This window comes from Mirounga leonina, unplaced genomic scaffold, assembly GCF_011800145.1.
Source record: "Mirounga leonina isolate KUSES-001 unplaced genomic scaffold, KU_Mleo_1.0 Mir_101595, whole genome shotgun sequence".
NCBI classification, from domain to species: Eukaryota; Metazoa; Chordata; class Mammalia; order Carnivora; family Phocidae; genus Mirounga; species Mirounga leonina.
The window spans coordinates 12,606,577-12,678,665 of record NW_023270158.1 but is presented as its reverse complement, the minus strand read 5'-3'; positions in this window follow the sequence as shown (position 1 = coordinate 12,678,665).

The following is a 72,089-nucleotide window of genomic DNA, read 5'->3' as shown; positions in this document are numbered from 1 at the left end:
TCCTTTTGTTTCAAATGTGAATTCCCCCCTCTAATTATAAGCTGCTACTTTATATAACAAAAGAATTGATTTCTGAAAGCACTATTCAGACATTAGCAAAACCAACAATTGGAATTATCATTCAAATCAATGTCCCTTGTGAACGTTAGCAGGCAATGCTAAGATATAGCCTTATTTTTAGACTCTTCTCCCCATTCGTCTACTTTATGCTTTTTAATCAATCTTATATGATAGCAGGCATCTTTCTTTGCTTGTTATATCTCAGCTTGCTTTATCATCCTTTTTGTGCAGCACTATTCATTTAGATTTCTTGCTAACTGAAACAGCAAGTATGGATTTATTCAAGTAACAAGATGATTTATTTTCTTGGGAAACAGAATAAATATTACATATTAAATTAATTATTCTAACATAAGCCTGCTTGGTTACTTTAGGTAATTTCTGTTCTCCATCTCTGCTTGGGGCTGGGTTAATTTGAGGTAGGCTAGAAAGCTAGCCTTGTGATTTGACAGTTTTCCTCTTCATTCAGGTCCACCCCCTCTCCCATTTTGCTATGCTCTCCTCTATATCACAGACCACAGACAGAAGACTTCTACAAACTACATTTCCCAGATCCTTGCCAAATTGGCTCCTTTGGGGCTCCACCAATGGGAGGCAATGGCTGGAGACTGGAGGTGAGAAGCCAAAGTTTGTCTTCCTCGCTTTGGTTCTGTAGGTAGCTTTGTTAGTGTTGACTGCAACTCTGTGGTTGCAGCTCCTACAAGCCACGCTTTCCTCTGCAGTCCCAACTCCCAACTCGCAGCTCATTCTATGACTTCAGCTCCTGCCAGATGAGCACTCCTCCATGTTGCCAGATTTCCCTTGGTAGCCAGCCGTGCTGCCGCGCGAACAGCCCCTCTTCCAAGTTGCCAGCTCCTGTCAAAGGAACTCAGAGCCTGAGCTCTGGTAATATCAGCTCCTTCTGTTGTTCCTGCAGCCCCAGTAATGGTAGCAGCTTCTTGTATTTGATAACCTCTGGGCTGTCTCCCCTTTTCCTGTTGTTTCATCAGTTCTTCTAACAGCTTGAGACTAGCTTCCCATATAAAACTACCTTTACTGCACTACAGGACAGGACTTCTGTTGCCCTAATTGTACTGTGACTAATAAACCCTGACAGCATGGTATCTGAAAGTAGCAGGGAGGCACAAAAACGAATGATCTTAGGGTCAAAAGAACTGTTTAAAATCTGAACATTCCAATTCCTTAGTGTATGACGACAGAAGATACTTACACTTTGAGTTTCAATATCCTCAACTGTAAAGTTTAGAAAATAATTCTCATTCCATTGGTCGATCATAAATATTGAATGAACTAACTTAAGTGAATACAAACAGAAAATATATAGCAGGAAATACTCAATGAATATTCAAATTATTGTAAAAGCATTTTCTTCATTTTAGGAAGCAACTTCTCTGTTGTAACTTTAGCTCTTGATCTTTATCTAATTGGCAGACTTCCAACAAGATTGGTCTGAAGGAAATCTAATCCTCTCAGGTTCATATGTGTTTAAATCTGCATTGCTATTTTCTCAGAGGTTGTGTGAGGGATATATTCTAACTATTAAAAAAAAGACTGTGACTAATTCATCATAAAAGAAATCATACTTAGGCTGCTGAGCAATCTTTTACGCTGCGATATATATTCTAGTGTTCTTGAGTTTTTCTCTCCCTGAAGGTCAATGGGAGAAATCTATTCACAGTTTTATTAAACCCTGCCTTCCTATTGTCACCAAGACATCCATTTCTGGTAACCAAAAACAAAACTAAGTGGTATGAAATGTAGACCATAATATAAGCAAAAATCTTCCAGCAGTGATCACAATTTTCAGCCACCAGTCACTGAGGCCTATCTCTTGTCATTGGCAAGTACATTTATAACTTCCTTGTTCTAGGCAAAAGTGTTTCTCTATAATTAGAGCAACTCCAAACATTAGAGGATTACGTTTTAACCAACTATTTTGCATTTTAGTCATTTTATTGTTAACTATAATATACATTGAGGAAAATGTGTAAAGCAGGAATTTACAGCTCAATTTTTTCTTATGTAGTGAACTTCTGTTCAATGACCTCCAAGATCAAGGAATAAAATAAAGTCATCAACCTAAAAACTTCATTCAGACCTTGTCATAATCACTACTTCTATCCTCCAAAGATAATATCAATTTTACAGTAGCTATTTCCTTCTTTTCTTTATAGTTTTACTTCCCAAGAACGTATCCTTAAACAGTATGATTTATGTGTACCTGATGTTTTTATGTTGTTTGAATGGAATAATCTAGAAGTCTAGCATTGTATTTATGGGAAACATGCATATGGTTCTAATTCATTCATATTTATGTTTCATAGTATTTCATTGTTTGACTTGCCACAATTTATTTATCCATTTTACTTTTCAGTGAGTTTGGGATTTTTTCCAGTTTAAGATACAACAAATAATGACGCCAAGCATATTGTTGTATATGTCCCTTGCTATATACTTGCCTACACTTTTTTTGGGTAGAGATATAAAAGTAGAATTGCTTGAGTCATAGAGCAAGAATATCTTCAATTTTGGTAGATAATATCAAACTGTATTTCAAAGTATTTTAAATAATTTATATTCTTACCAATACCTCAATAGAATTCCCACTGCATATATCCTTGACAATACCTGGTAGTGTGTGTGTGTGTGTGTGTGCACACACGTTTCTTAAATGTTAGTGGTATCTAATTATAACTTTAATTTGCATTTAGTTAATTACTAGTTAATTGAGCTCATTTAATATGTTTACAGACCACTTGGACATCCCTTTTGGAGGGAGGGGAGATTTAAAGTGCTGATTCGGGGCACCTGGGTGGCTCAGTTGGTTAGGCATCTGCCTTTGGCTCAGGTCATGATCCCAGGGTCCTGGGATTGAGTCCTGCATCGGGCTCCTTGCTCAGCAGGGAGTCTACTTCTCCTTCTCCCTCTCCCTCTGCCCCACCCCCACTCATGCTCTCTCTCTCTCTCTCTCTCAATTTTACCCCTTTTTTTCTATTTGGTTGTCAGGATTTTTGCTGTTGATTTTTAGAAGTTCTTTATTTATTCAGTAAGCTAGTCTTCTATCAGCTCTATGTATTATAAATGTCTTATACAACTCTAGCTTTTGTGCCACTCTCATAATGGCATCTTTTGATAACAAGTAAGTTAAGAAGTAACCCAGTTAAAAACCAGGCAAAGGACTTGAATAGACCTTTCTCCAAAGAAGATATACAAATGACCATTAAGCACAAGAAAAGATGCTCAACTTCTCTAGTCATTAGGGAAATGCAAATCAAAACCACAATGAGAGACCATGTCATACCTACCAGGATGACTATAATTTTTTACGAAAGTTAAAAAACATGTGTTTGTGAGGCTGTGAAGATATTAGAACCCTAGTGCATCATTGGTGGGAAAGTAAAAATGGCATAGCCAGTGTGGAAAATAGTTTGCCATTTCTTCAAAAAGTTAATAATGGAACTACCATAGGACCCAGCAATTGCACTCCTTGGTATATATCCAAAGAATTCAAAGCAGGGACACAAACAGATATTTGTACACCAATGTTCAGAGCAGCATTATTCATAATAGCCAAAAGGAGCAAACAACCCAAATATCCATCAACAGATGAGCATGTAAACAAAAGTTTTATATATATTGGAATATTATTCAGCCCTAAAAAAAGGAATGAAATTTTGATATATGCCACAACATGGATGTACCTTAAAAACATTTTGGTGGGGGCGCCTGGGTGGCTCAGTCATTGGGTGTCTGCCTTTGGCTCAAGTCATGGTCCCAGGGTCCTGGGATCAAGCCCCGCATCGGGCTCCCTGCTCAGTGAGAAGCCTGCTCCTCCCTCTCCCGCTCCCCCTGCTTGTGTTCCCTCTCTCGCTGTGTCTCTCTCCGTCAAATAAATAAAAATTTTAAAACCAAAAAAAAAAAAAAAAACATTTTGGTAAATGAAAGAATATTTACTTACACCTACATGCAGACTCCTCCCTGGCACTATGGTTATTCTGAATATGGCCCCATTGGGCAAACACTGAGATGGCTTAGGGCAAAGACTGGCTGAACTCCACTGAATGGGTGAAGTTAACCACTTGGTTTTTCAGTGTCTCTCTAGTGTTGCATGTTTTCTTGTGGGCATGAACATGAGAAAAAGATTGGCCTACTTTGTGACCACCCCAGTATGTCCATTTACATGCTTTACTTCTTATTACTCATGGACATGATCTTTTATTTATGCTCCTTCTAGATACCCTTTCTAACCAGCTAACATATTTGTCACTGCACAGAATTCTATGCATATCCTAATCTCAGGCTGCTTATTCCCTCACATCAAGTTGATGACCAGATATACTGTTTGAAGCTATGTTCATTAGGATGCTTTCCCCTCACCACTGTGTTTAAGGGCCACCCTTGAGTGAGGCTGTAATATAAGGTAGTAGTAGTAAAGATTCAACTTGCACCAACATATTGAGCCAACTCGTCTGTGCAGTAGGCCTGTAGAATTCCCCATAATTCCATTGGCATGAATTGAAGGAGAGTCCTGAGTGCAGCAACAATAGATATAAAATAGGTCTGTGTTACCTGACTGAGTACTTTGTAACCTTTCAGGCTGGCCCAGGTCCATTATGAACATACAATTTTTATCATTTAATGAATTCCTACTATGCCTTATTCTGCAATTTTTTGATTTGGTGGATCAGAAAATACCCAGCTTATGATAAGTAGTTCTGGTCACATAGTCCCTTGATGCCCCATGGTTAGATATATCATTTCTACCAGGGCCCAGTAACATGTCAAGAGTTACTTTTTGAATGGTGAATTGTTCTCTGCTACAAATGGCATGTCTTTGTTCCAGAACCTTAGCAACCTAAACTGTGAATATATATGGCATCCTTATATATTGGTATTTCTAGCACCTTGGTATCTGCCATTTATGATAGTCTAAACTTGTTCCAGAGCAGTCTCTTGCTCCGGACCCTACTCAAAACTGACAAACTTCTAAGATCAGAGTAGCATTCTCATATGTGTTGTATTCTGCCTGCAAAGTCTGCAAAGACTTTTTTTTTTTTTAATGATAAAATGTTCAGGTACAATAACATGTCTTTACCTCAAGGGGATGTCCTGGCATATACCAGAGGCCTAGACTCCTAAAAAATTATTAAAGTGGCAGTCTCCCAAATCTTTGTAGAGTTTACTTTCTACCTTCTTGTATACGTCTTTCCATGACATCTAGATTATTTGCAATTTTTTGCTTCAACTTCTATTAACTTGATGTTATATCCTACAATTTTATGACTTGGTGGATCAGACAGTATGTTGTAATGAAAAATCATTGTTGCCTCTATGATGTAAGAAGTCTACAGTATTATCAACTTGGACCAGCATTATGTTCTACGGAATATACAAATGATTGATTGAAGTCTCTTGGAATTACGTTGTGACAGAGAGCAGATGAATGAAGATAGCTCTGGAGCAATACTGTGAATACATACTGCTTCAAATGAAAGCAAATCACTTCTGCTCCTTCTCCTTGATGAGGTTGAAATGGATGTATTTGCCATATCAGTAGCCACATACAAAGTCCAGGGGATGTGTTGACCTATACTAGTAAATATATTATATTAGGCAATATAACTGTTATTAGGATTACTATTTCTTGAAGTTTACAGTAGTACGATGATATCTATCATATTCCATCAGTTTTTTGCATGAGATAGGCTGATGACTCTGCTTCCTTTAATTATCTGAGTATGTTCTAATCTCTATTGGTTCACCTGAATAGTGGTATTACTTCTGAATTGCTATTCTGTCTGGATTAAGAGCATTTCAGGCATTAGACTTGACCTTTATTACTGTTATAACTCTTAAAGTGAGTGTTCTAACAGGTAATAAGTGTATTCATACAAATCATGCACTCAGGGACTGGGAAAATAACAACAGAGTTGTTACATTGCCCCAGTGGATCCATGGTGGAATCGTCTCGAGCCAGAACTCCACCTATCATCTGGCTTCTATAGCCTCCACTTTAATAAGGAACCATGATGTTATTTTTGTACTTCCGCTATCAGTATAAACTCATCCAACAGCCTTTGGAAGTTCTGAGCGTTCTCCTTTCCTCAGTGTACCTATGGGTTATGGCCATCTTTTTGTGCAACGCCCAGGGGAATTGCTATTGTATATACTTACTATGACATAAACTCCCCTTCAAACTCTGGGCTCTGGGTGTAAGAACTGTCTCAGTTTTGGAAACTGGGAAAGGGATTAGGATTTTGCATTGCAGCAGCTGACATCAGCCTTTTGCTCTCCTGCTTTTGCTTTTTTGGGGAATCTTTTCAATGTTACTTTAGACATTATGCCTTTTTGCCTTTAAATGCTTCACAGTGTGTCTCCTAAGAACAAGAGTCTTATTTCCCTCAATGACAGTACAGTTACCAAAATTTAAAAAATTTAATAGTTACTCATTACTGTTATCTAATCCAGAGTTCATGTTCAAATTTCATCAACTGTCCTAATAATGTCCTTTATAGCTCTTTATTTTCTGGTTCAAGATTCAATTCAGTCAAGAATCACATATTGCATTCAGTTTTCATGCCTCAGTTCCTCAGTGTTATGTTTTTGTTTCTTTCATGGCCTTGACATTTTTGAAGAGTACAGGACAGCTATTCTTTGGAATAACCCTCATTTTAGGTTTACCTAACTTTTGTGCTATTATATTCATGTTACACATGTTTGGCAGGAGCATCACAGAAGTGGTTCTGTGTCCTTCTCGGTACTGCATATCAAGAGGCACATAATGTCTGTTTATCCCATCATTGGTGGTGATGAGAACATTGGTCATTTGGTTGAAGTACTGTCTGTAAGCTTTTCTTCTGCTAGGATAACATTTTCCCCCTTGTAATTAATAATAATGTATGCAGCGATACTTTGAGGCTATGTAAATATTCTTTTCCTCATCAAACTTTTACCCACTATTATTAGTATCTATGTTTGATTCTTGCTTGAATCAATTATTACTAAAATAATGATTTTTTTAATTTAATCATTTCTTCTACATTTACTAGTTGGTATTCCACTGTTAGGAAAAGCTTTAGCTCTCCTACACTGATTTGTTTTTTCAGTTATTATTCACAGCATTAAGGACTCAGAGATTATTGTTTTATTCAAGGGCTTATATTCAGCTATTATTATAATTATTGCTTTTGCTGCTAAATTTGTCCCAGATGTGGCCAGAGCAAGCCCCTTTGAACTCATTTATGTGTTCTTCAGACATGTCTTAGTCACTCATTGTGGACACACTCCTTTCTATCACAGTAAAACATTCCTGGCTCATTCTGTACATTCCCTGACCCAGAGCTAGATTTGCTATTCCTCCAGAAAGCCCAAATTCCTCTTAGTAGATAATGCTATTTAAAAACCAATATTTGAACTTTAAGTGTGCTCCTTGTTACTTTAAGTGTCATTGCTTTCAACTCCTCTCATCTACCTGTATCTACATTTATATGTGTGTCTATATCTATATGTATAGGTATATCTTTATCTGTGTGTGTATCCACATCTATATCGCCATCAATTTTCACAGACTTATACCACTACCTGTACCTATACTAACCTCTCTATCTCTATCTACATATTTAAACCATGAATTTAAACTGTAGTTCCATTTTCAGTTCAATACTACAATTTTTAGTCCTTTCCCTCTACGTATTTCTAACTCCCTTTCAAAACAGTGATAAACATGGCTTTCATTATCTTCAATAAATTTATTGATGTGCGCAATCCTAGAACATGGAGAATATAATTTCAGAATTATACATTGCAAAAGTCAAACCTATTAACTAGAATTCAATAATTGTTTGAAGTTAACAGTCAATATAATGTATTAAAAAGTTGATATTAATTTGAAATATATTAGGCTCATTTATTTCTATTCAAATTCTATTTTAGAAATTTTCTATATCCTTGTTTTATTTTGTTTTCACTCATTTCCTTTCATTTTATATTTCAAGTACTTAAAATGTCAACATGGTTCCAAGAGTCAAAACTATACAAAAGGTATTATTACTGAGAGAAGTTTTACTCACCTCTACTCTCCCAACTCTTCCATCACTTTCTCATCCCCCATAGGTAATCAATCTCAGTAGTTTCAGCTTCACTTTTCTCTTGTCTTTTCTCTTCTTTTTTCCCCCTTTTATTTTTCTCTTCTTACATGAAACAGAGCATGCAATACATAAACCTTTGTATTTGTTTTTTCCCCTGATGTGTATCCTGGAGACCATTCCATGTCAGTTAAAATAAACCTTCCAATGAAGAACTCCATTGTGTGTATGTACTGTATTACTTATTTAATGTTCTTTGTATGGAGATTTGCATCATTTCTAATATTGTTCAATAGGAAGCAAATGCTATCATGAATAGATAGGATGTTTTCTTTTTCCTTTACTTTTCTCTTCCTCCTCTTTCTCCTCCTGCCATTTTTGGCACATACCCTCTGGCTAGGTTTCTGAAAGTCATAATGCTGAGTCAAAGGGTAAAGGCATAAGTACATTTGTTAAATTTTAACAAATTCCCTTCCATAAAGTTTGTACTATTCTGCATTCCCACTAGCAGTATATGAGAGCACCTGTTCTCCACAGTGTTGCCAACAGAGGGTGTGGTTGAACTCTCAAATTTTTGACAATGAGATATGTGAGAAATTGTCAGTATAGTTTTATATTACATTTTCCTTGATATGGGCAAAATTTAGTATCTTTTCACAAGTTTAAGAACCTTTTTTTATGTCTCTTTAAATTTGTTTTGAAATGTAAAATTATTCAGGCCATTTTTTCTATAATTTTGGGGGGGTGTTGTTAAACTTCATTGTTTAGATTTCTTTATTGGGATATTAATCATTTATCCATTACATGTATTACAAATAGTTTCTCCCAGATAATTATTTTCTTCTGACTTTGCCTGTATTTCATGTTTTCTTTTCTTTTTTTTTTTTTGCTATGAAATTTTTCTTTAATTTTAAGCCTTAGGATTTGTCCTATCTTCTGTTGCATCTGGACTTTGAGTCATAGTTGAGAAAGTTGGTTTTTCAAGAGTTTGGACAGGTTACTAGTGAATCCTTTTCTCAAGAGTGTTGGAGAATGGAAGGAGAGCAGCAGCCATTTTGTAGATTACACTGTTGCTGATCGGCTGACTCACTTCATAGGGAGGAAGCAGAATCTAAACCTGCAATTGCTCTAGCTTCCTTAAATTTTCCGCCATTTTCTTCTGACTCCTGGGCCAGCTTGTGCTCATGGGTTTTCCAACCTACATGTGATCTTCCCCCCCTGACTGCCTTCCCTCTGAACTTCATGTTCTAGCATCAGATGTGGACAAACAGCCTTAAAAAGATTGTTAATAACAGCTCCCACAATTGGGAAAGCCAATTGCCTATAATAGATCTGCCTGCCTATCTATCTATCCATCATAATCTGTCATCTCTCCAGTCTACTAGTTCTGCTTCTCTGGTTGAACTACCACTGATTCAGAAATGGTTTCCATTTTAAATTATTTTGGAGAAATGTTGCAAGATTTATCCCTGTTTGGTGATTCACAGTAGATGCTATCATATTAAAGTCTCTAAGACAATCTGGAATAAAGAAACCTTGCTCTATTCATCACAAATTTGCCACACTACTTGCCTTACTATCAAAACTACTTACATGAAATTGATTCATATCTCATAGAGCTAGTTTTCCAAATAAAATTTGAAATTTGTATGGAATATATAGAGATATAGACAAAGATAGATATATCTTGCAACATATATCTATCTATATCTATATAATCTTAAAGCATGTATCTATCCATCTATATATAATCTTAAAGCAATACCCCAAAAGATGAGATAGATTTAGTCATATAAGAGTTATTTTCAGTCTTTCTCGACATTGAAACAAAAAACATAAGGCATACATTAAAAAAAGAAAGAAAACTAAGCCTTTCCCTAAAGGTTTATTCCCTTTGGTCTAAGATCAATAGAGGTGAAAAGCAAATCACTATTAATTTGCCTCTCACTTTTCCATTAGTATTAATGGGACCCACAATAACCAGGTGGGCTGGGCCCTGAACACGTGTTTCAATTGTTCATTTTACATAGAAAACCAGCCAAGAGGGCGAGTGGTGGTTGAAATCAATTGCAAGCTCTTCTAAACATCATTTGCTTCGTGGGGGCAGAGCTGCATTGGCCTGGAGTAAGGGCTATCTTTCCTAATCAACACAGAGGCTCCATCTGCACTACTAAATGCGACTGTGGGGATGCGCACATCTGGAGATAGGTCTATATCTAATCCTAACAAAGATGCCATATTTATTTGTGTATAATGTACCTAAAAAGTCTATGAAGGTTTTTATTATTATTTCCATTTTGCCAGCAAGAAAATTGTGTTTTGAAGAGGATAAATATTCTGCACATAGTCCCCCAGCTAAAAACCTGAATCCAAGCTGCATTTATTTCTTTTCTACTCTAATAGGCTGTCTTCTTACACTATATTGCCTCCATGCACTGCACTTCTTCATGTGTCACAGTTTTTAATTCTTTGTAACTTCCTTCTTTCTTGTGTATATCTTCTTTAAAATCTATATTATGATCCCACTGTGACAAATGGGAAATTAATGCCTTTCATTTTACTGTGTATTGTTCAAATGCTCACTATGTATCTATGTCCTTCAAAGTTAATTCTGTAATTTTATTACAACAATTCATTCTGCATATTTTATTGAGTTTTCTCCAAGCTCCTGTGTTTTTCTAGTGACTTTATAACTATGTGCAACTAATCATAGAATAGAAAAATGTACCTAAGCATCCTCTGTGAAGTTTCTAAGCCAGATGATATTAAAACATGGAATGCTGCCATATGTTAGAACTATAAATAACAGAAGACGTGCACAGAAAATTGTTTTATTTTTGAAATAGTGTCTGTTTATATTTTACATTAAGTAGCATTATCCTTTTTTAATAAACATATCTTGACATGATTATTTAGTTCCCTTGTCCCAAAGAAGGTGGTGATCACTTTATTTATTGTCTAAATCATGAAAAGGCAATGCTTTTTTTTTTTTAAGATTTTATTTATTTATTTGACAGAGAGACAGAGAGAGAGGGAACACAAGCAGAGGGAGTGGCAGGCAGAGGGAGTGTGAGAGGGAGAAGCAGGCTCCCCGCCGAGCAGGGAGACTGATGTGGGGCTCGATTCCAGGACCCTAGGATCATGACCTGAGCCGAAGGCAGCCGCTTAACCAACTGAGCCACCCAGGCGCCCCAGAAGGCAATGCTTTTTAAAAAAGACTCCAAGTAGAAAATATTTAATAAATGAGCAGTTAACAAATGTGTGGATTAGTCACTAGATGGCAGACAAATGGATATTTTGGGAATATGAAAACATCAGTAGATGGTTTGCAATAAAAACAAATAGAAACCTGTAAAAAGGCATAATACTAATAAAAGAGGTAAAATAATGGAAGGTTTTTTTTTAGCATGATTTTATTTTCCCAAATATATCATGATACTCTAAGCAAATTAGGAAACCATGTTGATTGCTATGTGAAAATCTTAAATCATGTGACTCAATTCATAGCCTTTAAAACTCCATGAAAGAAAATGTTTAAACCATACCTCTGAAGTAAATAATACATTATATGTTAAAAAATAAAAAGAAGAAGATAGCAGGAGGGGAAGAATGAAGGGGGGCAAATCGGAGGGGGAGACGAACCATGAGAGACTATGGACTCTGAAAAACAAACTGAGGGTTCTAGAGGGGAGGGGGGTGGGAGGATGGGTTAACCTGGTGATGGGTATTAAAGAGGGCATGTACTGAATGGAGCACTGGGTGTTATATGTAAACAATGAATCATGGAACACTACATCAAAAACTAATGATGTAATGTATGGTGATTAACATAACATAAAAAAAGAGAAAAAAAATGTTTAAACAATGTCAGGCAAAGCACCATGTGGTACAGATATAAAACAGGATTTATTGGCAGAGAACTGTATAGCACACACATTCCCCCTGGACTCTCCCTATCCCCCATTGAAAACTGGGCACAGGTCTGCACACATCACATTGTACTAGACAGCTGGAATCTTCCTCTCAAATCCCTAAATAGCTGTTTAAGAAAACAGAGGAATTCTCTGATCAGGAAAGTGGCCTTGTTAGAAATGAGAAATTTCTGAAGCCCCATAACTGTTATCAGCCTCTTTATTTTGATGAGCTAACTCAAATCACTGAGTAATGCTTCTAAATTAAAGAAAGGAAAGAGATGAGCCTGCCAGAACCCTCCAGATTTGTTGCTTCATATATATTGAATTAGTGTAGCTTGAAACTTCAGTAGGATATTTCTATGGATTACAAATAAAATGGTGTACTCATTATTGTAGTGTATATATATATATATACATATATTTTATTTTGCTTTTTTTCCTACCTCTCCAAGATTTTATCTTTCTTCTAGAAGGAGAATGCATTTTTCCCCCTTGGGAAATAATTTATGTGATTTTCATAAGACTGATTCTGCCCCCAAATTTTTCTTCCTCCATCTTCTGGGCAATAGTGGTTAAGCCAGGGGTTGTGCAAGACCAGGCATGTCCAATCCAATCAGTTTTCCCCAGGCCAGTTTCCCCCATAGCCATCATGAACAAAGATCCTCTTTTTGATGAGGATGTTAAACTGTAGATACGCATCTAGGGCTTCCAGCAGCAATTCCTTCCTTCTAACAGAAGGAATCAATGTAACAAGATAAGCATTGGCAAGAGTTGAGGGAGAGAGGACAAAAAACTAGTGACATTGTTTAAGCTTTGTATTCAGTTATAACTAAACTCAAGTCCAGTTTCCTTTGGAGGTAAATAAATTCACATATTAGATTAAATTAGAGTTGAATTACTCTTTCTTATACATGAACAAGCCATAACTGGAAGAATTATGAAAAAAATCTGCTACTCCCACTTTTGCTAGCAGAATTATTCAAATTCTCAGAGTATGAGATCTTTATTTCCAACTTTTAAGTAATTGATGTACTTTTTATTATACTAATATTATGACTGACCATTGATATTTTGGAAGACAAAAAACTTAATGTACTTTCTAAGAGAGGATGATTCATTCTTGGGAAGGCCAGAAAGAACACTGTATTGCAACACTTGAGGAGAAAATTTTAAAACAAAAACTGAGAGAATACTAATAATGCAATACTACCAGAAATAGCAGCAACTGTATCATCAACCACAAAATCTTTTACAGAAATTTCATATGTACCTTTTCATTTAAAAAAATACTGTATAAACCAAGCATTCGTTCTTTTATGTCCCTATGAAGGGAAAAGGGTATTAATAATGTATTGTTTACTTTTACAGTGTATTCTAACTGAAAACTTAAAACAATTTTCTTAGACAGGTAACTTCTCTTTACTCCATAAATCTAAGATATATATCATCTATTGCATTATTATCTCTCTATATAGTTTTTTTTTTATTTGAAAGAATACTGTTAGACATGGGATATGAAGGAAAGTTTCTGGTGGCATTAATTTTATTATTTATTTCTAAGTTCATAAACTTTAAGAGGTTTTAATGACATTGTAGATCTTCGAATATTGCAGACTTATGAGAATTAGGAACTTAGTATTTTAATATTCTCTTCTGATCTATTTTTCAGTGATTCTATTCAGAGTTAATTAGAAAAAGCTTAAAAGTGGTAATGAACAAAAGTTTTATTTTTATTAGAATTATACTGAAGAGTTAGCATATAGTGCGGACTTCTTAAATTGCAAAGTCAGGGATCAGTGAATCGACTTCTTGGTCACTTTTTCAAATTAAAGATATTAATTGGATTGTGAGCTGCTCTGAAATATTTTCCTTTTTTCTGGGTTTGATCACAATGCAGAGAAAAATTTCAAAAATATGTATATTTTGTATAAACATTTCAATTTTGAGTATATCTTTGATAAAATATTTCAACACATCGAAAATTTGAAAGCATTCACATGGCATGTAGTCAATTATTTTTTTAACATTTAATGGCCTAGATATGTTCTAAAGTTTCAAAAGTATTCACTAGAAAAAAAAATAATTGTCCTTTTCAGACATAAGCCAATCGAGAATCACAGGTTTTCAAAAATACTTCAGTGACTACAATAAGGATTAATTGGTTATCTGTTCTTTCATGTTAAGTATCTATTTATCCTTTTTAGGGTAACAGTACTTCAATTTCCTTTTGGGGGAATGATATCTTTCTTCTCTCTCACATTGCATCTTTTCCCACCACTGATACTTCCAACATCATAGGTTCCATCCATATCGCCCCCAAAACAGATGCTTACACCAGAGCCTGGACTTGCTGCAGAACACATTTTTTGCTCTGGGCCCCACTTAAACCTGGCAGTCTTGTGTCACATAGTAGATGGGCTGATACAGTGTCCCTAGGTATGGAATATATTTCCTACAGAACCTGAATAAGTTCACCAGGCATTACACTTTCTTTTTCGTGAGAGGAAGTCCACAGTGAAATGATTTCTCTTTTACTTTGGAGAACATGTCCTAGCATTGGATCCACAATTTTTTTTTTTTTTTTTTTTTTTTTTTTTTTAGATATTGTAGGTCCCTGAATCTTCCTTGGATTTATATCCTGTCCCCTGGATTGCACATATCTTACCAAAGTCTCCACTATGATAGTCACCTGTTGATTACTCTGCCTGATCAACATTACATCATTGATGTAATGAATTGATGTGATGTTCTGTGGGATATCTGGATAATCTAGAGTCCTTTAGACTTTGTTTTAATAGAGAGAGCAAGAGAGTTAACATAACCCTGAGGCAAAACTGCTAATGAATTCATTTGTCTGTTCCACATGAATTCAAACTGTTACTGATCTTCTTTTCAGATTAAAATAGGAAAAAAAAATCTTTCAAATCAATGGTCACATACCATGTACCTGAGGCCAATTAATCTGCTCTAACAATGATACCATGTCCAGCACAACAGCTGCAATTGAGACTACTACTTGTTCAAATATGGAATAGTCTAAAGTCATCCTTTTGGACCCATCTAGTTTCTGAAGGGTCCAGACTGGTCCAGACAGAAATGTAATGGGGACCGCCATCCTTGTAGCCTTTAGATCCTTAGAGATAGCACTACTTTTCAGCATCCCTTCCAGATACATTAATGTTTTTGGTGTGCTCTTTTGGCCAGAGAGGAGAGGCAGTTTCAGAAGTTTCTGCTTGGTTTTTCCCACTATGATAGCACTTACCTCAAAAATGTGCTAAATTTGAACTAACAAAATATGGACAAATCCCATAAAATGAAAGATATCATTATAAATAAATAATTACAGCACTGAACACTGATTTTCCCATTTACTCTAAGCTTCATGATGCAATTATTTAAATGGAAAAATCAGTGTTCAGTGCTGTAATTATTTATTTATAATGATATCTTTCTTTTTATGGGATTTGTGTGAGATATATTATTTATATAGTATAAAGTTAAATATATAGAGAGCTTCCTTTGCAGAACCTGACCTAGAGACCAAGTCCATTATAACACTTGCTATAACACCAAGTTTACACAAACAATATTGAGCACTTGTTCATGTATTTTCCAGTTCCATATTTTGGCATACAAGTTTAGGTTCTTATGTATATTTTTCAACAATTTCATCTTAAGAGTGTACACTATTGTGCATATGGTTTTTTTCTCTTGTATTATTTCAGAATACTTGGAATAACCTCATGACGCTTAGAGGCATTCAATGAATAGTTTTTGATGGTATGCGTGACTTGAGACAGTTTCAGAATGCCTGGTCTATGCTATCCACCCAAACACTTTAATTTATATGGCTTAACAATATTGCAAGCCTGATTTCATTTTAATGCTGCATTAGCTAGGTGAGCATGATTTATTGTGACAGAGTGTAAATTCAACTATTGAGTCTTTAACAATAAATAACGAACAGGGTTTGTGATAGGAAACAATAAAATATTATGTTGATAGAGGCAGAATTGAAATGATGACAAAATATAGCTATCTATTATCAGACAACATAATTAAAGTTTAGCTGTGGGGTGCCTGAATTCTATTATTTTAAAGTGGTTTGGGTGTGTGAGTGTGTAAGCTAGGAACAATTATTCTCTACTGGATAGCAGTGATTTGGTTTCTTATTATTAATGAGTCTCTATATAAATTTTGTTTAAAAGCATTAGGCATATGCATTAAGCTTTAGCACTAAAAGCAAGAGTCATTTGGCAAAGAATCCAGTGACCTGAAAATAGAAATCCTGATGGTGGGCCATAAGCATTTGAGGGGCCTGCTGGGAGACACACCTAGAAAACTGGGTTCTTGCTTCCCCTAAGCTTGCAGCGTTCACATGAGAATTCATTTGGGTTGTTTCATACCAGCTGTCTTCTGGCTGGTGAATAGGTTAACATGCAGCTAGAATTTGCAGAATAGTCCATTGTCCCGAGGGACCTAGAGGGTCTGAAACTGCTATGAGAATGACAATGGTAATTCCAGGGGTATCTCCCAAAGCTGTACCTCCTTATCAAGAACTTTGGAAGATCTGGGAGGTAAAATCCTCCCTGGGATCATGTAATGGCCTCTGCTTTACGTAAAAACCTGCTTCTTCTCCATTAAAGAAATTTATATCCTATAACTTTGTGGCAGTTTTTCACAGCCTTTGAGAGTTTGGGCATAATATTTAGCCACTATTAGTTTTTAGTTTATTCACAGATGAAATAAACATAAGGACCTTATGAAGAAAACGTGAGATAATGGATGGGAAGGTTTGGGCATAGTTCCTGGCATATAGTAGGAGCACAATATCTTTTGAATATTCAGTATCCTTACTTCTTCTGATTAACAAGTGTAACAATATAGGTGTGGTAATAACTTTGGGGATGTCAGCTCAGTTTAAGAGAATCCCCTTTATCAATGAAATACTGTCCCGGCCCCTGTATCTAGTAGTGCAGACAGCTGAAAGCACAGTAACAGTAGAAGTCATTCTATGCACTACTGATTGGATCAGTGTTGGACACCAGGTCTGAGCTGAGTTAATCAGATTCTCTCTCCTAGGAATGTGAAATTACCATGCAGTTAGGTTCTGTAGGTGCTGGAACTGATGCACTCGTAAATCTTAGAGGAGGAGCCTACTTCTGCCTTATTTGCAAAAAGTCACAGAGAAAAATGATGTTCAAGATAGTAAGAATGAAGCACATAGAGAAGCAGGGAGAATGGAATGAAAGAGGGTCACCTACCTGCATTTAATTCTTTAAATTCCTGGTTCTAGTCTTCCCTTAGGGTCTGGCTCCCTTTAAATTTTAGGATGGGGCGCCTGGGTGGCTCAGTCAGTTAAGCGGCTGCCTTCGGCTCAGGTCATGATCCCAGCGTCCTGGGATCAAGCCCCACGTCAGGCTCCCTGCTCAGTGGAGAGCCTGCTTCTTCCTCTCCCTCTCCCTGCTGTTCTGCCTACTTGTGCTCTCTCTCTGTGTCAAATAAATAAATAAAATCTTTAAAAAAATAAAAAATAAATAAATTTTAGGATAAACCCCAGTATCCATCCTATAAAGACACATTGTTGCTTAAGTTAACTGGAGTTATTTCCCATTATGTGCATTCAAAAGAAATTTAACTAAAACAAAAAGTGAAACAATGTTTACCAGATGGTATCATTTACCAGCTTTAATATTTGTTTTTTTCTATTTTATCTTATTACAATATAATATCAAGGACTATATGATCAGTATGTAAAAGACAAACAAAACATTTGAGTAACGGGGCGCCTGGGTGGCTCAGTTGGTTAAGCTACTGCCTTCAGCTCAGGTCGTGATCCTGGAGTCCTGGGATCGAGTCCCGCATCGGGCTACCTGCTCTGCAGGGAGTCTGCTTCTCCCTCTCCCGCTCCCCCCTCTTGTGCTCTTTCTCTCTCTCACTCTCTCTCCCAAATAAATAAATAAAATCTTAAAAAAAAAAAAAAAAACATTTGAGTAACATTACCTAATTAACTGGTTTTATTTTATATCTAAGAAAATAACAAGCTTAAAAACAATTTTTCTGGGCGCCTGGGTGGCTCAGTTGGTTAAGCGACTGCCTTCAGTTCAGGTCATGATCCCAGGGTCCTGGGATCGAGTCCCGCACCGGGCTCCCTGCTCTGCGGGGAGCCTGCTTCTCCCTCTCCCACTCCCCCGCTTGTGTTCCCTCTCTCGCTGTGTCTCTCTCTGTCAAATAAATAAATAAAATCTTTAAAAAAAAAAAAAAACAATTTTTCTAAAAAGAAAAATTGACTGTTTAATTCTGAGACCAAGATAGTCTTTTACTTGAAATCTAAATAAAAAGTAAATTAGAATTGCTTCAAAAATATGTTAGCCCTCCTGTTAAGAGAAAAATAACTTTATATATTTACTAATGGAAAAACAAACAAGGTTTAAATTAAATCATTATCTGTAACATACAACATATAAGCTATTTTTTCCTTTAAAAACAAAGAACTTCTTAGTCATATTAATTTAAGAGCTTAATTATTTCTTCAAATTCGAACACATTTTTCTAAATTGTACTTCATATTATATCCATTATCTTGGTATAGTTACTAAGGTATTTAAATGGTGGTTACCACAAATGAAAGAAGAGGGGACAGAAACTAAAAATAATGCAGTTAAAGAAATAGGGGTTGGAAAAAATTACCAAAAATAATGCAGTGAAAGAAATACTGGAATAGGGCTTCAAAAGAAAATTAAATTCAGTGTAGCAAAGAAAATCATGATTATTTGTGAAAATACGTGCAGAGGACGACATCCACTGAGTTAAACATCATGGTTCGATGTTGCCTCTGTCATGGTAGGTTAGTATTCAAAGTGAAAATGCTATGAAGCCCAGTTGGAGATTAAATAATTCTCTGTTAAATAATCATAGATCTTGTTCAACAGACTTAGCCCATCTTAGAAGACTATGAAAAATAATGACAACCACTGAGACCACTAAAATTCTGTTCTAGAAAATAACAGAACAAATCTCATAAGAAATTGTGTATCCCACACAGGAAATGATTTGTGAAAAAATTACTTGACAATAATTAATATTTGATTATTTCTGGTATCATGCAGTAATCCAGGCCACACAACGCTGTATTTTTAGAATTAAGTTTACTTTTATCCAAAACGTAAAAACCAATCCCACATTATTTGTTCACTACTCTGATGTAAGCTGTTCTGAAATGTTTAATTCTTCTCTTTGCCTCTATAAACAGCATAGTAAGCAAAAGTATTTTATCATAATTTAAAACACCATCAGTTGTATTGATTTTACATTACTCTGCTTTTCAAGTTTCTAATCTCTTCTTTCCAGTTTTATTCAGTTAAAATTGACATATAACATTGTATCAGTTTAAGGTATACCACAAAATGATTTGGTATATGTAAATACTGCAAAATTATTACCACTATAACTTCAGTGAAAATCCATCACCTCATATAGTTACAAATTTTTTGCCTGTGATGATAACTTTTTAGATCTACTCTCTAGCAGCTTTCAAATATGCCGTATAGCAGTGTTAACTGTAGTCATAATGCTGTGCATTATATCCCCAGAACTTATTTATCCTATAACTGGAAGTTTGTACCTTTTGACCACCTTAACCCAGTTACGTCACTCTCCACTTTCTGCCTCTGGCAATCACCAGTCTGTTCTCTGTTTTCAGAGTTTGGTTTTTTGTTTGTTGGTTTTTTTGTTTTGTTTTTATGTTCCACATATAAGTGATACCATACAATATTTGTCTTTCTCTGTCTGACTTGTTTTATTTAGCATAATACCCTCAAGGTCCATCCATGTTGATGCAAATGGCATGATTTCCTTTTTATGGCTGAATAATTTTCCATTATATACCTCATTTTCTTTATCCATTCCTCTGTCAATGGACACTTAGATTGTTTCCATGTCTTGATTATTGTGAATAATGCTGTAATGAACAAATCAAAAGCAAAAAGCCCTAAATAATGCAATTAAAAATGGACAGAGGACCTGAATAGACATATCTCCAAAGAAGATATTCAAATTGCCAATAGGTACATGAGAAAGTGTTCAATGTCACTAATCAACAGGGAAATGCAAATCAAAACCACATTGAGATATCACCTCACACCTGTTAGAATGGCTATCATCAAAAACATAAGAGATAACAAGTGTTGGCAAGTGGAGAAGAGTGAACTTAAGCACATTTTTGGTAGGAATGTAATTGGTGCATCTACTATGAAAAACAGTATGGAGATTCCCCAAAAAATTAAAAATAAAATTACCATATGAGCCAGCAATTTCACTTCTGGGTATATATCATAATCACTTTTTAAATATATGTCTGTTCTCCATCCCAGATTTAATATTGTCAGCTGCCATACTTTTTATACATGTGTTCCTACTGCTGAAACTCCCTTCATTCTCTAATTTGATGTTTCTAATATACTGTAGTTTGGGGGATCAGAAAACCAAACAACTGTGATTAGAATGTTGAGTAGATATGAATAAATGGACCCTCTTCACATCTGAGAGGTTTTCTAGAGTTAAAGTGCATGAAAACAAGCACAAGGGCTGTATTTTGACAACTCAGAGAGAAAATTTTTAAATTTAATTTTCATATCATTGCTTGATTAAGAATAGTTTGCTAAAAAAAACAATCACTACAGAAATGATATACTAGTGTAGAAAATAATTTACCAAAATCTAGAGAAGTCACACAAAACATTTGAACTTGGAAAAATATATCACTGGGAATTAGAAATAGTGTGCAGTTCTTATCTGTGAACTTCCTAAAGACTATCTTCCACACCATAATAATGCAGTAAAATTTTAGGACAATTAATGCTTCTGTGTCTCTTCAAAAAGAAGAGCATACTATCTCTTTCTAACTTTGTTTATATCAAGCCCATGTTTGCTTTTCCTCATCTATTAGGTAGAGAATTTCCCTCAAGGAACTCAGAAGATGGTGCCAAATTAAGTCAGAGTGTCCATCAATGTTAATTTTACCAAATCTAAGAGATCAATAACAATGTTGGAAAATGCACCTAACCCCAGCCCCCTGTGACACTATCCAGTTTCAGGAATTTGAGATAGATGTGTAACATTCTCTGTACTTAAGTATCCCTTAACATTTCTGTGTTTGCTTATCAGAGCACTACTACCCCAGTATCTTCTATTCTTCATTCTTGATTAGTTGCACCAGTGGTGAGAATTCAGGTATGTCTCTCTTGTTTGGAATGAAGTACAAAATTATTCAGTAAGTACTCATTGTAAAACATGCCTGTAAGAACCTAGTCCCTTAGAAACCCTTTCTAATGCCCCATAGCAAATATCTTACTGTAATACTTCTGATGCTAATAGATGAGGGCAGTGCTGTTACTATTTTGGTAGCTGTACAAGGGTGCATTTAACTGACAAATTCCAGCTTTAGTGAGGATGTTCCTTTAAAGAGGTATATGCTTCAATGTTTCCAAAGTCTGCAGGATTCCATATCCCCAAATCTCAAAATACTAGTACAATAGATAACATAACAAAGTACTAGTACAGTATATAAAATTATATACAGATATATAATATATAGATAGATAGATAGATAGATAGATAGATAGATAGATAGATAGATTATATATGGCTTTAAGAAGAAAAATTATTTTTTTTAATTTGGTGGCTTCCACCCAGGTAAATTTTGTCATCTAGGACCAAATATTGTCCTCTGTCAGTTACACAATATCTTTTACATATTGGTTGTGTCCTATGAAACATAATATTCCAAGTATGATGAAAGCCAGTCTTACAATAGTTTCCTTGCAAGATTGGCATGGTGAGACTGAATAATATGGGAGCCTGTGTGCTGTGGGTCTCCAGGATGGTTTTCTTATATTGGAGCACAGAGCTTACATTTTCTGGATGTTTCCACATGGGTTATTCTCTGCTTTCTCAGGTCCCCACCTGTGGCTCCAATGAGCCCTGAAGAGTCCAATCCCTAGGACCAATCCAAGGGAACCTGCCTGTGGTTTTGGTATAGGACAATTTTGTTCAAATACCCTAATCTTTTATAATATCTGCAAGCCGCCCTACCCCTGGGTGCACAGCTGCTGCCACACCTTGCCCAGCTGTGTGCTCCCAGCCACCGTAGTGCACTGAGCCTAGCCGTGCCCAAACATCATGGTGCAGCATGCCCAGCCGTGCATTTCCAGCCACACTGCATGTAGCCCCCAGTGGCCAGAGTGCTTCAGAGGATCTGGCAGAGGACTAGTGGCCCAATGCAGATTTTGCTAACACTGTCACCCCACTCTCAAATTCTCCAGTGGCACACCCCCTGAGAGCTGGCTTGCCTGAGTCTGACTAACGCCACAGAAAGCAAGCACAGCCACGACAGGCAGAGAGTCAGTGCAGATGGCTGCACTGAAAAGAAAAGTGACACAGACACAATAAGGTGTAAGCAACACACATAGGATACTCTCTGAAGTGCCAGGTTCTTGTGAACAGGGGATACTGCACTGCAGAGCACTCCAGGACCTCCTCTTCATAAACTCACTACTTTCAAAAGCAGAAGACATAGCTGACTTTATTAACACAGAAAAAGAGGCACAGAGAGACAGACAAAATGAGGAGACCCAGAAGTTTATCCCAAGTGAAAGAACAGGGCAACGCCATGGCCAGAGATCTAAATGGAACAGATAAAAGTAACATGCCTGATAGAGAATTTAAAGCAATGATTATAAAGATACTCACTGGACTTGAGAAAAGAGGGGAAGATATGAGTAAGACCCTTAACACAGAGATAAGGAATAACACAGCAGAGATAAAGGGCTCAATAAATGAAATGAGAAACATGCTTCATGGAATGAATAGCAGGATAAGAAGCAGAGGAAAAAATTAGTGACCTAGAAGACAGAGTAATAGAAAGTAATCAAGTTGAGGACACCTGGGTGGCTCAGTCAGTTAAGCGGCTGCCTTTGGCTCAGGTCATGATCCTAGGGTCCTGGGATCGAGTCCCACATCGGGATCCTTGCTCAGCAGGGAGCCTGCTTCTCTCTCTCTCTCTCTCTCCCTCTGCTTGTGCTCTCTCTGTCAAATAAATAAAATCTTTAAAAAAAAAAAAAAAGAAAGTAATCAAGTTGAACAAAAGAGAGAAAAAAGAATTATACCAAACAGGGATGCCTGGGAGGCTCAGGAGGTTAAGCATCTGACTTTGGCTCAGGTCATGATCCCAGAGTCCTGGGATCGAGTCCCTCATCAGGATCCTTCCTTAGCAGGAAGACTGTTTCCTCCCTCGGCTGCCACTCCCCCTGCTTGTAGTCTCTCTCTCTCTCTGACAAATAAATAAATAAAATCTTTTAAAAGAAGAAGAATTTGTATTATAGGAGAACATTTGTATTATAGGAGTCCCAGAAGAAGAAGAGAGAGAAAAGGGAGCAGAAAATTTATTTGAAGAAGTAATAGCTGAAAACACCCCTAATCTGGGTAAGGAAACAGACATCCAGATCCAGGAGGCACAGAGAATTCCCATCAAAATCAATAAAAGCAGGCCCACACCAAGACATACTGTAATTAAACTTGCAAAATATAATGATAAAGAAAAAAATCTTAAAAGCAGCAAGACAAAAGAAGTGATTAACTTACAAGAGAAAACCCATAACGCTAGCAGGAGATTTTTCAACAGAAACTTGGCAAGCCAGAAGGGAGTGGGATGTCAGTATATAGTATATAGAGAGAGATAGTCTCAGCTGGCTACCAGCAAGTGATAGAGCAGTGGAGCACAAAATTGGAACTTTTAGAAGTCTGCTCTGCTGAGGGATGTCACTCCAGTGGCTAAGCGGGGGGTGGAACCTTGGCTGGGACAGTGTGGTCTCAGGACCCTCGGGGTCACAGAAAGACTGGGGGTGCCTGAGTGTGGCAGAGCTCCCAGGTATCGGGGCAGGGAAGCCGGCTGCAGAGACGGAGCCGAGGAGCAGGCTCTCAGCTCAGGGTTGCCATAAACTGTGATCCGCAGCAGGGGATCCTTTGAACAGGGGCCCAACAAGTGGCAAATCCAGGGATACTCCCCTTCCTCCCCCAGTAGGAGCAGCACAGGAGTGCACTGCAGGAATCTGCTGGGTTTGGAGACTACAAATGGGGTCGTGTGCCAGAGATAGAAATGCTTGGTCACAGGCAGGGTGAGGACTGAGTGTGGCCGGAGACCAGGGAGACAGGAGTGACTGACTGCTTATCTCTGAAGGCTCACTGAGGAGTGGGGACCCAAGCTCTCGGCTCCTCCAGGGCCAGAGATTGAAAGGCTGCCATTTTCATTCTCATCTTCTAAAGCTGTATGGAAAGCTTGCAGGGAACAAAAGCTACTGAGGGCAAACCCAAGCAGATTACTTAGGCCGGCCACTGGCAAGGGCACTGCAATTCCGCCTTGGGCAAAGACATTTGAGAATCACTGCAAAAGTCCCCCCCCCCCCAGAAGATCAGCAAGAACATCCAGCCAAGACCAAGTTTACCGATCAGTGAGAATGGCAGAACCCCAGTGCTAAGGGAAAACAGCACATAGAATTCATGGCTTTTTTTCCCATGATTCTTTAGTCTTTCAAAGTAAATTTTTTTAATTTTCTTTATTTTTTCTTTTTCTATTTTTTAAAATTTTACTTCTTTCCTTTATCAACCAACATCTTATCAATCCCCTTTATAAAATCTTTTTTAATTTTCATTTTTACAGTCAGATTCTGTCCCTTCATTATATTTAACCTTATTTATTGTATATATATTTTTCTTTCTTAAGCATTTTGGGATACAGTTTCTTCTAACAGACCAAAATATACCCTAAATCTAGTGTATGGCTTTATTCTAGTCTCTCACCTGATCACATTCTCTCCTTTTTTTTTTTAAATTTTTCTTCTTTCTTTTTTCAACCAACTTCCTAGCAATTCCTTTTTTAAAATCTTTTTTAATTTTCATTTTTACAGACATATTCCATCCATTCATCATATTTACTCTTATTTTTGTATATATATATATTAGTTTTTCTTTACAATTTTGGGAGGCGATTTCATCTAACAGACCCAAATACACCCAAAATCTAGTGTGTGGCTCTGTTCTATTCACCAGCCTGATCATATTCTTTTTCTCTCCCCCCCACCCCCCAGTTTCAGGTCTCTTCTGATTTGTTTAGTGTATGTTTTTCTGGGGTCATTGTTGCCCTTTTAGCATTTTGTTCCCTCATTCATCTATTCTCCTCTGGACAAAATGACAAGATGGAAAAACTCACCTCAAAAAAAAGAACAAGAGACAGTACCGACTGCCAGGGACCTAATCAATATAGACAGGAGTAAGATGTTGGAACTAGAGTTCAGAATGACAATTATAAAGATACTAGATGGGTTTGAAAAAAGCATAGAAGATACTAGAGAATCCCTTTCTGGAGAAATAAAATCTAACCAAGTCGAAATCAAAAAGGCTATTCATGAGGTGCAATCAAAAATGGAAACTCTGACTGCTAGGATAAGTGAGGCAGAAGAGAGAATTAGTGATATAGAAGACCAAATGATGGAAAATAAAGAAGCTGAGAAAAAGAGAGAGAAACAATTACTGGTTCATGAGGGCAGAATTTGAGAGATAAGTGATACCGTAAGACAAAACAACATTAGAATAATTGGGATCCCAGAAGAAGAAGAAAGAGAGAGGGGGGCAGAAGGTATATTGGAGCAAATTATAGCAGAGAACTTCCCTAATTTGGGGAAGGAAACAGGCATCAAAATCCAGGAGGCAAAGAGAACCCCCTCAAAATCAACAAAAATAGGTCAACACCCTGACATCTAATAGTAAAACTTACAACTCTCAGAGATAAAGAAAAAGTCCTGAAAGCAGCTCAGGACAAGAGGCCTGTAACCTACAATGGTAGAAACATTAGATTGGCAGCAGACCGCTCCACAGAGACCTGGCAGGCCAAAAAGGACTGGCATGATATATTCAGAGCACTAAATGGAAAAATATGCAGCCAAGAATACTATATCCAGCTAGGCTGTCATTGAAAATAGGAAAGACAAAAAGCTTCCAGGACAAACAAAAACTAAAGGAATTTGCAAACACGAAACCAGCCCTACAAGAAATATTGAAAGGGGTCCTCTAAGCAAAGAAAGAGCCTAAAAGTAACACAGACCAGAAAGGAACAGAGAAAATATACAGTAACAGTCACCTTACAGGCAATACAATGGCACTAAATTCATATCTTTCAATAGTTACCCTGAATGTAAATGGGTTATATGCCCCAATCAAAAGACACAGGGTATCAAATCGGATGAAAAAACAAGACCTATTGATATGCCGTCTGCAGGAGACTCATTTTAGACCCAAAGACACCTCCAGATTGAAAGAAAGGGGGTAGAAAACCATTTACCATGCTAATGGACATTTAAAGAAAGCTGGGCTGGCAATCCTTATATCAGACAAATTAGTTTTTAAACCAAAGACTGTAATAAGAGATGAGGAAGGACGCTATATCCTACTTAAAGGGTCTATCCAACAAGAAGATCTAACAATTGTAAATATCTATGCCCCTAACATGAGAGCAGCCCATTATACAAGCCAATTAACAATAAAATCAAAGAAACACATTGACAAAAATACAAAAATAATAGGGGACTTTAACACCCCCATCACTGAAATGGGCAGATCATCTAAGCCAAAGATCAACAAGGAAAAAAAGACTTTAAATGACACACTGGACCAGATGGACTTCACAGATATATTCAGAACATTCCATCCCAAAGCAACAGAATACACATTCTTCTCTAGTGCACATGGAACATTCTCCAGAATAGATCACATCTTGGGTCACAAATCAGGTCTCAACTGGTACCAAAAGATTGGGAACATTCCCTGCATATTTTTGGGCCAAAGTGCTTTAAAACTAGAACTCAATAACAAGAGGAAAGTCAAAAAGAACTCAAATACATGGAGGCTAAAGAGCATCCTACTAAAGAATCACTGGGTCAACCAGAAATTAAAGAAGAATTTAAAAAATTCATGGAAATGAAAATGAAAACACAACTCTTCAAAATCTTTGGGATGCAGCAAAGGCGGTCCTAAGAGGAAAGTATATGGCAATACAACCCAACAGAAGAGAAATAGTAAAGATCAGAGCAGAAATCAATGAAATAGAAACCCAAAGAACAGTAGAACAGATGAAAGAAACTAGGAGCTGGTTCTTTAAAAGAATTAATAAGATTGATAAATCCCTGGCCAGACTTATCAAAAAGAAAAGTGAAAGGACCCAAAGAAATAAACTCATGAATGAAAGAGGAGAGATCACAACCAACAACAAAGAAATACAAATAATTATAAGAACATATTATGAGCAATGATATGCCAGCAAATTAGACAAACTGGAAGAAATGGATGCATTCCTAAGGACGTATAAACTACCAAAACTGAACCAGGAAGACATAGAAAACCTGAACAGACCCATAACCAGTAAGAACATTGAAGCAGTTATCAAAAATCTACCAACAAACAAGAGCCCAGGGCCAGATGGCTTCCCAGAGGAATTCTGACAAACATTTAAAGAAGAATTAATACCTATTCTTCTGAAACTGTTCCAAAACATAGAAATGGAAGGAAAACTTCCAAACTCGTTTTATGAGGCCACCATTACCTTGATCCCCAAACCAGACAAAGACCCCATGAAAAAGGAGAAGTAGAGACTAATATCCCTGATGAACATGGATGCAGAAATTCTCACCAAAATACTAGCCAATAGGATCCAACAGTACATTAAAGGATTATTCACCACGATCAAGTGGGATTTATCCCTGGGCTGCAAGGTTGGTTCAACATCCACAAATCAATCAATGTGATACACTACATTAATAAAAGAAAGAACAAGAACCATATGATCCTCTCAATAGATGTAGAAAAAGCATTTGACAAAATACAGCATCCTTTCTTGATTAAAACTCTTCAGAGTGTAGGGATAGAGGGTACATACCTCAATATCATAAAAGCCATCTATGAAAACCCACAGCAAATACCATTCTCAATGGGGAAAAACTGAGAGCTTTTCCCCTAAGGTCAGGAACATGGTAAGGATGTCCACTATCACCACTGCTATTCAACATAGTACTAGAAGTCCTAGCCTCAGCAATCAGACAACAAAAAGAAATAAAAGGCATCCAAATTGGCAGAGAAGAAGTCAAACTCTCACTCTTTTCAGATGATATGATACTTTATGTGGAAAACCCAAAAGACTCTACCCCAAAACTGCCAGAACTCATACAGGAATTCAGTAAAGTGGCAGGATATAAAATCAAAGCACAGAAATCAGTGGCATTTGTATACACCAACAAGGCAGAAGAAAGAGAAGTTAAGGAGTCGATCCCATTCACAATTGCACGCAAAACTCTAAGATACCTAGGAATAAATCTAACCAAAGAGGCAAAGAATCTGTTCTCAGAAAACTATAGAATACTCATGAAAGAAATTGAGGAAGACAGAAAGAAATGGAAAAACCTTCAATGCTCATGGATTGGAAGAACAAATATTGTGAAAAAGTCTATGCTATCTAGAGCAATCTACATATTTAATGCAATCCCTATCAAAATGCTATCAAATTTTTTCAAAGAAATGGAACAAATAATCCTAAAATTTATATGGAATCAGAAAAGACCCCACATAGCCAGAGGAATGTTGAAAAAGAAAAGCAAAGCTGGTGGCATCACGATTCCGGACTTCAAGCTCTATTATAAAGCTGTAATCATCAAGGCAGTATGGTACTGGCACAAAAACAGATACATAGATCAATGGAACAGAATAGAGAGCCCAGAAATGGACCCTCAACTCTATGGTCAACTAATCTTTGACAAAGCAGGTAAGAATATCCAATGGAAAAAAGACAGTCTCTTCAACAAATGGTGTTGGGAAAATTGGATAGCCACATGCAGAAGAATGAAACTGGACCATTTCCTTATACCACACAAAAATAGACTCAAAATGGATGAAATACCTCAATGTGAGACAGGAATCCATCAAAATCCTTGAGCAGAACACACGCACCAACCTCTTTGACCTCAGCCACAGCAACTTCTTCCTAGAAACATTGCCAAAGGCAAGGGAAGCAAGGGCAAAAATGAACTATTGGGACTTCATCAAGATAAAAAGCTTTTGCACAGCAAAGGAAACAGTCAACAAAACCAAAAGACAACCAACAGAATGGGAGAAGATATTTGCAAATGACATATCAGATAAAGGGCTAGTATCCAAAATCTATAAAGAACTTATCAAATTCAACACCCAAAGAACAAATAATCTAATCAAGAAATGGGCAGGAGACATGAACAGACATTTCTGCAAAGAAGACATCCAAATGGCCAACAGACACATGAAAAAGTGCTCAACATTACTCAACATCAGGGAAATACAAATCAAAACCTCAAGGAGATATCACCTCACACCAGTCACAATGGCTATAATTAACAAGTCAGGAAATGACAGATGTTGGTGAAGATGCGGAGAAAGGGGAACCCTCCTACACTGTTGGTGGGAATGCACGCTGGTGCAGCCACTCTGGAAAACAGTATGGAGGTTCCTCAAAAAGTTGAAAATAGAGCTACACTACAACCCAGCAATTGCACTACTAGGTATTTACCCCAAAGCTACAAACGTAGTTATCTGAAAGGGCACATGCACCCTAATGTTTATAGCAGCAATTTCCACAATAGTCAAACTATGGAAAGAGCCTGGATGTCCATCAACAGATGAATGGATAAAGAAGATGTGGTATATATATATATACACACAACAGAATATTATGCAGCCATCAAAACCCCCGAAATCTTGCCATTTGCGACAACATGGATGGAACTAGAGGGTATTATGCTAAGCGAAATAAGTCAATCAGAGAAAGACAATTATCATATGATTTCACTGATATGTGGAATTTGAGAAACAAGGCAGAGGATCATAGGGGAAGGGAGGGAAAAATGAAAGAAGATGATACCAGAGAGGGAGACAAACCATAAGAGACTCTTGATCTCAGGAAACAAACTGAGGGTCGCTGGAGTGGAGGGGGGTGAGAGGGATGGGGTGGCTGGGTGATGGACATTGGGGAGGGTATGTGTTATGGTGAGTGCTTTGAATTGTGTAAGTCTGATGAATCACAAACCTGTACCCATGAAACAAATAATACATTATATGTTAATAAAAAGAAAAAATAATAAAACAAATAACAAGAGACAAAATAGCACACTATATAATACTAAGGGAGTCAATCCAAGAAGATCTAACAATTGTAAATATATATGCACCCTACAGAGAAACACCCAAATACACAAAACAATTAATAACAAACATAAAGGAACTAATCAATAATAATACAATAATAGTAGGGGACTTTAATCTTTAATGCCCCCACTTACATCAATGGATAGATCATCTAAAGAGAAAATTAACAAGGAGACAAAGGCTTTGAATGACACACTGGAACAGATGGATTTAATAGATATATTCAGGGTGCCTGGGTGGCTCACTTGGTTAAGCATCTGCCTTTGGCTCAGGTCATGACCCCAGGGTCCTGGGATGGAGTCCTGCATTGGGCTCCCTGCTCTGTAGGGAGCCTGCTTCTCCCTCTGCCTCTACCTCTCTCTCTCTTTCTGTCACCCATGAATAAATAAATAAAGTCTTAAAAAATAAAAAACAAATATATTCAGAACATTCCATCCTAAAACAACACACAGAACGTTCTTCAGAATAGATCACATTATTTTCAAGTGAATATGGAACGTTCTCCAGAACAGATCACATATTACTCCACAAAACCAGCTTCAACAAATTCAAGAAGATCAAAGTCATACCATGCATCTTTTCTGTTCACAACAGTATGGAACTAGATGTTGACCAGAAGAAAAAAATCTGGAAAGAACACGAATACATGGAGGTTAAGTAACATGCCACTAAACAATGAATGGGTCAACCAGGAAAGAAAAGAATAAATAAAAAAGTACATGGAACCAAATGAAAATGAAAACATGACAATCCAAAATCTTTGGGATGCAGCAAAAGTGGTTCTAAGTAAATTTTATAGCAGTACAGACCTATCTCAAAAAGAAAGAGAAATCTCAAATAAGCAACCTAAACTTACACCTAAAGGAGCTAGGAAAAGAACAACAAACAAAACCTAAAAGCACCAGAAGGAAGGAAATAATAAAGATTAGAGGAGAAATAAAGGATAGAGAAACTCAAAACAGAACAAATCAAAATAACAATAAAACAGTTCAATGAAACCAGGAGCTGGTTCTTTGAAAAATATCAATAAAATTGATAAGCCTCTAGCTAGAGTTATCAAAATCAAAGAAAAAGGACTTTAATAAAATTGCAAATGAGAGGGGAGAAATAAAAACCAACACAAAATAAATGCAAACGATTAGAAGAGAATATTATGAAAAACTATATGCCAACAAATTGGATAACCTGGAAGAAATGGATAAATTCCTAGAAACATATAAACTACAAAAACTGAAACAGGAAGAAATAGAAATTTTGAACCGACTGATAACCACCAAAGAAATTGAATCAGTAATCAAAAAACTCCCAACAAATAAAAGTTCAGTACTAGATGGTTTCCCAGGGGAATTCTACCAAACATTTAAAGAAGAGTTAATACCAATTCTCAACTATTCAAAAAAAAAAATAGAAAAGGAAAGGAAATTTCCAGACTTATTCTATGAGGCCAGCATTATTCTGACACCAAAACTGGATAAAGACACCACTAAAAAAGAGAACAACATGCCAGTCTCCCTCATGAGCATAGATGCAGAAATACTCAATAAAATACTAGCAAACCAATTCAACAATACAATAAAAAAATTATTCACCACAGTCAAGTGTGATTTATTCCCAGGATGCAAGAGTGTTTCAATATTTGCTAATCAATGGGATTTATCACATCAGTAAGAGAATGGATAAGAACCATATGATCATTTCTGTAGACACGGAAAAAACATTGGACAAAGTACAACATCTATTCATGATAAAAACCCTCAACAAAGTAGATTTAGAGGGAACATATCTCAACATAATAAAGGCCGTGTATGAAAAATCCACAGCAAACATCATCCTCAATGGGGAAAAACTGATGACTTTTCCCCTAAGGTCAGGAACAAGACAGGTATGTCCACTCTTTCCACTTCTATTCAACATAGTGCTGGAAGTCCTAGCCACAGGAATCAGACAACAAAAAGAAATAAAAGGCATCCAAATCAGCAAGGAAGAAGTCAAACTTTCACTATTTGTAGGTGACATGATACTATATATATAGGAAACTGGAAAGACTCCACCAAAAAACCACTGCAACTGATAAACCAATTCAGTAAAGATGCAGGTATAAAATCAATGTACAGAAATCTGTTGCATTTCTAAACATCAGTAATGAAGCAGCAGAAAAAGAAATTAAGAAAACTTTCCCACTTACAATTCCACCAAAATTAATAAAATACCTCTGAATAGACCTAACTAAAGAAGTGAAAGACCTGTACACTGAAAACTACAAAACGCTGATGAAAGAAATTGAAGATGACACAAAGAAATGGAAAAACACTCCATGTTCATGGATTGGGGAAACATTGTTAAAATGTCTGTAACTACCCAAAGCAACCTACACATTTAATGTAATCCCTATCAAAATACCACTAGTATTTTTCACAGAGCTATAACAAACAATTCTCAAATTTGTAGGGAACCAGAAAGGACCCAAAATAGCCAAAGCAAAATTGAAAAAGAAAAGCAAAGCTGGAGGTATCACAATTCTGGACTTCACCTTATATTACAAAGTTGTAGTAATCAAAGCAGTATGGCACTGGCAAAAAATAGACACATAGATCAATAGAACAGAATGGAGAACCCAGAAATGAACCCATGATTATATGGTCAATTAATCTTCAACAAACAGGAAAGAATATCCAATGGGAAAAGGACAGTCTCTTCAACAAATGGTGTTGGGAAAACTGGACAGCAACATGCAAAGTAAAGAAACTGGACCACTTTCTTACACCATACACAAAAATAAATTCAAAATGGATGAAAGACCTAAATGGGAGACTTAAAACCATAAAAATCCTAGAAGAGAACACAGTAACATCTATGACATGGGCCATAGTAACATTTTTCTAAATATGTCTCCTGAGGCAAGGGAAACAAAAGCAAAAATAAACTATTGAGACAATATCAAAATAAAAAGCTTCTGCACGGCGAAGGAAACAATCAACAAAACTAAAAGCTAACATCCTGAATGGGAGAAGAGGTTTGTAAATGACCTATCTGATAAAGGGTTAGTATCCAAAATATATAATGGACTGATACAACTTAAAAAAAACCCAAATAATCCAATTTAAAAATGGGCAAAAAACATGAACAGACATTTGTCCAAAGGCATCCAGATGGCCAAGAGACACATGAAAAGATGTTCGTCATCACTTACCATCAGGGAAATGCAAATCAAAACTACAATGAGATATCATCTCATACCTGTCAGAATGGCTAAAATTCACAACACAGGAAACAACAGGTGTTGGTGAGGATGTGGAGAAAAAGGAACTCTCAATGCACTGTTGGTGGGAATGCAAATTGGCACAGCCACTGTGGGAAACCTATGGAGGTTCCTCAAGAAGTTAAAAATAGAACTACCCTAAGATCCAGTAATCACACTACTGGGTATTTACCCAAAGAATACAAGAACATTAATTTATCAAAGGGACACATGCATCCCTATGTTTGTTTGTTTGTTTTTTAAGATTTATTTATTTATTTTAGAGAGAGAGTGAGCATGAGTCTGAGGGGCAAAGGAAGAAGGAGAGAGAATCTCGAGACGACTCCATGCTGAATGTGGAGCTCAAGGTAGGTCTCGATCTCAGGACCCTGAGATCATGACCTGAGCCAAAACCAAGAGTCGGACACTTAACTGACTGCACCACCCAGGCGCCCCACATGCACCCCAATGTTTATCTGTGTTTATAGCAGCAGTATTTACAGTAACCAAGATATGAAAGCAGCCCAGTGTCCTTCAAATGGATAAAGAAGATGTGGTAAATATATATACAATGGAATATTATTCAGCCATAAAAAAGAATGAACTCTTGCTGTTTGCAAAGACATGAGTGGAGCTGGACAGTATAATGCTAAGTGAAATAAGTCAGTCAGAGAAAGACAAATACCATATGATTTCACGCATATGTGGAATTTAAGAAACAAAACAAGCAAAAGGGAAAAAGAGAGAGACAAATCAAGACAAAGACTTTAATTATAGAGAACACATTGATGGTTACCAGAGGGGAGATGGGTAGGGGGATGGGTTAAATAGGTGATGGGGATTAAGGAGTACATTTGTCATGATGAGCACTGGATGATGTATGGAAATGTTGAATCACTATATTGTATACCTGAAACTAATACTGCATTGTAAAAGAAAAAAAAAAGCTACACTCACAAAAAAAGAGAATGAATAATGTGGTCTTGGCTCATTTTAATGATTTTTATATCTTTATGTGCAATGAGGTTTTGCATATTATGTACAAAATCCCAGATGAGAGCCCCCCAAATATAACTCATATTTAAACAAGTCCAGCCTCACAACCATTTGACTCTAGATACCTTAACCTAGTATGTATCTGTACTCCAAATTTTCTTAAAAGAAGTAGTATATGGGGCACCTGGGTGGCTCAGTTGGTTAAACATCTGCCTTCGGCTCTGGTCATGATCCCAGGATCCCAGGGTCCTGGGTTCGAGCCCCACATTGGGCTCCTTGCTCAGGGGGAGCCTGCTTCTCCCTTTTCCTCTGCCTGCCGTTCTCCTGCTTGTGCTCTCTCTCACTATCTCTCTCTCTGTCAAATAAATAAATAAAATCTTTTTTAAAAAGTAGTATAGGAGTTTCCCATAATGCTTCACAAATAAAATATCTTACAAATATTGGTTAAACAATTTTTCCTCCCCCTAAGTTTCCACTCATTGAAGTAGCCAAGACAAATGAACAGAACCTGTTTACCCTAGAATCTACTCTTCAATATTCTCAACTAAATTTGTTCACCATCATACTGTTTTTTATTTCATCCTCCATTTTCCACTATCTCACAGAAGCATATCTAGACTTCTCTGCTCACCAAGCATGTTGGAATGAATATTTGTTGAAGGAAGCAAGGGGTAGGCCCCTGCGCTCACTTTAACACTTTCTGTTATAAATAATATTCATAGAAAACTGGTGAGCCGGATCCTCCATTTTGTTATATCACTTGGAGACAAAGGCTTTTGTAAGTGATTTTTCTTGTGTTTCTCAAATTGTATCACACCTCAAACATTCTTTTTTTTCAAGATTTATTCATTCGTTTGAGATAGAGCGAGTGCAGGCAGGGGGCGGGGCAGAGGGAAGTGGAGAGAATCTCAAGCAGACTCTCCACTGAGCAGGGAGCCTGATGCAGGGCTCAGTCTCACAATCCTGAGATCATGACCTGAGCCTAAATCAAGAGTTGGTCGCTCAACCGGCTGAGCCACCCAGGCACCCCCATATCAAGCATTCTTAATTAATTACTTCATAACTTATTTATAGAACTTCTGCAGTGTACATACCTCAATGCTAGGCACCAATGAAGACAGATATAATAAAATGAAAGAGGAATGGTCTGCATCTGTCAGGCACATATTGCTGAGATCAAGAAACAATGCTAAGTGTCTTGAGTAAGGGTAATTGAAATAGGTAGTTCAGGATATGAACGTGACATAAAATCAGGAAATGGACTGTTACTATAGTATGCACTTGGAACATTTTCTACTTGGCTAGCACCTTAACACCCTAACCTGTGAAAATTATTATTATGCACTGAATTTCATTTCCAAATGTAGAATGGAGGAACAGTCCACTATGCATGGTGATTAAAGATACAAAGTCATACTTTTGCTACCTTAAGAAAGATCAGACCCCCTAAACCAGTATCTTCACAGTCGGTGTGACTGTGAGACGGTGAAAAGCTGAGGGTAGAACTTGTTGCCTGCTTATGAAAGTGAAGAACAGTATGTTTGAATCTCTGCTGGAAGCATTCAGTAAAACTATTATTGCTGTCAAACACAAGATTTCAGAGTATCATAAAACATCACCGTGTATAGCTATTAAAAAATTTTACCAATTAATGAAAAGTTGAGAAATATCAACATTCTGTAGCTTTGTGGAAAGTTGTGAATGCCAATAAACACCTGCTTAGTTGTTTTTATGTTATCTTATGAAAAAAGTTTCAAGGTGAATCTCCCAATGTGGCAACAAATCTAACAAATAAATTGCAAATGGTCACAGAGTGCCTTTAAATTCCTGTAGCCTTTAAAGCTCTTACCCTCTAAGCCCCTAGCTGATAACAGCACACATTTCATATCCACTTGCAACAAAATTAAAACGTGTACCTATGGCTATCAGTGTTGATTGATATATAGTTCAAATAGTTGTGTTCTAGCATACTATACTTCAGAAATATGCTTTATACGTGTCTTAAGTCTGTGATATCAGTTCTTGTTTTATGGTTTCTGCTTCTAGCTCTGTGCAAAGTTCTTGGCTAAATCTCCACTAAATGATATATGACTGGTATCCTTTTGCTTGAATTAAAGCCTCCAAATCTATTTTCTTTGATTTTATATCATTTTGAACTTCATAGTGCAGGCTGTGAATAATTCACTTTGGTTGAATAAAAAGTATCTAAAGGTGAATAAGTGAATAACTAGAATGATACATTCTAAATATGGTCCCTGGGCACTTTAAATTCCTAGGCTGTCTTGTAGACCAAAAATAAAGTGTAAAATGGTACTCTAAGGTTTGAAAGGTTGTCATCCAGATTTCGAAAATAAGCACAAAAGTTTTAAAGCAAAGCAGTTAAACAGGAAGTAAACAGTCCAATGGAAAATGTACACAATAATAAATTAAGTAAATAAAAATGTTAAAAATTACTAATGATAACATAAAAACTAAAACAAAAGGACTGTATTTCCCTTAAACCAAGTAATAAGGACTGCTGCCCTGGGCCCTATAGAGTCACAAACCTCACAAAACAAAAATTTCTTAGAGGACACCTAAGCGTCTCTGTCAGTTGCAATTTTGTTATTATAAAAAATACCTTATAAAATTTAATTATGTTGGGGTGCCTGGGTGGCTCAGTCGGTTAAACGTCTGCCTTTGGCTCAGGTCATGATCCCAGAGTCCTGGGATCGAGCCCTGCATCGGGCTCCCTGCTACTCCCTCTGCCCTTCCTTGTGTTCTCTCTCTCTCTCTGTCTGTCTCAAATAAATAAATAAAATCTTTTAAAAATGTAATTATGTTTTCAAAAATGAACAAGAAATTTTAGCTGTTTTAAATAATTTTGAGTTTTGTTAAATATTAAGTATGTATCTTTCCATTCAATAGATAATTTTTAATATATTAGGAGAAATATATATTTTAAATTATAAGAAAATAACTCTAATTAAAAAAATTTTACATTTCCCAGCATTCATGTTTTTAGTGAAAGTATTTCAAATTATGTACACTTTGAATGCAATTACATTTTTAATCCTTTTAGGTCATTTAAAATAACACAAATTATGTGAAAATTCAGCTATACCAACACAGGTTATAATTTTCCTGATACAAAGGCAAGAATGCATATTTTATGGAATAGGTATATAAATAATTTATGATTATTATGTCTTTATTTTGTTACTCAGATAAACATCAGTAAACTATCTACATGTAATAGTAATAATTAATTTTTTTATTTTTGCTATTTTGTGACTTTTAGTCATATGAAATGCAGGGTTTAACACAGACTTTTGTATATTTTCGAAGTCAAGAGACTAGCACAATTTAACAGTTCTTTTAACTTGAATATTAACTTTAAAACATCACTCATAATAGAAGATCAACATATTTTAGCAACAATACAGAAGTGAACTGAAAATTTGTCATGCTTATCTAATCACAGGTCTTCATGATCAAATATTTTGATATTTTTGTCCATACCCTTCTTGGGTTATTTCTGCACATAATTAAAAATAAATCGTTAAAAGTAAGAAATAATAAAACTAGTTATCTAATGATGGTAGTGATGATGATGCCTATACTGACATTTAGTATGCTAGTATGGAGGAGGAAATTGGAGGTGGTGTGGTGACAGTAGTGCATGTGTTTATATGGGATGACCGACCATTAGTAACCAGAAGCCCAGTCAAGGCAGATTAGCGCCGAATATATGAGTAACAAATGAGTGTTTAGTTGGCATAGCTTCATGAACTATTAGAACTGGAAGGAAAAGTAATCATCCATCCTAACCATTTCATTTTATTTATACTGCTGGATCTTTTACCATAAGAAAAAAGAGACGTATGTGCAATATAGAAAATAAGGAAAATGTTGGGGGTAAAAAAGAATAAAGGAAAAATTATACATAATTATATCATCTAAAATTATTTTTGTTACTGTTAATATTTCATTCTAGATGTTTCCTTCTCTATGTATGTATGAATGTTTTTTTTAAAAAAGGACTAAAAAATAAAAAGTTGTTTATATCTTCACTTATCTTTCATGTTTATAATTGTGTATACATTATTTTAAAATCTGATCTTTAAATTTTTTTATGCACACCTTTTTTTTTTAAAGATTTTATTTATTTATTTGACAGAGAGAGACACAGTGAGAGCGAGAACATAAGCAGGGAGAGTTGGAGAGGGATAAGTAGGCTTCCTGCTGAGCAGAGAGCCCGTTGTGGGGCTCGATCCCAGGACCCTGGGATCATGACCTGAGCCAAACGCAGACGCTTAACGACTGAGCCACCCAGGTGCCCCAAAATAATTAAATTTTATAAGGTATTTTTTATAATAACAAAATTGCAACTGACAGAGACGCACACCTTCTTATAATGGACATTTTTATTACTCAGCATTTCAGTTGTAAGGGTGCACTTGCCCCAATATAAAAGTTTGCAGCCAATGGGATTACTGAACAAAGAGGCCTATGTGATTTATTCTGTGAAGTTAATAGGTCCTTGATACTGAAACCAGAAAAGAACATATACAACAGTAATAAATTATTGGTGAAACTCCTTTCTGTGATACAACAAAATTGATAATACTGTAAAAAATCATGACCTAGTAGGGTTTACCCCAGAAAGGCAAAGAGAATTCAGTATTTAAAAGCCCATCAGTTGGTTAAGGGTCTGCCTTCAGCTCAGGTCATGGTCCCAGGGTCCTGGGATCAAGCCCCGCATTGGGCTCCCTGCTCCTCGGGAGCCTGCTTCTCCCTCTCCCTCTGCCTGCCGCTCCCCCTGCTTGTGCGCTCTCTCTCTCTCTCTGTCAAATAAATAAACAAAATCTTAAAAAAATAAATAAAAGCCCATCACTGCAATTTACTATATTAATACACGAAGCAGAAAATCCAAGTAATATTTTTTTATGTTATGTTAATCACCATACATTACATCATTAGTTTTTGATGTAGTGTTCCATGATTCATTGTTTGTGTATAACACCCAGTGCTCCATGCAGTACATGCCCTCTTTAATACCCATCACCAGGCTAACCCATCCCCCCCCTCCCCTCTAGAACCCTCAGTTTGTTTCTCAGAGTCCACAGTCTCTCATGGTTCATCTCCCCCTCCGATTTCCCCCCCTTCATTTTTCCCTTCCTGCTCTAAGTAATCTTTTAATAGAAGAAAAAGAAACGTCTGATAATATTACCACATGTATGTTAATGCACTTAGTAAACTAGAAACATGGCGATTTCCTTAGACTGACAAGGCATTTAAAAGTTTAGAAAGGCATTTAAAAGATTAGAGGCATTCTTACCAAACACAGAGCTAAATTCAGATTGGTTCCACTACTGCTATAATCCATCTTTATTCTGGATGTCCTCTATTAGATAATAACAGAACAAACAAAAATCAGTGTCTTAATGTGTCAGATATTTGCCAATAAAATTAAAGGTTTTTTTTTTAAGATTTTTTTTATTTATTTGACAGAGAGAGACAGCGAGAGAAGGAACACAAGCAGGGGGAGTGGGAGAGAGAGAAGCAGGCTCTCCTCTGAGCAGAGAGCCTGATGCGGGGCTTGATCCCAGGACCCTGGGATCATGACCTGAGCCGAAGGCAGACGCTTAACGACTGAGCCACCCAGGTGCCCCAGATATTTGCCAATAAAATTAAAGAAAATCAATGGGGATATTATTAGAACAAATCAACTGGTTCAGCAATTGTGCTATATTCAAGATCAACTTAAAAAGCTGTAGCATTAAAAAAATCAATAGCATTACTTTATACCAACAATAACCAACTAGAATTTGTGGTAGGAAAATAAAACCCTTTACAAAAGCAATATAATTTAAAAGTTCCTAGGAATTATGTTAACCTAAAGTCTGTGACACTTTTATAGAGAAAATTATGTAACATATTCGAAGTACATAAAAGAGGACCTGAATAAATGAAAAGACAGACCATTATCCTGGATAAAAAGGCATACTATTCTTAAAACGACAATTACCTGGGGGCTCCTGGGTGGCTCAGTCAGTTAAGCTTCTGCCTTCAGCTCAGGTCATGATCTCAGGGTCCCAGGATTGAGCACCCCCAAGTTGGGCTCCTTGCTCAGCAGGAGTCTGCTTCTCCCTCTCCCTGTGCTCCTCCCCCTCCACTTGTGCCCTCTATCTCTCTCTCTCTCTCTCTCTCTCTCTCAAATAAATAAATAAATAAATAATCTTACCGAAAAATGACAATTATCTCTTACTTTCTTCAAAATTCTAGATGTGCTTGAAGATAATCCCAACAGAGTACTTGGTGAACAGAGTAAATTCATATGGGAGAGTAAAATTGTGTGTTTGGCTATTTTTTTAGTAAAATAAGAACAAATAGGGGAACTCACCCTACAGATGTAAAGGTATTTATAAAACTGTACAAATTACAATAATGTTTTATTTAGTAGACCATTTAAAGAGAATTACCAGTGAAGCGATATATTGCAGAGGTGGCATCATAAACATCATAGGAAGAAAACTCTACTCAATAAAGATGGAAAAGCTGGCTTTCCATTTAGGAATAAAAGGACATACATTCTAGGTGGATTAAAAGGACATATATTCTAGGTGGATAAAAAGTTTAAAATACTTATTTAAAACAATTAGATGAAAAAATATGAGAGTACTTTTTATAACTTCATATTAGGAAAGGCTTTTTAAAATTTTATATAATAAACACATGTACTCATACAAGTATATTTGAAAAAACAGATAAAATGTAGGTCATTATTTTAAAGATAAAAATCCAGGCCTCTCTTTGAAACTGCGAATTCATGTATAAATTCCCCTGCCATGCCTCTGCTCAAAAATCTCACAGTAAAAGCCAGAGTTCAATGACATTTTGGCCCTTTATTATGTGGCTCCCTGGTACCTCTCTGACTTCATCTCCAACTACTGTTCTCCCCACACACACTCTCCATTCCAGGCACAGTGGCATCCACCTCAGACACATTCTTAACTCAATGTTATTGTACCTCCTGTCCTCTCTCTCCTTCTCCTTCTATCCCGCTCCCTTTGCCCAGATATCCATAGGACTCATTTTTACTTATCTCTTTCAGATATTTGACTTTCATGACATTTGTCCTTCATCAATTGCCTTTCTTGGCAGCTCTGTTTAAAATCCCTCTTAGTCCTCTTCTCTCTTGTGTTATATGTATGAATACTGCTGCAATGAACATGGGTATGCAAATATCCCTTCAAGACACTGATTTCAATTCCTTTGATTATATTCCCAGGAGAGGGATTGCTAGATTATATATATATATATATATATACATATATATATATATACATATATATATGAATATATTCATATTCATTCCATTTTTAATTTTTTGTGCTATACTGTTTTCTGTATTAGCTATACCATTTTATATTCCCACCAACAGTGTACAAGGGTTCCCATTTCTCTGCATCCTTGCCAACATTTGTCATCTCTTGTCTTTTTGATAATAGCCATCCTAACAGGGCTGGGGGGTTGGGGAATTGAGGTGACATAGGTCAAAGGGTACAAATTGTCAATTATAATAAGTATAAGCTCTGAGGATCACAATGTTCCTACAACATGTTGACTACAGTTAATAATACTGTATTGTATACTTAAAAGATGCTAACAGTAGCTCCTAAGCATTCTCACCATACACAAAAGAGTTAACTATATTAACTATGTGAGGTGATGGATGTGTTAATTATTTGACCTTCGTAATCATTCTATACTGTATATGGATATCAAATCATCATGTTGTATACCTTAAATATATACAATTGTATTTGCCAATTATCCATCAATAACATTTTAAAAATAAAAAAATTCAATCCTTCTAACTCTCCCTATCACTTGCTGTATTGTTTCTTAAGCAATTATGGCAATCTGATATTTTATATATTTTATTTTTTATATTTTTATTTTCTCTATCCAAACCTCCCCTGGCCTGCTGCTAGAACATAATCAGCTCCATGACGGCACATGTTTGATATGTTGTTTATTTCCATGTCTCCAGCACCAGAGACAGAGCCTGGCAGTGTCTCAATACATTTTTTAAATGAATGAATAAACATATTTCGTTGGTGAAATCTGGAGAGAAATGGGCAGGATATAATGATTCGATGGAACTTTTTCTATAAATTGGTTGTCTTATTACATTCAAAAACAGACAAAGTGAAAGGGGAAATTGTAATTAGTGGTTAATTTTGTATGGTAGGAATATGGGCTTCTTGTGTTTTTCTATACTTTTAAAATTTAAAAAATGAGAATAACAAAAAATCAGATATGGGGCGCCTGGGTGGCTCAGTTGGTTAAGCGACTGCCTTCGGCTCAGGTCATCATCCTGGAGTCCCGGGATCGAGTCCCGCATCAGGCTCCTTGCTCAGCAGGGAGTCTGCTTCTCCCTCTGACCCTCCCCCCTCTCATGCTCTCTCTCTCTCTATCTCATTCTCTCTCAAATAAATAAATAAAATCTTTTTAAAAAAATCAGATAAAAATCATTACTTGCACACACTTGAGATTCTTAATCCAATCATCAGATTTTCAAAAATGGAAATAACTCAGTATCCAATAATAAGTTAACACTTTAAAAAGACAGTATATTAAATTTGTTTGATGAAATTTCATACAACCATTAAGAAGCATATTCTGCCATTAAGAATATCTAATGACATGGGAAATGTTCAAAATAAAAATTTAAGTGAAAAAAGTTGGTTATGAAGTGGTGTACAGAGCAAGATCTTAAATTTGTTATATGTATGTTAGTGTGTGTATATATAGGTGTATTACAAAAACACTAAAGAAAAATATACATCATTTTAACATGATTTCTCTCTAAGAAGTGAGATTATAAGAGATAATTTTTATGCTTTTTCATACTTCCAAAATTCTGATACAAAGTCTTAGAATCAGAAAAAAAAAGAGAAAATCTCTTAGAAATAAAATTCACTCTGTTGTATTTGAATTTTGTCTCTTAATAGAGTCACATGATATTTAGGAACATTTCTGTTTTTGTTCTAGAAGTTAGCTTTATAATGATACATTTATATAATTACCTTTATAAACGTCTAATATTTCCTGTTGTGGACAGTGATATTATTCTCTTGTGTCTTTTTCCTCCATTTCCTTCCTATTCTCTATTATACTACCCAATTTCAGTTAATATTATTATCTTTGTTGGTTTTTACCTTTCCCCTGTTATATTTTTAATACCTCATCTTCATGCAAACTAACTCATTGAATGTTCTAAATTCTTTGAGCATGAAAATAAAGATACAGTGGCCATTGTTGTAATCACTAACTATAGTAGTTACCTGGCTCTATGCCAGTGCTCTAAAGCCTGTGGGGCAAAAGCTTCTCACACCTCTTGCATTTGTGACTGTGAGAGTCGAACCTCTAGAATTCCAGACAAACCTTTCATTACTGTTGGTAGTATTAGTATCACTGCGTTCTCAGTGCTTTACATTAAAAATTAATGTATTGCTCATATGTGTGAAACTTGCAGATTTTGTATGAGTGAAATCAGTATCAGTTCCCTGGAGGAAATGGAATCTACTTCATGTGGTTTAAATGAAGAGACGTTATTAGATAAAAGTCTCCTTACAGAGGTGTGAAAAGATTTAACAGAACAAGCAAGGGATGGAGACAGCAGCCGCAGACTAGCAACAGAGGACAGCTTTGATCACACCAAGGAAAGTTTTTATCACTCCAAAGTCTGGAGCCGAAAAGGAAGGAAATAGTGTTACTGGGTCCCGGAGAAACCTAGTGCCAAGAAGAAGCCACTCACTGGGAACTGTAGTTGTGGAAGAGGAAGCAAAAACTGTAGCACCAAAGTCAGTATGAAGTAGGGAAAAAAATATGTCCTATGTCTCTCTAGTCCCATTCTGTGATCACTCATTGAGATCATGCTTCTCTTTCACTGAATCCATTCAATATGCAGCTAGAAAGTTAGCCTGCAAGTGTCAGTCATCAGGGCTCAGCCTCTCAGGCCACTAACCAGGACAGAAAAAGGCAGGGAAAATATCTGCATGTGTTTGGGATTGGCAATGGAGAATAACTTACATAGGCTACCACTTGGCCACTTAGCAAATGCAGCAACCTTCATTTCTGTCTGGCACCATCATTTCCTGCAGACCCATCTTTAAACCAGAACTATGTGTTTTTCCTCTTCTGTTTTCTGGGCATGAGGGGTTCTCCATGAAACCATACATATTGGTTGAAGTGAGTTAGGACAGTGGCAAGGCAGAAAAAAATAAAGCTCTCTTGCATTGCAATTCTTCCTGGAGCCTTCCATTAGCCAAACCCTACCAAAATATAGAGGGCTAGGTAGCCCAGGTGATGAAGTCTGCAGGCATTAGCCTGACAGACAGGGATGGAGATTTGCTGTGGTGGTGGTGGTGGCGGGGGGGAAGCATAAACATCACAAATTCATTCTGTTGAAATTGGGTCTTCTATTGACTCAATTCTTGAAACTCCATCAATACAAAATTAGAGATGTCATATTTTAAGTGGGCAATATTTAAATAATTCTGTTTTTCAATCTGTAGTGTGCATAAGTTTTCCATTTATTCAAAGATAACTGGCATGTCTGAGGAAGGGTATGAATTCGAGAGTAAGAGGAGTGGAGAAAGAGCAGCTATTTCACTGTTTTCAAACAACTTTGGACAAAGATACTTAGATAATAATAAATAAGTACCATGTTAAAGTTTCCAGAGCACTCTAACCTGGATGACGGACTCATTAGGTTTCTCAAAGAACAATGAACTTTCTGCTGTTGATGTTCTCACAGGAGATGATACATTTCTCCACCATTTGGTTAACTACCTGGTTAAAAATACTCAGAGCTTTTGGATCTCCATACACTAGAAGTAATTTTTAGAGCACCATAGCTTTTGCTGATGACAAATTATTTTCTGTAATTCTCACAATGCTAAATAAACTTACTTTTTAGGCAGGATAGTCTGAACAAATAAAAGTCTGCACTCTTTCCTTTTGTGACCATTTATCTTGCTTTACACTTTCTAGAAAGATTTCTTATGTCATAAACTCTTCCTTTTGAAAATAGTGTTTTCAGAACATGCTCCAGAGATACTTGCTTTAAATCTATTCATCGTGATCTGATGTCTATAGTGTGACATTTTTGTTTCACACAAATTAATCTCTCATGCTAGAGTTTATGAAATTCTGAAATGGTCATATTGATTTGATAAAACTCAAACAGATTTTGAAGTAACTTTCATTTGGTAACTATAATTTTGACCTAAGAAGAAAAGTCAGTTTCTAAAAAGAAGGAACTATAGATTATTTTATCTAATGTTGCACATCAGAAAAATTAATAACTTATTTTTAGCCAGCACAATCTTTGGTATGCACACAATGTCTTCTTGTCCATTTATTTTATTTTACTTTATTTTAAACTTTGTATTCCAATATATATATATTGAATGAAGAATGAAGAAGCAAAATTCAATAATTCATTATAAAGACAACAACTCTGTAAATACTGACCTAGATCAAAAAAAAAAAAAAACAAAAACATTGCAGCACTAAAGCAGTCTGTCTTTTGCCACTTTCTTGTTACAACTATTCTCCCTCATAAAAAATAACCACCCTCATGTCATTTACAGTAATCATCTGCTTGCTTTCCTGCATAGTTTTACCGTATAAGTAACCACTGTTAGTTAAATTTAATTTTATGTTTTCTTTTTGTTAAGATGTTATTGTAAGGGATCCTTAGTTTAACATTATATATATATGTGTTTGGAGGGTTTTTTTGGGAGAAAGAGAGTGTGTTCACAACAGCGAGGGGGCGGGGGGCGAGGGGCAGAGGGAGAGAGAAAATCCTAAACAGGCTCCACGCTCAGGGCGGAGCCTGACATAGGGCTGGATTTCATGACCCTGAGATCATGATCTGAGCCGAAATCAAGTCGGACACTTAATCGACTAAGCCACCCAGGTGCCCCTTAATATTATATTTTTGAGATGTGTCTGTGTTACTGCATGCAGCTCTCTTTATCCATTTTCATTATTGTATAGTTTTCTTTATAAAATGTATAATAATGTTTTTCCATATGACTCTTAATTTGAAATTTGGGTTAACTATAGTTAGAGTTTTGTATATAATGTTGTTAAGATGATTTTTTTTACATGTCTCAGTACATGGGAGTTGCAAATTTAACCATTGAACACTCCAGTCCTCTAATTTAACAGATCAAGATACTAATTACTTATGAAATTATGTAACAAAGGCAAGCTTACTTTTTTGATGATTGAACTTTGCTATGCTTTAAAAGGAAATATTCTTTCATCCAAAATACTTTGTTTTTCAGCGTTGTTTGCTTTCTCTACATCCCATATCTGTCAAATTTTCCCATTCCTTTACTCCTCTGTAGGGAGAATAGTTTATTTCCCTTTGATTATATTTTGTAGAATTATGGCAGTCGCCAATAATATAATCAATAATTTATGTCAAAACAATATTTATATTTTGAAGCAAATCATGTAAGTTTTTATTTTCTTTAGATTCAAGTAGATGCCCTTAATTCTCAGCTTTGAGAAAGAGCCACATAAACATCCCATAATGCATGAGTGATATAAATAATGTGAGAGGACAGAACATTACTTTCTGACCTTCACACAAATTCTTCTATGCCCTGTCGCTGGAGGGCTGAGAGCCCTTTAAACTTAGTGACCTACTTAGCAGGGCTGTAAATGTCATTCTTATTCATGGCAACATTTAATGCTTTCCTGGATTTTGCTAAACTATTTACCACAATGATATATTGCAGAATTGAATTCCACAGCTTGATTGTGTGCTGCATAAAGAATTGCATTGTTCATCAGTCTAAAGTGGAATGCGATTCATTCTCATTGAGAGTCAGCTTGTTTCCGTTGTATGAGAATGGGAGGAGAAAACACCTTATGTTTTCAGTAAAACGTTCATTACTTTTATAGCTGCTTATCCTTTTCATCGTTTACTTCTCTCCATTACTAAGTAAATCACACTATCATGCCTTCCAGACATAATTTTTTATATTTATTTTGACCTTTTTACCCAGCATTAACATTTGGCCTAATTTTAATCTGTCACATTTTACATAATCTTCATTATAAGTTGACTACCAAGTGAAACTGATGCTCCAAAGAAATCTACAAGCACTGCAAGGAAAAGGTATCAACATTATACAGTTAGGAATAAATCAGAATTGAAAACTCGGAATTTTTACGTTATGTTCATATGAATGTACCATGTTGTCTTTTGTTTTCTTATATCTGGTAGAAAATTAGAAAATGCTTTTCTCTACTAGTTAAATTACATTCAAAAATTTTGTCATTTAAAACAAATATTTCTTTATAATCAACATTGAAATAAATTCTCTGATATATATATTTTTTACATATGTGAAAATCAATGCAAATACGTCCGTGGTAACTCTAAATCTAAATGGCCTCATACTGAGTGTCCTTTGCAAAGACATTTGGAGTTAGCACTTCTACTCATGAAAGTGTTTCAGGAGTACTTTTCTAATACCAACAGCAAAGGAATACAATTATTTTAGCTACCCAGAAAAATTGTTTGCAACAATATTATTCTTTGCATACTTATTGTAGGAGCAATGGTTTATGTACATCCTAATATACTTCCTATATATAATGCTAAGTTTTTTAAAAGGATTGAAAATAATAGACAAAACACAATTGATGAATAGTATCCACAATTATACTGGTACTGAAAAGAACAAAATGGCAATAAGATTTTTATGAAAACTAACTTGAATAATTAATTTTTGCACATAAGTTTAGATGATATTGAGAATTTATTACTTTGTATATAGTAATTTCTTGTGGGATTCTTTTCATATATTAGTTCGGACATGCTTGCCTTAATCTTTACTTTCATAGACGATTCTATGACTATTAAAACTAGAAGCCTGCTAGGTGAACTTTTCATAGCAAATATATTGCTTTTCATCCATTAAACAATGTAATTGCTTAAACGAATCAAATGTGTGTATATTAATAATCATATCAAGATCAGTAACCCCTCTAGACTACAATGATACAGTAATTTAACAAGAATTGTTTTGTTCCTCTACAAGCCTGTCAGATCTAGGTTTTAATTATCTTCTCACCACCTCTAGGCCTTTTCATATTCAGACAGTATGTAAATTAATGTAGTCTCTCATTTTGAAAGAGTTAAGAGATAAGAATATCTCTAGAATATTTCTCTCTTACCTCTATTAACCACATATCTGCTTTCCTATAGAGTGTAATTTAAAAGGAAAATACAGAAACTTAATTCTGGACAGTGAGAACAGTAGACAAAAATCCTTGCTCTTAACAAAATAAACACTAACAGCCTTAGGGTCATCAAAGTATAAGTGAAGGAAAATTAGTTAATTTTTTTTTTTTTTTACAGGGGCGCCTGGGTGGCTCAGTCAGTTAAGTGTGATTTTGGCTAAGTGATTTCGGCTCAGGTCATGATCTCAGGGTTGTGAGATCAAGCCCTGAGTTGGGCTCTGTGCTCAGTGGGGAGTCTGTTTGGGATTCTCTCTCTCCAATAAATAAATAAATCTTTAAAAATTTTTTTTTACAAATTTCTGAAATGAAACAAAATTCTATGTTCATTAAAATAGATTTCTTTGTTCACCAAACATTTTTTAAGCACCTACATATATGTTAGGTACTATTCTAAACTTCCAGCTGTAATATTGAACTGAAAGGACAAAACCCCTGTCTTTGTCTGATTACGTCTTGCACTGTAGGGAGAGAGAAAATACATAATTAAATGTATGCTAGGTAGTATATTAGGTAGTAGTAAGTGCTATAAAGAAAAAGAAATGGGGTAATGGGAGGGAGTGAATGAGGGAGAAAATCTAGGGAAATCATAAAGGCTTTTCTTGGTAGTAGGGGAGTAAAACATGGATATCTGTGGGAACAACATTAGAGATGGTCAAAGCTGGTTCCAAGGTTTAGAACCTGATCAATTAAATGATGGAATTATTAACTGATATGAGAAAGACTAGAGGAGAAGAACATTGGCAAAAATCAAGAATATAGATTTGGGGGCACCTGGGTGGCTCAGTTGGTTAAGCGACTGCCTTCGGCTCAGGTCGTGATCCTGGAGTCCGGGGATCGAGTCCCACATCGGGCTCCCTGCTCAGTGGGGGGTCTGCTTCTCCCTCTGACCCTCTTCCCTCTCGTGCTCTCTGTCTCTCATTCTCTCTCTCTCAAATAAATAAATAAAATCTTTAAAAAAAAAAAAGAATATAGATTTGGGCATGTTACTTTTGAAGTACCTATTAGATTATGCAAAGGGAAATACATAGACAGTTTGATATTAGACTAGAGTTCTAGTGAGAAGTCTACATTGGATTATAAATCTGGTAGTTATCAACATATAGATGGTATTTGAAGCCATAAGATTTGATGTGATAATGAGGGACTGCATAAAGATGGAGAAGAGAAGAGATCTGAAGACTAAGCCCTGGAGCTTTCCAGTCATTGGGAATAAATTAGAGGAGGAGGAGATAGCAACAGAGAATGAGAAAAAGCATGATCGAAGGAAAACCAAGAAAAAGTATTGTACTGGAAACTAAGTGAAAAAAAGATTTGAGCTAAGATAGAGTGAATGGTTGTGTCAGATCTTATGAACTGGTCAAGCACAATAAAGTTTGTGAATTGGCCTTGGAATTCACAAAATGGAGGCCATGACAAAATGTCACTAAGATGTGAAGATTTTAATGTAAAGAGGGGTGAAGAAATAGAAAGCTATACAAGGATATGAAGTTGAAGTTTTATTTCGACCAGGGAATAGTACAGCCTATTCACGTGCTGATGAGAAATACCCACAAGAGAGGGAAACTCAAGAAAGAGAGAGAGTTGTGTCTTTGAGTAGCAAGAGCGAATGGGATCCAATTCACAAGTGTAAGGGTTAGCCTTGAATAGCATCAGTAACCATTCTTTCTTTGATAGCAAGAGGAGGGAAAGGAAGATGTAAGTCCAAACAAAAATAAATCAGTAGATGTGGTGGTAAGAGTAGAATCTTTTATCAGATATATTTTATATCATCAACAAATAAGAAAGGTCATGAACTGGAAGTAAATAAGGAGAAGGAAATGTTCATACTTTGTGAGGAGAGAAGGTATTAAATAGTTACCTAAAAAAGGAGGAGAACAAATGCATTAGGGAAATATGCTATGATTCTTTTAGGACTCATGCATTTATAATGAGATTATTTTAGCATCTTTATGGGTTTTTCCATTCAAGTTTAGTTGCTTAGGTGCAGATAAGAAATAAGCAGAGAATTATATTTAGCTATGGTTGGGGTTTTGTCAGGCAAGTAAAATGAAGAGAGAAGAGACAAGGAAATTGAGTGTACATGAGGGCAGCTAGGCTGGGTAAGGTTGAAAGTGATGATTGAGGGATTGAAAGATAGGGAAAACATGGAGGTCAATTAATTAATGGTGCCATGCAATTGAATATTAGAGGTTGGTTTGCAAGATGGAAGGAATTGGAAAGAAAGGAGGCAGTGGTCAGAATGGATGCATAGAAATGAGATTATGGAGTGAGTACAGATACATTATACCAGATAACAGAGCGAGAATACATGCAGACTGACTTCTTGATCTTAATTTTTGAGCCAGGAGATCGTTGGGTCATGGTTCAGCATTGGATTCATTGGTACAAAGACCTCTGGTTCCAGGCACCATAAGACTCTATAAAACAGTGCAAATTCTCCCTGCTTTTCAGTCCTGCCTTGGTTGTCATTTTCTCAGGAAAACCGGATGGGGAGAACTGTTAGGCTGAGTGAATTATCATTGTCTTTGCAAGTCTTTCAGCCTACGTTTTGTCCCACCTGCTAACCCCTTGACCAATAGCTTGATAGCCAAACCCAACACTTGCTCTCAGGTAGCATCCTTGGCTCATCATTATCTGAAGGGCTCTTTTCTCTAGAAATCAGCTCATTTAGGCTTGAATACCTCCACTACTCTTTGATAGTCCTTTAGAAAATTATGGGTTTTGTTTTATCTGGATTTATCTTGAGGTACTATGGGAACAAAGATATTCTGCATCATTTTACATCCTATGCAGAGTGGAATTCACCATCAGTGTTTTCAACTTCTTGATGCATGCCCCACTGTAATCAGAACCTCTTAGAATGAGCTTAGTCAATGACTGATTGATGAAACCAAGGAAATCTTTTCCTTATGCTTCTAAATGACCATGATCACTTTTCTTTCCCTGAACCTCCATAGTGTTCAGTATATTTTGGGGTACATATAACATTCTGCCTTATTTTTTTCCCTCTTAAATTATTCCATGTAGAAAATCCTGACAACCTTGCCTCACAATTTAGCCTCAGTGATCTACCTTTTTGGATCCAAAAGTGTTCATCACCCCATCTCCTAGTGTACCTGACACATTGTTTTGGCAATAACAATCAGATTTCTAGATTCTTCATCATCATGTTTTTCATCTGAATGCATTCATGCTTGTTTATGCTTCTATAATCTGGCATCCACAGCTGGAAAAATTCCTCCAAGTTCAAGAACCATGCAATCATATTCAATCCCTTTACCTGGCCACTCCAATTTATGATGTGTAACTTTCATTAAGTTTAAATTGCAATGAAAGATTTTGGTTTGGTTTCATATTGAGCTTCTAGTCAAATAAAACACTTTGGTTATCTCCTTGTGGAGAAGAAAGCTGTTTAATCTAGCCATCCCCTTTTTCTGTTTTGGGGTGATAAACCAGTTGAACAAAAGGTCAAGATTTTATCCGTATTGCAATTTACTTTGCTACAAACCATGATTATAGCCTACAGTGTCCTATTATTATGAATTTTTATCTAATATATTAAGTATTGACACATTTTTAATTGAATATTTCTTAAACATATTTTGTATGCTTTAAGACTTCATTCTTTCTCCCTCATTTGTCTCTGTCCCTTTAGCACAAGTAAACAAAGAAGATATTTCATTTTATTTTTTTAAGCATTTTATTTATTTATTTGAGACAGAGAAAGAGAAAGAGCACGAGCAGGGGGACGGGCAGAGGGACAAGCAGACTCTCCGCTGAGCATGGAGGCCAACCTGGGACTCAATTCCAGGACCCTGAGATCATGACCTGAACCAAAGTCTGCCATTTAACTGAGTGAGCCACCCAGGTGCCCCACAAAGAAGATATTTTAAAATCCTATCTTTGTTCATAATGGTTGTACATCTCATAAAAGTATGATTTATTAGGAAGTTTATAGGTCTGATCTGGTCCTTTTAAAAATTAAAGACTATTAATATCCCTTCATAAAATATTTTACAAACAAGCAAAATTATTAGGCACGTAATTAGGCACATCTACACTCACAGACCAGGGACTAAGTGGGCATAACCACTTGCCATATACTCATGGTCCTAGAAGTCATAAGTCAGTTGTAAATAATAAGTAAATACATAGGGTTCCTTACTATTATAATATTGTATGGTGTAGGGGCGCCTGGGTGACTCAGTCGTTAGGCGTCAGCCTTCAGCTCAGGTCATGATCCCGGGTCCTGGGATCGAGCCCCACGTTGGGCTCCCTGCTCCGCGGGAAGCCTGCTTCTCCCTCTCCCACTCCCCCTTGTGTTCCCTCTTTCGCTGTGTCTCTCACTGTCAAATAAACAAAATCTTAAAAGAAAAAATATTGTATGGTGTATCATGTTAATAATAATTGTGAGTTTAGAGTGCTTTGTATCTGACTTTGAAATAAGCCTAAATATTTAAATTAAAAATGCCTGCTCATGATACCGTATTACAACTTTAGATCAATCAAGTGACCAAATAGAAGTACAAATTATAGGTTTGATGAGCAAAGTAAGGTAAATTTGACTATTTGGAAATTGTTATCAACTATTAACAGTAACTGGTAATTAGATTTCCTCATATTCTTTACAAAGAAATTTTTAATTATCTCATAAAGTTGCAAGATACATTTCGAGATTTTCTACCAAGAAATGATTTTAGTTGGTTTAGAAACTTATTGATAAAGTTAAACTGGTATCTGATCGAAGACTATGCTCAGTTGTTAGCCATTAATATATGTGTATACACACACACACACACACACATATTCATACATATTCTTACTATGTTTTTCAATGTTCTGAATAAGCTAAATTAAAGAATATATTGAAATTTAAATATAAACTATGAAATGACTGATACAATTAGCAGTGTCATATATACATGAATTTTCTTTTCTCGAGATTGTGTAACAGAAATAAAATTCAGAAATAAAGGTAAATTATGAAGTTAAAATGGTAAGCTGACTGCAATTGTCAATCATTATGCCAATTTTATGTTATGTTCATCAAAACAGCCCCATATTTTATTGCCTGACTTTGCAATAATAAAATATTTATAGATAAGAACTTGTAAGATGCATTAATAATTTAAAAAGCGATTTGTTTTAAACATTATGGATAAGCATGTGATTTCTTTACAATAAAAGAAATTTCAAACTATTTCTTCTCTATTTCCCCTCCTCCCTTTGACAAATCTAAGCCCTTATAACTTGGTACTTTGAATGCACTTTGTTTATTATAGAAACCACTTAAAAGTTATTTCATATGTGCAGTAAAGTCCACATCAAGCTGAGCACCAAACAAATTTTAGGCTTCAATATTTTTTTATAAATAAATGGTAAAACCAGATTATTCATTTTTATCTTTAACAATGATTTGTTATTAAACCACTAACCTTTTTTTGTAGGCAATGTGCGAATTAAACTATATCATGAAATTCATGAGTTAAGTTATATTGATTGATATTTTCTCCCCATTTACATTATTGTCTTCTTGAGGACAGGGAACATGTTAATGTTTCAGTCAGATGCAGTTGAAAGGACATTAATCTCAATGTTACAAGACCAAGACACTAGTTTCTTTTTTTTTTAATTTTAATTCCAATATAGTTAACATATGGTGTTATATTGCTTTCCAGTGTACCTATAGTGATTCAACAACATCATCTAGTGCTCATCATGACAAGTGCACTCCTTAATCCCCATAACCTATATCACCTATCCTCCCACCCACCTCTGCTCTGGTAATCATCAGTTTGTTCTCTGTAGTTAAGAGTCTGCTTCTTTGTCTCTCTCTCTTTTTTCTTTTGCTCATTTGTTTTATTTCTTAAATTACACATATGAGTGAGGTCGTGTGGTATTTGTCTTTCTCTGTCTGACTTTTTTGCTTAGCATTATACTCTGCAGCTCCTTCTATGTAGTTGCAAATGCCAAGATTTCATTCTTTCTTATGGCTGAATAATATTCCATTGTATACATATACACCACATCTTCTTTTTTTATTTTTTATTTTTTTAAATATTTTATTTATTTGCTAGAGAGAGAGAGAGTGAGAGTACAAGCAGGGGGAGGGGCAGAGGCAGAGGGAGAAGCAGACTCCCCGCTGAGCAGGGAGCCTGATGTGGGACTCGATCCTAGGACCCTGGGATCATGACCTGAGCTGAAGGCAGCCACTTAACCGACTGAGCCACTCAGGCATCCCTACACCACATCTTCTTTATTCATTCATCATTTGATGGAAACTTGGACTGCTTCTGTTAATTTGGTTATCGTAAATAATGCTGTTACAAACAAAGGGATATATGTATCCCTTTGAATTACTGTTTTTATATTTTGCAGGTAAACACCTAGTCGTGTGAGTAATGGATCATAGGGTAGTTCTAATTCTAATGTTTTCAGGAAACTTCATACTGTTTTCTACAGTGGCTGCACTGGTTTGCATTCCCACTAACAGTGCAAGAGGGCTCCCCTTTCTCCTCATCCTCGCCAACAACTGTTGTTCCTTGTGTTGTTAATTTTAGTCATTCTGGCAGGTGTGATTGCTATCTTGTAGTTTTGATTTGCATTTCCCTGATGATGTTTGATATTGAACATTTTTTCATGTGTCTGTTGGCCATCTGTATGTCTTCTTTGAAGAAATGTATGTTCACATCTTCTGTCCATTTTTAATTGGATTATTTGTTTTTGGGGTATTGAGTTGTATCACTTCTTTGTATATTTTGGAAGCTAACCTTTTATTAGATATATCATTTGCAAATATCTCCTCCCATTCAGTAGGTTGCCTTTTAGTTTTCCAAGACACTAGTTTCACCTTCACTACATTAATATACTTAGAGAGTTTCTTAACTTCTCTGAGCCTTAGTTTCTTTTTTTTAACCTAACAAAAGAAAAACATAATATCTGCTTTCCAAATAGTGTGATGATTGAATAAGATAATACATAGAAAAGAACTTCTTTTGCTTTAAAGTGTCATGAAAAAAGATGTTTGGTTATTATGTTTGCAATAACAGTCTCTAAAAAGAAAGAAAATAAAGGAAGGGGAGATGAGATAGAGATTGAGGGAGAGAGAAAGAGTGAGAGAAACAGCAAGAAGAAGCAACTTATTCCCTTACTTTTATAAAATTAGAGAGCATCATAATAATCTAAATCATTATTCTAAATTGTCTCCTAAATGGAGAAAAGGGGGATATGAGGAGGTTGAATACATGAGGGTGTTCTGGTTGTCACAATACCTGGAAAGTGCTACTGTGTTTATGGGGGTAGGTAGCTGGTAGCCTAAACTTCCTGTAGCCTGCAAAATAGTGCCACACAAAATTATCCCATTCAAAATGCCAATACCTATGCTAAGAAAATATTTTTTAAAACTTTTTTCATATTTGAGCTAAAGAAATTGAATTATATATCAGTATCTATATTTTTAAATTCTGGATCAAAAATCGTCATTTATAATAAACCAAATATAGTCCTACTCATATGCTCATTTGAAAAAATATTTTATGAAATCCAACATAACCTATTAAATTATATGTCTATAATGTAAGAACTTTTATAAACATTTAATTAATTATCTGTGGTGCTTTATAGACCTAACTTTATAATTTGAATTATTCCTATTTCATGTTAATTTTTGATATACTGTAGGAATATTTTAACATCATTACAGTACAAAGTTTTGAGACAAAAAATACTTTATTAGTCATGAAGCTCAGTGCCTAAAAAGAAAAAAATAATTAAGATTTCTGATATTATTTAGCCCTAGACAGTTGTAAAATTTTCTGTAAAATTAAGAAACAAGACTATTGTCCCTGACCCCAGTATTAGTTGAGGAGACTTTTAAACATAGTGGGATGAATCTAGTGACTTGTCTTCGCACTTGAAGGATGTCTTTGCCAGTAAGAAATTAATCCTTCCTCCCTCCATATTAAAAAGTGTCTTCTATTGCTCAGTGTTACAATAATGCATTCATTATATACTATCAAATCATTCACCTTCCTTTGCATTTGAACAGTATAAGATGTCTTCCAAATATCTTTATGGGGATGATGTTCAACTTTTGTGATTCTTCAGATATGAACAGTCTTTAATCCTCTTTCTTGCCATTGATTTGAGTCCTCCCCAGGCTGTAAACAAGTAAAGATCCATACACACCATTGTATCAAGCTCCATATGATCTGGAGACAATATATTTTGAAAATTTGTGGATATTGTAGATTTCTAGCTTCATCCCAATGAAATGTCGATAATAGGACCTAACAGTTTCCACTACTTTTAGGAAAGAAAACCACTAGATTAATTAGTTTTCTTGGATTTCAGTAACAGTTTAGGATTTGTTTCCTACCAGTCACCTTAGAGACAAATATTTTTCTTTAATTTGTTCACCTGATATTTACTTCAAGGAAAGTGCTGCTCATTTCCATACAATTCAAACCTATTTATACAATGATTCAGTCCAGAAAGTTAAGGGGTGGAATATAAATATTAAGGGAATATTAGTAATGGTGGAATATGGTAATGTCATCAATCAGGAATAACTTTGCTTAGCTTGGTCCTTATGTATTGTGCAAGTTCAATTTAACTGGAAAGGGGAAATGAATAAAAATTCTAAGCCTTCTGAATGAATACGAGTGGTTTATTCTTTTATTATGTGACATCTTGATCACAACATATTTCTCCCAACTCCAACATTACCTAGAGCCAAGTTTAATTTTTTGGAAGAGTTGCTAAGTCAATCTTCTTCCCTCTGTTCCTTTTTATGTACAAATCATGAGGAGATAAAATCAAAAAAAATGTTTCCTGACATAGGGACTTGGTCATTGCCTCTTCGTGTTGGGTGAATTAATCTTTCATTTCTCATCACAGGCTACAAAATTTTCAGGAAAACGTATTAATACAACTAAAATTGTATTAGGCTGATTAAATACTGTATGTAGCAAATACAATGAATTAATTTAAAATAATATTCATATCACCGTTTCAATGGTTGTACCTACATTGCAAGTGCTTGCTACATTTATTCTCCAGATTGTTTCTTGCAGTGTATTTGTCTTATTTACTGCTTCTCAACTCTTTAAATTAAAAGTCTCCATGCCCAAGTAACACAGTTTCTATGTTAATAGCCCATTCATGGCCAGATAAACAATTTTTTAAGATGATATATAACTTCTTGGTGAACATTTTCTTAGAACCATGTCTATAAGATTACAAGTTCTCCATCTAAATGGAATTTCCTTAGTATATTCAAGTTATAGTGAAGGAACCAACCATAATCTTTGATCTGGGAATTTTATTTTCTAGTTCTGGATCCACCACTAAATGAGTGACCCTGAGAATTTACTTGTTTTGACTACAAGTAATTTCTAAATGTAGGGAGGTTTTTTTTTTAAGATTTATTTATTTATTTGAGAGAGAGAGCATGCGCAAGAGCATTCATGCATGTGGATGGGTAGGGGGAGGGGCAGTGGGAGAAGCAGACTTCCTGCTGAGCAGTTAAATGTTAAATATAGGGATTGTTTCTAAATGTAGGGATTATCCTTTGTCTTTCCAGCTTGTTTATGTACTGTTGTGAGTATGGCTTTGTTTTCTGTTGCTGTTTTTTTCTTTTTTATTATTGAAAATTAGAGACATGCACAAAGGAAGAAAACAAACCACCTCCAACCAACTAACAATATGGAAAATATTAAAACTCTTTAAACCCCTTGTGTACCCCTCTTCACATACTTTCCCTCTTTATTCACCATAAGATTTATACTCTTGAATTGTATGTTTTCCTCCTTGCGTTCTTAGTACATGCATATATCTTCCCAAACAGTATTGATATTTGTATCAATTACCATTGTCTTCATATCTTCCAAATGCAAGTACTAGAGCTAGTACATAATGAAACATATATCCTTTGCCTCATATCTTCCCAAATTTCCATTTCAGAGATTCTTTGTATTATAAGTCTAAAACACTCCAGGGATGATCACTACTCCACTTACTACTAGCAGTATTGTCCTTGCTTCCATCTAACCAGCAATTGATGTGGTTCCAGGATTCATTCTTAGAGTCAGCTTCCTAAAAGCACTGTCACTTCCAACTATCTTAGTTTGGGTATCCCGAACAACAGATACTGAGATGAGAATTTGAATGAAAGCAGTTTATTTGGGAGGTGATCCCAAATCATGGAAACCCTGGTAGGGGGATGAAAAAGTGAGAGATGGAAGGAAATAAACCAATAAATAATTTGTTACTAAGCAGCAAACTCATGAGGTTAAGTTGGGCTCAATCCATATGGGGAACCAGGCCCATGGTCATCTACTTGAGGATAAAGGAGGCTGTGGTATTTATCCTCTCACTCTCCACTGTTATTGGCAGAAGGAGATATGAACTCTGGCAGTTTGGGCCTACCCCATGGATGGACTGGGAGAAAGCCTTCAGTGGAAAGCTGCTGATGCTTCCTAAAGGATGCCCTTGGCATGTACTGAAATGATGAGTACCAAGTGGACATGGGCCAGGCACTGACAGCATCTACTACTATCTTCCACTGTCAGAGGACTTCTCTTTCTAATGCACAAATCTAATCACGTCATAGTCTTGATTAAAAATGCTAAATGGGTTCTAAATTTCTATAAGAAAAATAAATCTAAATACTCATATGTGGAATTTAAGAAACAAAACAAAGAAAAAAAGAAAAAAAGAGAGACAAACCAAAAAAACAGACTCCTAATTTCGAGAGAATAAACTGATAGTTACCAGAGGGGAAGCGGGTGGGGGATGGGTGAAAAAGGTGAAGGGGATTAAGGGTACACTTATGTTGATGAGCACTGAGTAATATATGGAATTGTTGAATCACTACATTGTACACCTGAAACAAAAATAATGCTGTATGTTAATTACACTAGAATTCAAATTAAAGAAAACTAAAAAGAAAAAAGAAAAAGAAATTCAAATACTAAAATAAAATGAAGCATAAGAGACTCTTCAAAATCAATCTAAAAAACAAAACAAATGAACAAACAATCAAAAATAAACAGAAAGAGAATCATAAATACAGAGAAAACTGGTGGTTGCCAGGGGGGAGGGGCATTGGGGGATGGGCAAAATAGGAGAAAGAGATTAAGAGGTACAAAATTCCAGTTATAAAATAAATAAGTCATGGGGATGAAAAGTACAGCATAGGGAATATAATCAAGAATATTGTAAAAAGTTTTGGGGCGCCTGGGTGGCTCAGTCAATCATCCAACTCTTGATTTCGGCTCAGGTCATGATCTCGGGTCCTGGGATGGAGCCCTGCGTCTGGCTCTGGGCTCAGCACAGAGTGTGCTTGTCCCTCTCCCTCAGGTCCTCCCTCTGCACTCTCTCTATCCCTAAAATAAATAAATAATAAATAACATCTTAATAATAATATTGTAATAAACTTTTAAGGTGTCAGATGATGACTCTACTTACCATAGTGAACATTTTGTAATGTATATAATGGTCGAATCACTTTGTTATACACCTGAAACTAATATAACATTATTATATATCAACTATACTTCATTTAAAAAGTTTTAAAAAATCATTTCTAAATCTACTTAATAAGCTATGTTCTAGATGTGTAGTTTTTCTCTTCACTATCCACTTTGGAATGTGACATTTTATTTAACTTTTAACTTATTTTTTTCTCTATCACCTAGGAAATGTATAGGTCTTTTTCATGGAGAGAGTTAGAAAAGAACCCCATATAACAATCCCAGTGCAAGTTGTGCTTTTTTCTGTCAGAGATGATGTGAGTCCAATGGACTCTTTACCCTATCATTTAATGATCACAAGTAATCTGTGTGTATATTCAAAACTTAGAATTTTGCAGTAATCTCCATTTTCATAGTCAAATCCAGATCCATGTAGTTTGTATTTTTTTAGTCATTTCTATAAATTATTTGAATAAAATCATTCTCAGTCTGTGTAAAGAGAATCACTGGTTCCAGTTCTCCAGAAGCTGGGCATGGGGGTGGGTTGGGGAGTATATTCAGTAAACTCCTTTTCCCTACCCTCACTTCCTCAAATCGGTTTATATGTCATAGTGTGTGAGTTGCTCTTCCAGTTGGTTTAAGATAGTACTTGTCCTAATGTTTTTTTCTACTAGTAGTAGGCACTACTGAAGTCCCTTTGATGATGAGATAATTTGTGTTTCTTGGATTCTCCCAGAGCACATAAAGCCCTGCTGGCTAGTCATATGATTAAGGACACTGAGACCATGCTGGATGACTGTGGAAAGGAATAGACCCCATATTGTCAAGATTCATTTACTGCCCTTAGTACTGTTTTATGGAAGTAGGAGTTTCAAACTACTTCTTACTTTCATCTGTGGTTTTGACCACAGTGAAAAAGCAATACACTTAAGTCCCTTTGGGAAAGTCACTTTGTCAACCCACTATCCAGCTTCTTGTTACATATTGTTTTGCATATTACCTCAACTTTGGATTCTTGAATGGAAGTTTACCAACAATATTGTGCACTCTAATGGAAATACTCCACATCATTTACATTTTCTTTTATGTCTACATTTTTAAAACTACAATATTTAAATTTATATTTGGTAGTGTACAAATGAATTGAATTAAAAGTATAGAAGAGAAATATTCCAAAAGAGATACTAAATTTTTAGGATGGAGAGTGTACTGAAAACTACCCCGTGGGCCTCCTAATTCTTCAGAAGCCAACCCAAACATTCTCTTTTATGATTTTATCTTTATTGTTGCTACATTACAAACCACAGCACTTTGCATTTCACCTCTTATATTTTCTCTAAAATAAAATCAATAAACACAGTAAAAAGGAACTTCTTGTATGGTTCTTTTATTGACAATATTTTATGAATTTTACAAGTGTATACTATCTATTTCTTTAAAGGTAACTATATATCAATATAAGAAAAACATGTGGAAGATAGGTTATTATTAAAAATCCTTCATAAATATTTTGGTAGCTGTATATTGAAAATTTTTTGTGTGTGTTTTTCTGTTGGAAAGACATTTTAAAAGGCTTCATTCAGGGTTTTATGGTGTGAAGATTAAGTACATGTTTGTATTTACATAATATAGTTATGTTTTGGAAAAAATAAATTAAAAAATAAAAACATTCTTGAGATGTAGGACTTTAAGAACATGGGGATAAAAATAATCTTTCTAAAAGCTCAAAGAATATAGCAATTAAAAGATGGACAGGCTATTGTCATATTAAGTTGTCTAAAAACAAAGTCCCCATGATCTACAGAAATCTATCTTGTTTCTGATTATTAAGATTCTTTTAGTCAGTAACTAAGTATCTAAAACTTGGGTTTTTTCTTTCAGCTGTTTGTCTTTAGAAACCAGAGAAGAGACAGAGTGGGAAGAAAACTGCAAATAATTCTAATACAACCCCCCCATCTTCATGGGACAGACAATACAGAGATAAACAATTTAACAATCATTTCAGTAAAACATGTTAAATATGGAAGGATACAACAGAGATACTAATGCCAGCCAGGATGGGAGGATGATGGGGCACATCAGAAAAACTAATCCTGGAAGAAACACTAAGTAGATATAGTGAGAATGAATAAACCATACTGCTATGAGTGTTCTTATTCCTGCGTTTCTTAGTGAATAGATGTAGGAATTGGTGTTGGCTTTATAGATAAATAAATATACATATAAATACATATATAAATATAGAACAGCTGGGTCATATGCATGTGTTCAGACTTAGTAGCACTGCCTAAGAGATTTCCAACATGTTTGTCCCAATTTACACTTGCATCAGTGGTATATGAGAGTGTCACTTGTTCTGTAAACTTGTCACTACTTGGAGGGTAAAAGGGGAAAGTAGGGGCTGTTGGAGGCAAAGTTTGGAGGTGAATAAAATGTTCCAGGCTGAGGGACAGCATATGCAAATGCCTAAGGAGAAGAGGAAACATGGCTCATTTGAGTTATCATGGTGTGTATGTTTGTGGATGAGCATTGATAGAAAATGAGACTAAATAAAAAAAGAAAGAAAAGAAAAGAAAATGAGACTAAGTAGGACTAAGTAGTAAGCAAGCGTGAGATCATAAGAGGTTTTGCATGCCATATGAAAGGTTTGAACTTTATCTTTTTTATGAGACAATTTTATATTTATATATTAATTTTATAATTCATATTTATATATTTATATGTCTGCTCTAGAAAGCTCATTTCTTTCTGTTTTTAATTGAACTATAGTTGACACACAATGTTACATTAGTTTCAGGTGTACAACATAGTGATTCAAGGAGTCTATATGTTATGCTATGCTCACCACACATATAGCTTCCATCTGTCACCATACAACACTATTACAGTACCATTGACAATATTCCCTATGCTGTACCTTTCAGTCCCATGACTTATTTATTCCATAACTGGAAACCTGTATCTCCCACTCCTTTTCATCCATTTTGCCCATCCCCCACCCCCTTACCCTTTGGCAATCATCAGTATGTTCTCTGTATTTTGGGTTAGTTTCTGTTTTTGTTTGTTCATTTGTTTTGTTCTTCAGATTCCACATATAAGTGAAATCTTACAGTATCTGTCTTTCTCTGTCCGACTTATTTCATTTAGCATAATACCCTCTAGGTCTCTTCATGTTGTTAAGTATGAATGATGAAGTTTAAATCTCTTTTGCTTATAAGGCCCTTGTCATGGAAGAGCCAAGTAGTATCAGATGAAAAGCAACAAAAAAAATTGGTTAACCAGGACTGTCTATGGTCTGGATTTCAAAAGGGAAAAATAAAAGAGAGGCTTTGAGATGAGTGTGTGCTGTGTCTTCTTTATCCATTCATCTATCAGTGGACACTTGGGTTGCTTCCATATCTTGGCTATTGTAAATAATGCTGCAATAAACATAAGGGTGCATATATCATTTCGAATTAGTGTGTTTTTTTTTTCCTTTGGCTAAATGCCTGGTAGTGGAATTACTGGGTTGTATGGTATTTCTATTTTTAATTTTTTGAGGAACCTCCATACTGCTTTCCACAGTAGCAATTTATATTCCCATCAATAGTGCATTAGGTACCTTTTTCTCCACATCCTTACTAACACTTGTTATTTCTTGTCTTTTTGATACTAGCCATTCTGACAGGTGTAAGGTGTTATCTCACTGTGGTTTTGATTTACATTTCCCTGATAATGAGTGATGGTGAGCACCTTTTCATGGGTCTATTGACCATCTGTATATCTTCTTTGGAAAAATGTTTATTCAGGTCCTCTGCCTATTTTAATCAGATTATATGTGGTTTTTTGATGTTGAGTTGTATGAGTTCTTTGTACATTTTGGATATTAATCCTTTATTGGATATATCATTTACATATATCTTCTCCCATTCAGTATGTTGTCTTTTAGTTTTGGAGGGTTCTTTTTTTAAGATTTTATTTATTTATTTGAGAGGGAGAGAGAGAAAAAGCATGCACAAGGACAAGAGCAGGGGGAGGAGCAGAGGGAGAAGGAGTGGCAGAGTCCCACTGAGCAGGGAGCCCCATTCGGGGCTTGATCCCAGGACCAGGAGATCTATGAACTGAGCCTATGACTTGAGCTAAAGGCAGATGCTTAACCAGTTGAGCCACCCAGGTGCTGCTGTTGTCTTTTAGTTTTATTGATGGTTTCCTTCATTGTGCAAAAGATTTTTATTTTGGTGTAGTCCCAATAGTTTATTTTTCCTTTGTTTCCCTTGCCTGAGGAAACATCGAGAAAAATGTTGCTAAGGCCAATGTGAAAGAAAATTACTGCCTATGTTTTCTTCTAGGAGTTTCATGGTTTCAGGTATCACACTTAGGTCTTTAATCCATTTTGAGTATTTTTTGTGTATGGTGTAAGAAAGTGGGCCAGTTTCATTCTTTTGCATGTAATTGTCCAGTTTTCCTACACCATTTATTGAAGAGACTGTCTTTTCAAGAGGTTAAAATTTATCTTAAAGGTAACAGGAAACCAATAAATATGTACATCTTTTCAAATGTTAATTAAACTTTAATAAAGTGATTTAGAAAAAAAGGAATGGGGGATTTTTGAAAGACCACAGTAGCTAACCTTAAGGAACCCCAAATAATCAAAGCTGAAAAATTTTGTGGGGGAAAAAAAGAAATAATAGCATTGGATTTAAACCCATAAAATAAAGCCATAGAAAAATATCCATAGGTCCATCTGGATATAGATAAATCAATAATAAATAGAGAAGAAGGGACAGCTCTTTCTTAGAGTAGAATTCCAAATGATACATGTAGGAAGAAAGAAATAAATAGAAAATTCACTATTAAGCATGCACCGTGGTAATAATTGATGCAGACTAGCTTCACTGCTGGAGTCTAAAAATGGTAAAAGTTTGATGAGAAGCAGAATTTGCATAGTCTCAAACTATCTCTTCAGAAAGCTTTGTCAATCACAAATGGAAAGATAGTAACTTTACAGTGGAAAAACCTGGAAACTATCTTATCCAAATGATCATGGGTAACAGAACCAGTAAGAAGACATGTTGACATAATGAAGTCTTTGATATGATGCACAAAGGGCACAACATGTCTGGTATTCTTGACAAAAATGTATAACCTCATTCAAATCATGAAAAAACATTAGACAAACCCAAATTGAGGACCATCTACAAAGTAACTAACTAGTACATATCAATAGTATCAAGATGACAAAAGACAAAGACTCAGAAACCATCAGATATTGGAAGAGACTAAGAAGACGAAACAACTAAATACAATAGGAAATATGACATTGGATTCTGGAACAGAAAAATGGGAATTAGTGAAAAAATTGCTGAAATGTGAATAAGATTTATGATCCAGGGAATAGTATTGAGCCAATATTAATGTACTGATTATGATCATTCTTATGTAAAATGTTAACTTTAGGAGAAGATGGATGAGGGATATATGGGAACTCTCTAAACTATTTTTGCAAATTTTCTGTAAGTATAAATTAATTCAAAATTAACAATTTAAAAAATATAATTGATTCTTCATAGCAGGAAAGGAAATAGAGATTGTCATTGCCTGAAATACAGTGGTTTCAATGAATAATTGTGAAATGAATGAATAAATGAAATAATAAAAGACAACTTACCAAAATCCCAAAAGGTGAGCAGAGACCAAAAATACCATAATAAAAGGGTCTTAAATGTTTCCTAATCATTTATTTAAGAACAGATCATCTAAGTCAAACATTAAATTTCAAAATATATTAAATCCATAGCTCCTAGTTCTCTTAGAACAATAACAACAAAATACAAAGAACAAATGGAACAAAAGTTTCATGTTGGAGAAAGTTAGTACCATCTTACCTAGGCCTCAAAGAGAAATAAAAACAAAAACAAAACACCAGAATGGACTAAAAGAGGGAGCAGTGATATGTTTAATCACTGGGTTAAGATAAATTAGAAAAAACATTTTAATACCTATATTTAAACACTTCAGAGAAAAAGGGAGTTTGAGATCCAAAAATCTGTACAAGTGCCAACTTCAAATACCCAGTAGAAAGGAAACTGAGAATTGTGACATCTATGTGCTTTGCTAGCACTGTGGAAAGAAGGAAAATAAAAGCAATAAAGATCATAAAGAGGCCATTTAGGACCTCTAGGTAAAGCTGCTTATGGAAGCCTAAAATTATGACTACATAGAAGTGAGCTGCCTAGTATGTTCACTACAAGTCTTATGTTGTTATTGAGCACTTGAAAAATAACTAGTTCAAATTAAGTCATGTTGTAAATGTATAATATATACCATATTTTGAAGACTTAGTATGAAGGAAGAATATACATTATTTTATGAAATTCTCTTGATTACATATTGGAATAATATTCTAGATAGGTTAATAAAATTAGTGATTAATCTCATACAATTATTTTACATTTTTGTGTTTTGTTTTTTACTTTTTGAATGTGACTACTAGAAAATTCAAAATTACTTCTGTGGTATACATTTTATTTCTGCTTGCATTATATTTCATTTGAATAACACTGATACAGAAGATGAAAGAGAGAGGAGTAGGGAAGCAGGATTTTCAGCAGCATTGAGCCTAATCAGTAAAACTCAAACATTTCTTTTTAATATTTATTTGTTATTTGTTCTTACATTCATACTTTCTTTTAAATTTCTACTGGCACCTCCTTTTAACTTCAGAACTAAAGTATTCATCAACTATTTAGTAAGGCCTTAATTCCAAGCCATGATGTTCGGGAGGAGCATGATGAAGCTGTTGCTAAAGTATCTGATTCTGTAGCCTGGCAATCCTTCAGGGTATGGGGAGACCAGGCTCCTAGAGATGGACCTCATGTGGCATGTTTTAGTTCATGTCTTTCAGTGTCCAGCATAGAATTTTGTTTGTGTCTCTTAAAAGATCCTGTCACTTTTTTCTAGACTTACCCAGCTTCTGGGGGCTAAAGGACAAAAGGGATGCCAGGGAAAAAATAATGTCCTTCCTCTTTGTATTTATAACTCATCTTTTCAGCTCCAAAATCCTAATGAGACACAGCACACACCCATATCAAAGCCTTTCTTTTATTTTTCTCTGTTGAAATCCAGACCAGACAGTCCTGATTAACCAATTCTCTTTCATTGCTTTTCACTTGACATGGCTTGGCCCTTCCATGATAAGGACCTTATAAGCAAAAGATATTTAAACTTTAACGATTTCTACTTAACATGTTTCATTTGAGTCCTATATTAATTATTATCCAAACTCTTTGGTCTCATGAACCCTGTTCTGTGATCAAAATCATTGAGGACCCAAAATAACTTTTATTAATATGCATTAGAACTGAAGAGGGGGCAGAGCAAGATGGTGGAGGAGTAGGAGACCTACATTTCGTCTGGTCTCAGGAATTCAGCTGGATAGGGATCAAACCATTCTGAACACCTACAAGCTCAACAGGAGATCGAAGAAAAGAATAGCAGCAACTCTCTGAACAGGAAAGTGACCACTTTCTAGAAGGTAGGACATGCGGAGAAGTGAATCTGAGGCGATATATGGGAAGCTATACCTCAGGGAGGGGTGGAGGGGGGAGCCTCCGTCAGCCACTACCGGCAAGTGATAGAGCAGTGGAGCACAAAATCGGAACTTTTAGAAGTCGGCTCCACTGAGGGATGTCACTCCAGTGGCTAAGCAGGGAGTGGAACCCTCGCTAGGACAGTGTGGTCTCAGGACCCCCGGGTCACAGAAAGACTGGGGGTGCTTGAGTGTGGCAGATCTCCCAGGGATTGGAGCAGGGAAACCGGCTGCAGAGACGGAGCTGAGGTGCGGGCTCTCAGCTCGGGGTTGCCATAAACCGTGATCCATGGCACAGTCAGGCCACTGCTCCTCCAGCAGGGACCCAACAAGTGGCAGATCCAGGGAGACTCCCCTTCCTCCCCTGGGAGGAGCGGCATGGGAGCCCACTGCAGGGATCTGCTGGGTTTGGAGACTCCACATGGGGTCGGCTGCCAGAGATAGAAATGCTCAGTCACAGGCCAGGTGATCACGGAGTGTGGCTGGAGACTGGGGAGACGGGAGTGGTTGACTGCTTTTCTCTGGAGGCTCAATGAGGAGTGGGGCCCCGAGTTCTCGGCTCCTCTGGGGCAGAGATCAGGAGGCTGCCATTTTCAATCTCATCCTCCAAAGCTGTACGGAAAGCTTGCAAGGAACAAAAGCTCCTGAGAGCAAACCCGAGCAGATTACTTAGCCAGGACCCGGCAAGGGCGGGGTAATTCCACCTTTGGTAAAGACATTTGAGAATCACAGCAACAGGCCCCTCCCCCAGAAGATCAGCAAGAACAGCCAGCCAAGTCCAAGTTTACTGATCAGTGACAACATCAAAACCCCAGAGTTAGGGGAATACAACACATAGAATTCAAGGCTTTTTTCCCATGATTTTTTAGTCTTTCAAAGTTAATTTTTTAAATTTTTTTTTCTTTTTCTCTCTTTTTTTAAATTTTTTTCTTTCCTTTTTCAACAGACATCTTAATCCCCTTTTTAAAATCTTTTTTAATTTTCATTTTTACAGTTGTATTCTATTCCTTCATTATATTTAACCTTATTTTTTGTATATATATTTTTTCTTTCTTAAAAATTTTGGTATACAGTTTCTTCTAACAGACCAAAATATACCCTAAATCTAGTGTATGGCTTTATTCTAGTCTCTCACCTGATCACATTCTATCCTCCTTTTTTTTTTTTTTTTTATTTTTCTTCTTTCTTTTTTCAACCAACTTCCTAGCAATTTCTTTTTTAAAATCTTTTTTAATTTTCATTTTTACAGACATATTCCATCCCTTCATCATATTTACCCTTATTTTTGTATATGTATATATTAGTTTTTCTTTCTTTACAATTTTGGGAGGCAGTTTCTTCTAACAGACCAAAATACACCCAAAATCTAGTGTGTGGCTCTGTTCTATTCACCAGGCTGATCATATTCTTTTTCTTCTTTTTCTCTCCCCCCGCCCCCCGCCCCCAGTTTCGGGTCTCTTCTGATTTGTTTAGTGTATGTTTTTCTGGGCTGTTGTTGCCCTTTTAGCATTTTGTTCTCTCATTTATCTATTCTCCTCTGGACAAAATGACAAGATGGAAAAACTCACCTCAAAAAAAAAGAACAAGAGACAGTACCGACTGCCAGGGACCTAATCAATATAGACAGGAGTAAGATGTCGGAACTAGAGTTCAGAATGACAATTATAAAGATACTAGATGGGTTTGAAAAAAGCATAGAAGATACTAGAGAATCCCTTTCTGGAGAAATAAAATCTAACCAAGTCGAAATCAAAAAGACTATTCATGAGGTGCAATCAAAAATGGAGGCTCTGCTAGGATAAGTGAGGCAGAAGAGAGAATTAGTGATATAGAAGACCAAATGATGGAAAATAAAGAAGCTGAGAAAAAGAGAGAAAAACAACTACTGGATCACGAGGGCAGAATTTGAGAGATAAGTGATACCATGAGATGAAACAATATTAGAATAATTGGGATCCCAGAAGAAGAAGAGAGAGAGGGGCAGAAGGTATATTGGAGCAAATTATAGCAGAGAACTTCCTTAATTTGGGGAAGGAAACAGGCATCAAAATCCAGGAGGCAAAGAGAACCCCCTCAAAATCAACAAAAATAGGTCAACACCCTGACATCTAATAGTAAAACTTACAAGTCTCAGAGACAAAGAGAAAATCCTGAAAGCCACTCGGGACAAGAGGTCTGTAACCTACAATGGTAGAAACATTAGATTGGAGCAGACTGCTCCACAGAGACCTGGCAGGCCAAAAAGGACTGGCATGATAGATTCAGAACACTAAAGAAAAATAATGCAGCCAAAAATACTATATCCAGCTAGGCTGTCACTGAAAATAGGAAAGACAAAAAGCTTCCAGGACAAACAAAAACTAAAGGAATTTGCAATCACCAAACCAGCCCTACAAGAAATATTGAAAGAGGTCCTCTAAGCAAAGAAAGAGCCTAAAAGTAACATAGACCAGAAAGGAACACAGACAATATACAGTAACAGTCACCTTACAGGCAATACAATGGCACTAAATTCATATCTTTCAACACTTAGCTTGAATGTAAATGGGCTAAATGCCCCATCAGACTGGATGAAAAAATAAGACCCATCGATATGCTGTCTGCAAGAGATTCATTTTAGACCCAAAGACACCCCCAGATTGAAAGTGAGGGGGTGGAAAACCATTTACCATGCTAATGGACATTTAAAGAAAGCTGGGGTGGCAATCCTTATATCAGACAAATTAGATTTTAAACCAAAGACTGTAATAAGAGATGAGGAAGGACGCTATATCCTACTTAAAGGGTCTATCCAACAAGAAGATCTAACAATTTTAAATATCTATGCCCCTAACATGAGAGCAGCCCATTATATAAGCCAATTAATAACAAAATCAAAGAAACACATTGACAAAAATACAATAATAGTAGGGAACTTTAACACCCCCTCACTGAAATGGACAGATCATCTAAGTAAAAGATCAACAAGGAAATAAAGGCTTTAAATGACACACTGGACCAGATGGACTTCACAGTTATATTCAGAACATTCCATCCCAAAGCAACAGAATACACATTCTTCTCTAGTGCACATGGAACATTCTCCAGAATAGATCACATCCTGGGTCTCAACCGATACCAAAAGATTGGGATCATTCCCTGCATAATTTTGGACAACAGCGTTTTGAAACTAGGAAAGTTGGAAAGAACTCAACTTTCTGGTTGCTGGAGTAGAGGGGGGTGGGAGGGATGGGGTGACTGTGTGATGGACATTGGGGAAGGTATGTGCTATGGTGAGCGCTGTGAATTGTGTAAGTCTGATGAATCACAGAACTGTAGCCCTGAAACAAATAATACATTATATGTTAATAAATAAATATATGCATTAGCACTATCTATAGTTACCATATTAGCAATTAAATCTGAGAAATTTTTACAAAACATTTATCAATTCATTTAAAATGACAATAATAAACCCATTAAATATTTTTATAACATTTTTATGAGAAATAATAACTACATTTTAAAAATGAAAATTAGTGAGAAGAATGACATTGCTTTACATTTTTAAAAATCTCAGTCTGGGATGCTTGGGTGGCTTAGTTGGTTAAGTGTCCAACTCTTGGTTTTGGCTCAGGTCATGATTTCAGGGTCATGAGATCGAGCCCCATGTCAGGGTCCGCACTCATCACAGAGTCTGCTTGAGATTCTCTGCCTCTCCCTTTCCATCTGCAACCCCTCATGCTCTCGTGCTCGCTCTCTCTCAAATAAATAAATAAATAAATAGATAGATAGATAGATAGATAGATAGATAGATAGATAGATAGATAAATAAATATCATTATTATGCTCAAAGGGGCAAGTGGCAATTTCTTAAAGGTTGGTAAAAATGTGGAATTTGAAACTATTGTCAATGACCTTTTCATTCTTTTTTGCACTATAAACTTGCATACTAGATCTTTTGACCTCACAGATTTCCTTTAAGCCATGTCATAGACTCCATGGACTGCTAGGCCTAAATATAGACAAAATGTAGGCCTAAATAATCTCATTTCCTTTCTTCCTGAATGACTCCCTTTTTAATGCCTAGGTGTTCATTGTAAAGGATATTTCCTTCAATATAGACATAGGCTAGAAAGATCTTGGTCAAAAGCAGAAAATTTTTAGCATAACACTTTTCCC